General features: G+C 40.3%; 1 protein-coding gene across 1 annotated transcript; it reads right to left on the reverse strand.

The window, feature by feature from the left end:
- Positions 1-12,709: 12,709 nt before the first annotated feature.
- LOC126070545 (carbonyl reductase [NADPH] 1-like) lies at positions 12,710-17,349 on the reverse strand. The gene is made up of 3 exons (XM_049874821.1): positions 16,963-17,349; positions 16,294-16,401; positions 12,710-13,346 (listed from the first exon to the last, which is right to left on the reverse strand). Exons 1-3 carry the CDS (start codon positions 17,249-17,251, stop codon positions 12,958-12,960), a joined length of 786 nt encoding a protein of 261 aa, XP_049730778.1. The 5' UTR covers positions 17,252-17,349; the 3' UTR covers positions 12,710-12,957.
- Between the last annotated feature and the right edge of the window lie 54,740 nt (positions 17,350-72,089).

The following is a 72,089-nucleotide window of genomic DNA, read 5'->3' on the forward strand; positions in this document are numbered from 1 at the left end:
TGGGATCTTTCCCATCCTTGTAACACAGGGAGTACTTTGAAAACATCAGAATGATTCTAACGTCATGTGCTTGAATGGGAGAAACTCTACATGGTTTTCTCCTTCACAGAATGTATAGGGAACACTGCCATGCTTTAGCACAAAGTGTTTTTTGGTAACAGGTGAAACACTTTTCACTTCATTTGCTTGAATGAGAGAAAGTGTATATTCATTTCTCATCCACACAATGTATTGGGAACTTTCGTGTCCTCGAAACTCAAGAAGTACATTGAAAACATGAAATGCTTTTGACGTAGTGTACTTGAATGGAGAAAACTCTGCATTGTTTTCTCCTTAGCAGAATGTATTGGTAGCTTTCCATCCTTGTAACACCAGGTGTACTTTCAGAATATGTAAAACTATGGTGACATCATGTACTTGAATGAGAGGAACTCTACATTGTTTTCTCCATCACAGAATGTGTAGATAACTTTGCCATGCTTATAAGACAAAAGGCTTTTTGATAACAAGGTAAACTCTTTTGAGTTCATCTACTTGAATGAGAGAATCTGTATATTGGTTTCTCATTCACAGAGCATATTGGGTATTCTTGTGTACTTGTAATGCAAGCTGTACTTTGAAAATGTAGAACGTTTTTGATGCCACCTACTTGAATGGGAGAAACTCTACGTTGTTTTCTCCTTCACAGAATGTATTGGAAACTTTCCTGTCTTTGTAACGCAAAGAGTGCTTTCATAATATGAACTCTTGTGGCTTCACGTACTTTAATAGAAGAAACTGCATATTGTTTTCTCAATCACATATTATATAGGAAAATTTCCAGTGCTTATAAGATGAAGTGTTTTTTGATAATAGCTTTTTTTTTTTACTTCATCTACTTAAATGAGAGAAACTATGTATTGGTTCCTCATTCAAATAATGTATTGGGACCTTTTGCATCCTTGTAACACAAGGTATACTTCAAAATATATGTTTTGACATCATGTACATGAAAGGGAGAAGCTCCACATCGTTTTTTCCTTCACAGAATGTATTGGGAAGTTGCCCATTAGGTGGCCTAATGGTTTCACTGGGGAGGGTGGCTTAGCAGACAAAGATGGAGTAATCTCTTCAGATGATAGTGAGAAGGCTGGTCTGTTGGCAGGTGTGATTCAACAGAATTTAGGGCTTCAGTGTCTCCAGCTTCCTGATTATCTGTGCATACGCCCCTCCCCAAGTTTAAGGATCCTATTTCTTCCTAATCAATGCCGTCACTTTAACTTCAGACACCACTCGATGCTAGGGACTCAGTTGATGTTGTAATTCAGCCACTCTTATGATAAGTCTCTGGGTTTGACTTTTGGTAATATCAGCTCTATTACTACAAGAAATAAGGCTTTCTTTCAAGGCACAAGTGGAAACTTCAAGGTCACTTACGCAGTGCTTGAGCTGTGACTCTGAAGCCCTGAGCTCATCTCTTTTTTCACCACTTTGTCAAGCAAAAGTAGGACCAACCAACCAGTTTTCTTATACTTCCCATTCTGACAAAATTGTAGAAAGGTATCAAACATGCAATCACGCAGAGCCTTGTCTCTCACCAATACCTTATCTATCGATGGTGATATTTTGCATATTTCTATTGTCAACTAATGCCATGGATTAACCGTGCCCTCTTTACTATTGGAAACAGAGTCATCAACATCCTTAAGACTAACCAGACTTGAGAACCAATTTAGAAAACTCATCTTTACAATTTTGTTTTTCCAGACCCCACTCTCAGTACCAAATGTCTTAGGCTGGGATCTCTAAAGAAGCAAAACCAGTGGAGTGTATAAATATAAAAACAGTGAAATTTATATTCAGGAAATGGCTTCTATGGCTGTAGAGACTGGAAAGTCCCAAGTCCATGGGTCAGGCTGGAGGCTTCTCCTGCTTCATGTAGCTGTAGGAGCTGGTAAACCCAAGATCAGCATGCCTCTTGCTTACAGGATACAGAGGCTTACTAATCCCAAGATCAGCAGGTAAGCTTCTACCTCAAGTCCCAAGAACTGGAAGCCAGATGAATAGGAGCCAGATGCAGAATCCACAGGTATCAAAAGCCAATGAACTTTGCCAGAAAGTCTACCTATAATGGAGGCAGAGCACACTTCCAAGTAAATTCCCTTTCAACCAATTGCTGCTCATAACAGATCTCATTATGAGTCGATTACATCATTACCCCAGACCCCAGTGCCATTACAGAGCTACCAAATTATATCATAACTGCCAAACCACTGAGAACCATGGCCCAGCCAAGGGGACACACAACCTTAATCATCACACAAAGTTAATAAGGCACACATGAAAAAGGGGCTCACTTAATTACAGTATTTACCATGGACTGGTTAATGGACATATGCAGCAGATGAATATGCCCATCAACATAAAGCCAATCCAGCATGGCTTGCAGATGCAGCATATCAACTGCTTCATCTGGGGCATTCCACTTGGCATTTATAGAAGCAGAAGGACAGTCCCCCTTCTCCAGGTACACAAACTTCACAGCAGTTTTATCCAGTCCACCAGGTGAGCTGTCCCCTCAGGGATAACCTGCCGTGCACCTGGACTATGTATAGCCATTTGTGGTGGGCACTGGAATTGCAAAGAGGAATAGGCAAAGTCCCCACCCTCAAAAATTTCAGAACCCAGTGAGGAAAAAAACAAGGCCATCAGTGTCATGCTCTGACAGCAATGCTTCCACATGTAAAAGGGAATGAGGAAACGGAGAACAAGTGAGGTTTCAGTTCCACTTCTGGAAGGAGAAAGTAAGAATCTGTACCACGGTGTGGGGAGAGGGTAGACTCTAGGAAAAACAGGCCAGGGGATATAGCATGGGCCTGGAGAGAAGAGGAACAGGGCAAAAGGAAAAGGATCCCAGGAAAGAGTGGGTCAGGAAGAAAGATGGAAGGATACCTGACAACAGGTTGGTCTAACAGGTTTACTGAAAGCCAGCTATGCCAGGTTTTGCTCACCATTCACTTATGGTTCTACAAGTTTTGAGTCCTTCCTATCCAAATAGAACATTCCCCCTGTTGGATTTCTCACCTGGACATCTGGACTGTGATTCAGCAGATCCAAGCACAGGGCAAGCACGCACCTGTCCAGCTCTGTGAAGAAGCATCCACACGCTGCCTGTTCCTCAGATACACAGTTCTGATGTTACCATGCCCACAGCCCCCAAGCCAGCTTCAGTGACTGTTGATTTCCCTGGGCCTGAAATAGATCCTGCTGAGCTCCATTAGTCATTCTCCTGGCCATGGAGAAGGAATAAATTCACAATTGGGGGAGAAGATAATCTGTCAGCTCCACTAAACTGGGGAGCTCAGGATAGAAGCAGCTCCTGTCCAGGTATAAATGGTCCATGGACTTTGAATAACTTTCCCCCCTGCATGGACCTGTGTGGGCCTATTTCAGGAGAATAGGCCCTTGTTGGCAAATTGCAACTGTTTAAGCTGTGCGGTGGAGAGGTGGGTGTTTGATGTTTGACACCACTTTGCCTATTAAACAGGGTCCTCATCTACCCACATCAGTGGCATAAGGACTCGTGGCTCAACTCAGGTCACCCAGCCACCCCTGCCAGGGGTCCAAGAATAACTGGTACCTCACGGCCCTTATAACCAAAAGCATTGGGTGCCCATGGTCCGTCTGCAGAACCCACCAACCTGTGCACTGTAAGGAACAAGTACGTTCTTTCCTCGCAGACACTCAGGGTGGTTGTCAGTGCCCTCCTTTATTCCGAGCGGACCCCCTGCTGTAACCAAATACCAACACCTACACCAATCACCTCTATGCCTCTAAGACTTCAGGGCAGAGGCTGTACCATGCACTTGATGACCAACTACCTGGATACCTGAGCTGAATCCATACAAGAAAAGTGAATGGACTGCTAGGCTGATATACCTGATAACAGCTCTGGCCACCTGGTGACAGGATGTTAGAACTTCAAAGGTGAAAATAATCGACCTAATTCACTCAAGCAACCTGTTTTGGCATATCAAACGAAACAAAGCAAGAAGCTAGGATACAGTAAGCAAACATAAAGTAAACTAATACAGGATCTTATAGATGGCTCAGAGACAACATTCACTATCAAATCACATAAAGAAACAGAACATGATCACTTCAACAAGCTCTCAAAAGAAAGAATCAAGGGATCTTCTGGATGAAGGTGCCTTCCTGGAATTACTGGATGCAGAATACAAAAGATTAATATACAAAACTCTTCAAGGCAACAGGATGAGATCAGGAAGGAGATCAGACAATATGGAGAACAAGCCAAAGAACACACAGATAAAGCAGTTGAAGAAATTAAAAAGGCTATTCAAGAACATAATGAAAAATTTCATAAGCTGCAAGAATCCATAGAGAGACAGCAATCAGAAATTCATAAGATTAACAATAAAATTACAGAATTAGTCAACTCAATAGAAAGTCAGAGGAGCAGAATTTAGCAAGCAGAAGGCAGAATTTGTGAACTTGAAGATAAAGCACTTGGCACCAATATATTTGAAGAAAAATCAGATAAAAGAATTTTAAAAAATGAAGAAACCCTAAGAATCATGTGGGACTCTGTCAAGAGAAGTAGTCTGCGAGTGATTGGAGTACCAGAACAGTGAGGGATAACAGAAAATACAGAGAGAATTATTGAAGACTTGTTGGCAGAAAACTTCCCTGATATCGTGAAAGATGGGAAGATATCTATCCCAGGTGCTCATCCAACTCCACATCAGGTAGATCTTAAAAGAAAGTCACCAAGACATAATCAAACTTGCCAAAACCCAAAGATAAAGAGAGAATTTTAAGAGTAGCTAGAGATAAATGAAAAGCCACCTACAAAGGAAAGTCGGTAAGAATAAGCTGAGACTACTCGGCAGGAACCATGCAGGCAAGAAGGCAATGGGATGACTTATAGAAAGCATTGAAGGAAAATAATTGCCAGCCAAGAATCATATATCCAGCAAAACTATCTCTCAAATATGAAGGTGAAATTAGGACATTTCCAGATAAACAGAAGTTTAGGGAATTCTTAAAATCCATACCCAAACTACAAGAAATACTAAAAGGAGTTCTCTGGTTAGAAAATCAAAAATATCAGGTATCAGCCAAAGACTAGAACACTGGACAAAGCAATCAGGTATCAACCCAGGTAGGGAAATCAAAAAAATAAATCAAGATAAAAAGACGCTCAAAACAGGGAAACAGCGATGTCATTACTTAAAAGAAGACAACATTAAAACAATAAAGAGGGACTAAGAAGTATAGTTTTTGTTTGTTTTTTTAAGAAGTGTAGTCATAGATCTTTCACATGGAGAGGAAGACAAGGCAATATAAAGAAATAAAAGTTAGGCTTAAACATAGAAAAATAGGGGTAAATATTAAGGTAACCACAAAGGAGAGGAATACTCCTACTATTAAAATACAAGAAAAAAATAAAGTGTCAGCAGAAACAAAAACAACAACAATGAATAAGAGGAAAAGACAATATGTAAAGATAAACTACTCAGCACAAAAAATTAAGTGGGAAAACAAAACTGTCAACAACACACAAAAATAGACAGCAAAATGAAGGCACTAAACTCATACCTATCCATAATTACACTGAATGTAAATGGAATAAATGCATCAATAAAGAGACAGAGATTGACAGAATAGATTAAAAAACACAATCTGTTTATATGCTGCCTACAAGAGACGCACCTTAGACTTAGACACAAAAACAAACTAAAAGGATGGAAAAATATATATCAAGCAAACAGCAATCAAAAAAGAGCAGGAGTGGCAATATTAACTTCTGGCAAAATACACTTTAAAGTTAATTCCACCAAAAGTGATAAGAAAGGACACTATATAATGATTAAAGGGACAATATACCAGGAGGATATAGCCACATTAAGTATTTATGTACCTAATGACAGGGCTTCAAGATACAGAAAACAAACTCTAACAGCAGTGAAAAGGGAGATAGACAGCTCCACAATTATAGTAGGAGGCTTCAACACACCACTTCTGGTGAAGGACAGGACATCCAGAAGGGAGCTCAATAAAAACATGGAAGATCTAAATGCCGCAATCAACTAACTTGACCTCGTAGACATATCAGAACACTCCACCTAACAGCAGCCAAGTCTACTTTCTTTTCCAGTGCACATGGAACATTCTGTAGAATAGACCTCATATTAGGTCCTAAAGCAAGCCTTAGCAGAATCCAAAACATTGAGATATTACAAAGCATCTTCTCTGACCATAAGGCCCTAAAAGTAGAAATCAATAGCAGAAAAAGCAGGGAAAAGAAATCAAACACTTGGAACCTGAACAATACCCTGCTCAAAAAAGACTCGATTATATAAGACATTAAGGACGGAATAAAGAAATTCATAGAATCCAATGAGAATGAAAACAATTCCTATAAGAACCTTTGGACACAGCAAAAGCAGTGCTCAGAGGTCAATTTATATCATTACATGAAGAAGGGAATAAAATTAAAGAATTATCCCTCAACTTGAACAAATAGAAAGAGAGAAACAAAAGAAACCCTCAGGCATCAGAAAAAAAAAATAATAAAAATTACAGCAGAATTAAATGAAATAGAGAACAGAAAAACAACTGAAAGAGTTAACAAGACCAAAAGCTGGTTCTTTGAAAAAATTAACAAAATTGATAAACCTTTGGCCAAACTGACAAAAACAGGAGAGGAAGCAAATAACCCGAATAAGAAATGAGATGGGCGATATTACAACAGACCCAACAGAAATTAAAAGAATCATATCAGATTACTATGAGAAATTGTACTCCAACAAATTTGAAAACCTAGAAGAAATGGATGAATTCCTAGAAACACACTACCTGCCTAAACAAACACAAACAGAGGCTGAACAACAAAATAAACCCATAACAAAAGAAGAGATTGAAGAGGTAATTAAAAAACTCCCAACAACAACAACAAAAAAAGCCCTGGTCCTGATGGCTTCACTCAGAGTTCTACCAAACTTTCAGGGAAGAATTAACACCACTACTGCTATATGTATTTCAGAGCATAGAAAAGGACAGAATATTCCCAAACTCATTCTATGAAGCCAGCATATCGCTGATACCAAAACCAGGTAAAGACACCACAAAACAAGAAAATTATAGACCTATATCCCTCATGAACACAGATTCAAAAATCCTCAACAAAATTCTAGCCAATAGAATTCAAAACAACGTATCAAAAAAATAATTCACCATGGCCAAGTGGATTCATACCAGGTATGCAGGGATGGTTCAACATTAGAAAAACAATTAATGTAATCCATCATATAAATGAAACAAAAGACAGGAATCCCATGATCTTATCAATTGATACAGAAAAGGCATTTGACAAAGTTCAACACTCATTCATGATAAAAACTCTCAGCAAAATAGGAATAGAAGGAAAATTCCTTGACATAATAAAGGGTGATTATAAAAAGCCAACAGCCAACATCATCCTAAATGGAGAGATTCTTAAAGCATTCCCCGTGAGACTGGGAACCAGACAATGATGCCCTATATCACCATTCTTATTCAACATTGTACTGGAGGTCCTAGCCAGAGCAATTTGGCTAGATAAAGAAATAAAGGGCATCCAGATGGGTAAGGAGGACGTAAAAGTATCTCTATTTGCAGATGACATGATCTTATACACAGAAAACCCTAAGGAATCCTCAAGAAAACTACTGAAACTAATAGAAGAGTTCAGCAGAGTGTTAGGATACAAGATAAACATACAAAAATCACTTGGATTCCTCTACACCAACAAAAAGAACACAGAAGAAGAAATCACCAAATCAACACCATTTACCGTAGCTCCCAAGAAGATAAAATACTTAGGAATAAATCTTACCAGAGAGGTAAAAGACCTATACAAAGAAAACTACAAGACACTTTTGCAAGAAACCAAAAGAGACCTACATAAGTGGAGAGACATGACTTGCTCATGGATAGGAAGACTCAACATTGTAAAAATGTCTATTTTACCAAAAGTGATCTATAGATACAATGCAATTCCAATCCAAATTCCAACGACATTTTTTAATGAGATGGAGAAACAAGTCACCAACTTCATATAAAAAAAAGGGAAATAAGCCTTGAATAAGTAAAGCATTACTGAAAAAGAACAACAAAGTGGGAGGACTCACACTACCTGATTTTAGAACCTATTATATAGCCACAGCAGTCAAAACAGCCTGGTACTGGTACAACAACAGATACATAGACCAATGGAACAGCATTGAGAATCCAGACATAAATCCATCCACATATGAAAAAATTATGAGCACCTGATATTTGACAAAGGCCCGAAGTCACTTAAATGGGGAAAAGACAGTCTGTTTACTAATGGTGCTGGCATAACTGGATACCCATGTGCAAAAAAATGAAACAAGACCCATACCTCACACCATGCACAAAAACTAACTCAAAATGGATCAAAGACCTAAATATAAAATCCAAAATGATAAAGATCATGGAAGAAAAAACAGGGACAACATTAGGAGCCCTAATACATGGCATAAACAGTATACAAAACATTATTAACAGTGCAGAAGTGAAACTAGATAACTCAGGCTCCTAAAAATTAAACACCTACACCCATCCAAAGTCTTCACCAAAATAGTAAAAAGATTACCTACAGACTGGGATAAAGTTTTCAGCTATGACATTTCCGATCATAGTCTGATCTCTAAAACCTACATGATACTGCAAAAGCTCAACTACAAAAAGACAAATAACCCAATTAAAAAATGGGCAAAGAATATGAACAGGCATTTCACTAAAGAAGACATTCAGGTAGCTAACAGATACATGAGGAAATGCTCACGATCATTAACCATTAGAGAAATGCAAATCAAAACTACAATGAGATTCCATCTCACTCCAACAAGGCTGGCATTAATCTAAAAAACACAAAATGAGAAATGTTGGAGAAGCTGTGGAGAGATTGGAACACTTATGCACTGCTGGTGGGAATTTAAATTGGTACAACCACTTTGAAAATCATTTTGGCGCATTCTTCAAAAACTAGGAATAGACCTACCACATGATCCAGCAACCCCACTCCTTGGAATATATCCTAGAGAAATAAGAGCCTTTACATGAAAGATATATGCACACCCATGTTCATTGCAGCACTAATTACAATAGCAAAAAGATGGAAGCAACCAAGGTGCCCATCAATGGATGAATGGATAAATTAATTATGGTATATTAACACAATGGAATACTACCCATCGATAAAGAACAATGATGAATCTGTGAAGCATTTCGTAACATGGAGGGATCTGGAAGGCATTATGCTGAGTGAAATTAGCCAGTTGCAAAAGGACAGATATTGTATAAGACCACTCTTATAAGAACTGGAAAAATAGTTTAAACAGAGAAGAAAATATTCTTTGATGGTTCCTAGAGTGTGGAGGGAGAAAGGGAGAGGGTTTTTCACTAATTAGGTAGTAGATAAGAACTATTTCATGTGAAGAGAAAGACAACACACAACACAGGAGAGGTCAGCACAACTGGCCTAAACCAAAAGTAGTTTCCTGAATAAACTGAATGCTTTGATAGCCAGTGTAGCAGAGGCAGGGGCTTGGGGACCATGGTTTCAGGGGACATCTAAGTCAGTTGGCATAATAAAATCTATTAAGAAAACATTCTGCATCCCTCTTCGGAGAGTGTAGTCTGGGGTCTTAAACGCTAGCAAGTGGCCATCTAAGGTGCATCAGTTGGTCTCAACCCACCTGGAGCAAAGGAGAATGAAGAACACCAAAGACGCAAGTAATTATGAGCCCAAGAGACAGAAAGGGCCACATCAACCAGAGACTACATCAGCCTGAGACCAGAAGAACTAGATGGTGCCTGGCTACAGCCGGTGACTGCCCTGACAGGGAACACAACAGAGAACCCCTGAGGAAACAGGAGAGCAGTGGGATGCAGACCTCAAATTCTCGTCAAAAGACCAGACTTAATGGTCTGGCTGAGACTAGAAGGGCGGCAGAGATCACGGGCCCAGACCTTCTGTTAGTCCAAGACAAGAGCCATTCCCAAAGCCAACTCTTCAGACAGGGATTGGACTGGACTATGGGATAGAAAATGACGCTGGTGAAGAATGAGCTTCCTGGATCAAGTAGACACATTAGACTATGAGGGCAGCTCCTGTCTGGAGGGTAGATGAGAGGGCAGAGGGGGTCAGAAGCTGGCCAAATGGACACAAAAATAGAGAGTGGAGGCAAGGAGTGTGCTGTCTCCTTGGGGCAGCAACTGAGAGTATATGGCTAAGTGTATATAAATTTTTGTATGAGAGACTGACTTGATTTGTAAACTTTCACTTAAAGCACAATAAAAATTTTAAAAAAAGGTAAAGTGGGCTTGTGCCACATTTCTGCTCACCAGCCTCGCTTTGAAGACTTTCTACCATCCAATTCTAACCTGATTTTATTCCTCTTCCTTATCTACATAAGTCATCTCCATTGAGAGTAATCATCCACTCTTCCCACCACCTCTAAACTTTGCTTCACACCTGCTACTCTGAAGGGTATGTGGCACTCTTTCCCTTCAGCCACTCCCATGGGTCACTTTTATTTGGGTCTCCAAGTCAACTCTACCAGGAAACCTTCTGCTGATGCACTTGACGCAAAAGACCACGCTCCGTCCTCTGAACTCCAACAGGTTCTTGATTAGGTTGTTGCTGTGAAACATTACAACTATTAGCGTATGTCTGTTTTCCTCCAGCACACTGAACTCTGGAGAGGCGGAGCTGTAGCTTCCTGAGTTTCCAGCCCTTCACATCACCCAGCTCGGAGTCATGCCCACAGGGAAGACTGGTAAAATTCCAAGGGCAGGGGGAGAAAATTAATCTAGTCTGAGCGAGACCCATGTTTAGATGAAAAACATGGTAGTGAAAGTCTCAGGTCAGGAGTCCAATTTTGTTCATGTCCCAGCTGAGCCTGTGTCTCTTTGTGACACCTGGTTTCACTTATCCCTCCTTTTTTAATAAAATGCACTTAGGGTTGTGAGGTAAAAAAAGACATAAAAAGAAAAAAGAATAGTATCTGGATCAGAGTAGTATGTGCTCTTACTACTTTAAAGGCAGAAGCCAATCTGATCAGGAAAGACAAGTTCGGTTCATCAAGAGCAGGTCAGTGTCTGGTCCTGGGTGAAAGGGATCAACAACCCTAGATGAGGAATATTCCAGAAGCTGACCCTCAAAGGAGCAGCAGCAGCAGCAGCACCTAACATTTACTGAGCACCGTTCTAAGGATTTTACCTGCCTTAAGGTGGTGCAAACAGATAGCACGCTCAGCTGCTAACTAAACGGTTTACAGTTTGAGTCCACCCTGAGGTGCCTCAGAAGAAAGGACTGGCAATCTACTTATGAAAAATCAGCCACTGAGAGTGCTATGGAGCACAGTTCTATTCTGATGTACACGGGGTCACCATGAGTCAGAATCCACTTGACGGCAATTTTTTTTTTAAGTCGTTTAATCTTAAAAATAACCACCGTCTAAAAGAGCTTCTTTGGATTGTTTAGTGAACTACGGGAAATGAGAGAAAAGACAGACAGGAACTCTGTGTCGCATTTGAGTTGTCTTGAGAAAGTCACTGCCTGTCTTGACTCACAGATTGTACTAATAGTTGTGGGCCTAGCCCTCCCTTCACACCGTAGGCACAATGGCTTTGATGACAGAAGTGATTCCCTGGCAAAGTTACACCTGCCTGTATTGCCTTTGCCAGCATTCCTGTTGCACCAAAACCAAAAAATCCCATTGCTCTCAAGTCGATTCCTACTCCTAGCAACCCTATAGGACAGAGTAGAACTGCCCCATAGAGTTTCCAAGAGTGCCTGGTGGTTTCGAACTGCTGACTTTGTGGTTAGCAACCGTAGCTCGTAACTACTATGCCACCAGGTTTGCACCAGAGGTTGGTAAACAATAGCCTGTGGGTCAAACCCAGCTACACTCATTTGTTCACATGTTGTCCTGCTATAATGGCAGATCTGAGTAGCTGTGACAGAGACCATGTGGCCTGCAAAGCTGAAAATAATACTTGGCCCTCTACAGAAAGAGGTTGCCAAATTCTGGGTTATACTGTCCCTTCCTCTGACCTAATTTTTAGGTTATATTACATTTCTAAAACCCGTTGCCGTCGAGTCGATTCCAACTCGTAGTGACCCTACAGGACAGAGTAGAACTGCCCCGTAGAGTTTCCAAGGAGCGCCTGGTGGATTTGAACTGCCGACCTTTTGGTTAGCAGCCTTAGCACTTTACCAGTACACCATGTTGGCAGTTTGAATCCACCAGGCACTCCTTGGAAACTCTGTGGGGCAGTTTTACTTTGTCCTACAGGGCTACTATGAGTCGGAATCGACTCAATGGCACTGGGTTTGGTTTGGTTCTGTTATTACATTTCCAATAACGCACTCAGCTGCTAACAAAAAGGTTGGCAGTTGGAGTCCACCCAAACGCACCTCAGAAGAAAGGCCTGGTGATCTATGGAAAAATCAGCCACTGAAAACCCTATGGAGTGCAGTTCTACTCTAACACACAACGGTTTGCCGTGGGTGGAGTTGAATCTAATCGACAGCAACTGGTTGGATTTTTTTTTTTTTAAGTGGAGCTGGCTCAGCACGTGAACAATCCACAAAAACAGGCATTTATCAAGAATCATTTTTATTCATCTATTGATTCTCAGCCATTATTTTCACCGATTACAAACAGTTTTACCTGTAAGATATCATGGGGGAAATCACAAAAGAATGCATAGGATTAGTAAGTAGCTGAAAGTGCATGCTTGATAGGGATGTTGATGACAAGTGTCAGTGCCCTGTGGTTTAATCAGGACGGGAACAAAATGGCACCCAAGAATGGCGCTGGGAGTCAAGCTCACCACCGCTCAACTCTTTTCTCCATAACAAACTGTCCATGAGGCCCGTCAGCATCTGAGGGCAAAAGGGCCAAGTACACGGGGGTCTCCGCTCCTTCTTCTGGGCTTTTTGGTGGCCCTGGGCCCTGCCATGTCAGTTCTCACCCATCCTGGACAGCAGGCATTCAGGAGGATCTTGTCACCTCCCCTCTGTGCACTCAGGTTCCTGGCATAGATTCTGGATAGGACTGTGACCCCGATCTTTGACACACCATATGCGGTGTTAGGCCAGCCCTCCTTCTGGTGCACCCCATTCTTTGTATCTTCCACAAACTTGTTCATGAGCGCCACCAGCTCCTCCTCTGTGATGGTCTCACTACGGAACTTCTGCTGCAGCTCTGGGCTGCAGGATCTTAGGGCTCCGAGACTGACCATGCTTGACACATTGACCACTCTGCCTGAAACACAGTACACACCATTACACGGAAAGACATGCACAGGGAAGACCAAGACCAAGACTGCCAAGCTTGCTTTAGGCTCCTGATGGAACAAAAATGGCAAATTTTCACATGATTATTACATGGAAAACATCATAACCCTTCATTTTGGGGTGACAAAAAAGATCCGGAAGTAGAGAGTGCTGATGGTTGTACAACACTTCAGATGTATTTTATGACACTAAATTGTACACTAAACCACAACTGTTTGTGCAATGACTGACCCCTCACAGCCTGTGAACACCCATATGGCCCCAGTATCAGGGCCTCCATCTTTAAACTCTCAGTGTCCAAAACGAGCAGCCAAGTCACCTGGGATAACAACTGATACCGTAAAGGTGTCACCTCTTGAGTAACAAACCTCAAACACTTTACTGGATTCTAATAGTCCAGACAGGGAACTAAGTCTCTGCCTGGCTCCTCTAGACCTTTTAAGGGTTTGTACTCATCACATTCCCTCTGTCTTTTCTTATTCCCACAGTACCTGCTCTCATCGTCTCTGGAATGCCAAGCCTTTTTCACCATACACAGCAGTCTTTTACCACAGTCTCCTGTCTCCTGGAGACAGGGAGAAGCGGGAGGAGTGGAAAAGTGGAGAGAACCAGCCCTGCAAAAGCAGACTGGAGAGCAATTGTACACGCATGCACTCAGCTCAAAGCCACTCACTTTAACCTTTCTAAGGGTGGCAGCTTGCCTTAACTGATGTGTATTTTTTGGGATGGAGTGCCCCTCCCATCCCATGACCTTGGGGTAAGGATTATAGTAGTTTACAAGGAAAAAACAAGGTAATTGTTATGGCCAGAATACTAAGCATGCCCGAGGTACTTAACAGCAGTCTGGAGTTAGGCCAGCTCAGGTTACAGAGATCCCTCTACACTGGCTAAGCAGCTTGGACTTGTTCCTGAGGGGTTTTCAGAAGGGGACTGTCTGCAGAGACAGTATAGACAATGCAGGGAAAGGAAGACCCAGGAAAGGCCATCACTCAGGTGGGCTTGCCCTTGCCCAGAAATGACAGTGGAGGGCCTGAGCTGGAGCTAGGATGGAGGCGATGAACTGGGGAGAAACTGGCAGGCAAACTTAAGACCTGGTAAATGATTTCAGGGGGTGAGCCATGGTGACCTCCAGGGTCCTGGCCTGGTGGATGGGGGGGCGGGTCACTGAGCAAGATGGCTGAAGAGACAGGAGGAGTACCCCTTCGGAAATGTCTGCTTTTATGTGGAGGGAAGGGCGGGGTGGGAGCAGGAGGGCAGTCAGGAGGAGATGAGAGGCAGGAGGACAAATACTTGGGTTTGGAGCTTTGGGAGTGTTGTGGACAGATGACAGATTTAGGAGGGTCTATTATTGAATTGTTGGCGCAAATGGTTAACAGCTGGGCTACTAACTGAAAGGCTGGTGGATGGAAACTACCCGGAAGTACTTCAGAAGAAAGGCCTGGTGATCTGCTTCCCAAAGGTCACAGCCATGAAAATCACGTGGAGCAGTTCTGCTCTGCAACATATTGGGTCTTCATGAGTGGGAATCGACTCGACTGCAGCTGGTTTAATGAATTGGTGGAGTCCCTGGGAGGTGCAAACGGTTAAAGAGCTCAGCTGATAACTGAAATGTTGAAAGTTCAGGTCCACCCAGAGGAGCCTCAGAAAAAATGCCTGGTGATATACTTCTGAAAAATCAGCCATCAAAGCCCAGTGCAGCCAAGTTCTACTTGTACTCACATGAATCAGAACTGACTAGACAGCAACAGTTTTTTTTTTCTTATTCTAAAGTTTTTATCAGGGGCCTTAAAAACTTGTGAGCGGCCATTTAAGATACAAATATTGGTCTCTGTTCATCTGGAGAAAAAGAGAAAGAAGGAAAGCAGAGACTAAAAGAACAAAGTAGTCTACAGGGCTAATCTACATGAACCACGGCCTCATCTACCCTGAGACCAGAAGAACTGGGTGGTGTCCAGCTACTCCCAACCATTCTGATCAGGGTCACAATAGAAGGAGTTAAAATTTTGCTCTACACTGTTCTCCAGCTCTGACCAGGACCCTCTACTGTGATCCCTGTCAGAGCAGTCGGTGGTGGTAGCTGGGCACCATCTAGTTGAGAAAAATGTGAAATAGAACCTCAAATTCTCAAAAAAATCCAAACTTACTGGATAAGCTGTGATTGTAAGACTCCCACAACTATTGCCCTGAGATACTCTTTAAATCTTGAACCAAAACTAGCCCTAAGGTGACCTTTAAAATAACAGATTCGCTCACAAAATAAAGTGTATCACCCATGAGTACTGTGCTCCTTAAAGAAATCATCTATAGGAGACCAAATGGTCAGTAATTATTCTAAAGCAGATGAGAAGGTAAGGGAACAGGGAAATTAGATTAATGGAAACAACCAGAACAGAAATAATGAGACTTCATGTACTGTGAAGAATGTATCCAATGCCACTGAAAAATGTGTGTAGAAATCGTTGAATGGGAACCTAATCCACTATGTAAATCTTCACCAAAAACAATAAAATATGATTTAAAAAATTATTCAGTGAATTGGTAACAATGCTTCCATCACCAACTGGAGTCCAGCTCCCCTGGACTGAATATGATCACTCTGGGACCAGAGAGGAAGGCGAGAGAACAATAGGTGAATCCTAAGGGAACCCAACGTGTGAGGGGCATCTGAGCTAAGACCTGAAGGATCAGAAAGAGCCAGGTGTGCAAAGATCTGCAGGACGGAGCACCCACGATGGCCCTTGGAGGAATACAAAGTCCTGAAGGAGAATGACACCTGGCAGGGTAGAGACACAGGGAGGGGCCGGTGTAGCTGGGGCTCTGTGAGCAAGCAGGAGCTGGAGAGATGGGTCAGGGGCCGGCAGAGGGCAGCTCCAGCGGGCTGGGCGCTAGAACGGTGTTCCTCATCACAGACTTACCTTGGGGTTTTATCAGGGGCAGCAACGCTGTGCAGACATCTCGGGTGCCGAAAAAGTTTGTTTTTAGTGTCACCTCTGCTTGAATATGAAAGGGTGTAGGATCAGCTCCTTTTGGGGAGAAAAGAACAGAGTTAATAAACTGTAGCAATGTACCAAAGTCATAGAGCGATTAGTCCCCAACACCCCCCAAAAAGAGTTACTGTGAAATCTGGCGAATTCTGAAAAGCCTGGCACCGGTTAATAGCACTGCGCCAATGTCAACTTTCTGGTCTGATGACGTCCTGTAGTTTATAGGATGGTACCAATGGGGGAGGCTGGGTAACCTGGTGCACAAGACCTTCTGTACTTTTTTTTCAACTTCTTTATCATTCCAAAATACAAAGCTAAAAGCTCAGACAACTGCCCTAAAGTCGAATCAAAGAGAAATTGTTTGAAAAAAATCTGGAAAAGACACCCAAGAGTCCTGCCAGGGAAACATAAGGTCCCTCTGGCTGGGAAGTCCTCCAACTCCGAACAGCCTCGGCTCTCCCCTCTCCCTCCCCCGCCCACCGCCGGATCCCTCCCTCTCCTTCCCTAAGGAGGCCTCCCCCAACCCCATAGGCGCAAGGGGCCCCACCGCAGCGTCCTCCGAGGCGGGCGCCCCTGGGACGCCGGTCCCCAGCACCTTACTCTTGAAGGCGATGCCTGCGTTGTTGACCAGCACGTTTAGTTCCCCGTACTCGCGGCGCAGGAAGTCGCGCAGGGCGCGGATGCTCTGCAGGTCGTCGATGTCCAGCTGGTGGAAGCGCGGGCTAAGGCCCTCGGCCTGCAGCTGCTGCACCGCCGCCCGGCCCCGCGCCTCGTCCCGCGCCGTGAGCACCACGTCCCCCGAGAACTGCCGGCACAACTCGCGCGCGATGGCGAAGCCGATGCCCTTGTTGGCCCCGGTCACCAGGGCCACGCGGCTGCAGGACGACATGGTCGGGTGAGGAGGCGGCGGCGCGGACCAGAGACCCGAAGATGAGGTGTAGGGCGTCTGTGCGGAGAGCGGACTAGGCTGTGCGCTCCAGGGGCGCGTCAGGCTGACGGCTGGAGGCTGCCTGGCGCGCACAAGCCTGATGCCTGCCAGGGCCCGCCGGGGCGGAGCGTGCAGGCGGGGATGCGGGCAAGGCCCTCGCCCAGGGGCAGTGGCCTGCGGTATAGCTCCACCCTCCCAGGGCTCAGCTGTTCCAGGCGCCACTTGCGGAGAATATCCAAGAGAGCCGCCTGGGAGGACTTTGCAAAACCTCCCTGGGGCTTCAGTGGTGGTAACTGCCTGCCTTGCAGTAAAGAATCTGCCGCTGACACTTCAAGCACCATTGGATCAGCCAGATCATGTGGCCCAAGTGGCAGAGCGATTTGCATGGTAGCCTGAACCTGTTTCAGAGCCTTCTCTTATTCTTGGCCCCACTCAAAACTAGCAGCTTTTGGAGTCAGTTGAGAAATAGGCCAGAGTAGAACACCCAAATGAGGAATGTGTTCCCTCCAAAATCCAGCAGGACACACCAAGCATTCTGGCTCCTTTTTAGCTGTGGGAGGGGCCAGACATAATAGCTTATCCTTCACTTTAGAAGGAATATCTCAACATCCCCCACACCACTGGACCCCTAGAAATTTCACTGAGGTGAAAAGTGCCCAAATTTTTGTGGGATTAATTGCCCAGCCTCTGGCATGCAAATATTTTACCAATAAGTCCAGAGTCATTGACACTTCTTCCTTACTAGGTCCAGTCAGCATAACATCATCAATGTAATGGACCAATGTGACGTCTTGTGGAAGAGAAAGGCGATCAATGTCCTGAGGGCTAAATTATGACATGGGGATGGAGAATAGATCTAGCTCTGAGGTAGGCAACTGAAGGTCTATTGGTGGCCTTGCCAGCTGAAGGCAAACTGCTTCAGGTGGTCCTTCAAAACAGGCATGGAGAAAAAGGCATTAGCCAGATGAGTAGCTTCATGCCAATTACCAGGAGATGTATGAATTTTCTCAAGCAATGAAACCACATCTGGAAGAACAGCTGCAATTGGAGTCACCACCTGGTTAAGTTTCCGATAACCCATTGTCATTCTGCAAGATCCATCTGTTTTTTGCACAGGCCAGATAGGCGAGTTGAATGGGAATGTGGTGGGGATCACAACCCCTGCATCCTTCAAGTCTTTGATGGTGGCAGTAATCTCTACAATCCCTCCAGGAATGCAGTATTGCTTTTAGCTTACTGTTTTCCTAGGTAGGGGCATTTCTAACACCTTCCACTTGGCTATTCCTACCATAATAGCCCTTCCTCCATTTGTCAGTGATTCAATGTGAGGGTTCTGGCAGTTTCTGAATGTATCTATTCCAACTATGCATTCTCGAACTGGGAAAATCACCACAGGATGGGTTTGGGGACCCACTGGACCTACTGTGAGATGGACATGAGCTAAGATTCCATTAATAACCTGACCTCTATATGCCCCCAATCTATGGGTCACAGTGACATTTAGGGTCTCCTGGAATTAGTCAGTTCACAGCCAGTATCCACCAATCTATGAAAAGTCTGATTATTTCATTTTCCCCAATGAATTGTCAAGCTCATAAAAGGTCATAGATCTCTTTGGAGAAGGCTGAGACAAAGATTCACAGTATAAGTTCTAGGCAGTGTTTTGGACTCCTTCTTCAAGGAAACTGGGCCTCCTTTCCGTTCAAGGGGTTGTGAGTCTGTAAACTCACTCAAGTCCAGGAATTGATTGAGGGGCCGTGACTATTCCAGTGATTCAAGTTGGACTGCTGTTCACTTGACCTGAAATTCATCCACTTGTACAGACCAAGTAAATATTTAGTACATTTCATATCTATTTCACTCCTAGAGACACAATGTCTAAGTAGCCAATGCCCTAAGTCCGTAAAAGTCAGACTATTCTGATTACTGCTTTGACACCACTGTCCATTATGGTAACCATGCCCAACTTGTCTTTGTTGATTGAGTACAGCCACTTGGCCCCTACAACCCTGCAGTCAAATCCACCCCATTGTAGTTACATGTTTTAATTCAGTTAGGGCAGTTCCCACTGTCAAATCAGACTTAAATAAAATAGCAATCACAGCAGCCCTCAAGCATGCTGGGGCTCCCTTCACAAATTTGCTCCTAACTCATGTGGTGAAAGGTGTGTTCTCTGGGCACTCTACGTGTGGGTCTCACCTGATAAACTCACTCTAGTATGCCAATTTCCCTAAACCTTTGGATACCTTCTTCTACGGTATATCAAGGTAGGTCTGATACGTCAACTTGATTTAGTGTAGGCCACCATGGAATCCATGTTTCAGCAACCCAACCAAATAAACTATTAAATCCTTTCCTAACTTCTGGAGCTGAAACATTGAATGAAGAATCTGCACTAAGTGGGCCCACATCAACAAACTCAGACTGATCCATCTTTTTGTTCCTTGAACACTATCCCACACCCTTAATAGCCATTCCCAGACATATTCCTCAGGTTTCCATTTACACATATCAGAAAAGCCAAGCAGTCTTTTGGATTATAACGTACCTCCACTTGGGTCACACTTTGTAATTCACCTTTTGGGGCTCACTGGGACTTAAGTTATATGTCTAGAAGCCAAAATTAGAGGTGGGGATGTGTTTTGAGAACATTCAGTATTGTCTTCTAAGGCATCTGTGTCAGGCGAGTCCCTAGACAATGACTCAGACAAAAGTTCTTTAGACATAGCTGGGTTAATCTCATTAGATGGGTGTAGAGGAGATAATGGCTTTACTTGGGGAGGGTGTTTAGCAGTCAAAGATAGAGTATCCTCTTCAGATGATATAGAGAGGGCTGGCTCTCTGTTGGCAGAAGCAATTCAACAGAATTCAGTGGCTCAATGTTTCCAGTTTCCTGATTATCTGCCCATATGGCTCCATCCCAAGTTTCAAGATCCAATTTCTTCCCAATCAATGCTCTTACTTTAACTTCAGACACCTCTCAAGGTTGGTATTTGAGTTGACATTGTAATTCAGTTGCTCTTACAATAAGACTCTGGGTTTGGTTTTTGGTAATATCATCTGTGTTACTATGAGAAATAGGCTTTCTTTACAGGGACAAGTGGAATCTTTGAGGTACTTTATGTAACACTTTAGCTTTGGGTTTGAAGCCCTGAGTTCATCTCTTCCTTTTGCCAGTTTGTCTGGCAAAAGTAGAACCAACCATCCAGCTTCCTTATACTTCTGACAAAATTGTAGAAAGGCATCACACATGTCATCACCCAGAGCCTCAATTTTCACCAATAGCTAATCTACTGGTGATGATATTTTGTGTATTTGCGTTGCCACCTCCTGCCATGGATTAGCAGTGCCCTCTTTACTACTGGAAGCAAATTCATTCAACATCTTTAAGACTAACCAGATGTGAGAATTAATTTAGGAAACTCATTCCTACATTTTTTTTTTTCCCTTTAGAACCACTCTTGGTACCAAATGTCTTAGGCTGGGTTCTCCAGAGCAGCAAAACCAGAAAAGTGTATAAATACCTATACAAAGAGACTTACATCAAGGAAATAATTCATACAGTTGTGAGGGCAGGACCGTCCACATTCTGTGAGTCAGGATAGAGGCTTCTCCTGATTCACGTATGCGCAGGTGCTGGCAAACCCAAGATCAGCAGGTCAGATAGCTGGGCTGTTGCTCACAGGCTGTGAAGACTGATGAATGCCAAGAACAGCAAGCAAGACTACAGGTAAATTCCTAGCTTGAATCCCAAGAACTAGAGGTCAGACAAACAGGAGCCAGGAGCAGGATTTAGAGAGAGCAGAAGCCCAAGAGCCTTCCCAGGAATTCCATTTATTTTATTTATTTTTTTTTTTATTATTAACTTTTATTGAGCTTCAAGTGAACGTTTACAAATCAAGTCAGTCTGTCACATATAAGTTTACATACATCTTACTCCGTACTCCCACTTGCTCTCCCCCTAATGAGTCAGCCCTTCCAGTCTCTCCTTTCGTGACAATTTTGCCAGCTTCCCACTCTCTCTATCCTCCCATCCCCCCCTCCAGACAGGAGATGCCAACACAATCTCAAGTGTCCACCTGATATAATTACCTCACTCTTCATCAGCATCTCTCTCCTACCCACTGTCCAGTCCCTTTCATGTCTGATGAGTTGTCCTCGGGGATGGTTCCTGTCCTGTGCCAACAGAAGGTCTGGGGACCATGCCGCCGGGATTCCTCTGGTCTCAGTCAGACCATTAAGTATGGTCTTTTTATGAGAATTTGGGGTCTGCATCCCACTGATCTCCTGCTCCCTCAGGGGTTCTCTGTTGTGCTCCCTGTCAGGGCAGTCATCGATTGTGGCCGGGCACCAACTAGTTCTTCTGGTCTCGGGATGATGTAGGTCTCTGGTTCATGTGGCCCTTTCTGTCTCTTGGGCTCTTAGTTGTCGTGTGACCTTGGTGTTCTTCATTCTCCTTTGCTCCAGGTGGGTTGAGACCAATGGATGCATCTTAGATGGCCGCTTGTTAGCATTTAAGACCCCAGACGCCACATTTCAAAGTGGGATGCAGAATGTTTTCATAATAGAATTATTTTGCCAATTGACTTAGAAGTCCCCTTAAACCATGGTCCCCAAACCCCCACCCTTGCTCCGCTGACCTTTGAAGCATTCATTTTATCCCGGAAACTTCTTTACTTTTGGTCCAGTTCAATTGAGCTGACCTTCCATGTATTGAGTGTTGTCCTTCCCTTCACCTAAAGCAGTTCTTATCTACTAATTAATCAATAAGAAACCCTCTCCCTCCCTCCCTCCCTCCCGCCCTCGTAACCACAAAAGTATGTGTTCTTCTCAGTTTATACTATTTCTCAAGATCTTATAATAGTGGTCTTATACAATATTTGTCCTTTTGCCTCTGACTCATTTCGCTCAGCATAATGCCTTCCAGGTTCCTCCATGTTATGAAATGTTTCACAGATTCCTCACTGTTCTTTATCGATGTGTAGTATTCCATTGTGTGAATATACCACAATTTATTTAACCATTCATTCGTTGATGGACACCTTGGTTGCTTCCAGCTTTTTGCTATTGTAAACAGTGCTGAAATAAACATGGGTGTGCATATATCTGTTCGTGTGAAGGCTCTTGTATCTCTAGGGTATATTCCGAGGAGTGGGATTTCTGGGTTGTATGGTAGTTCTATTTCTAACTGTTTAAGATAACGCCAGATAGATTTCCAAAGTGGTTGTACCATTTTACATTCCCACCAGCAGTGTATAAGAGTTCCAATCTCTCCGCAGCCTCTCCAACATTTCTTATTTTGTGTTTTTTGGATTAAAGCCAGCCTTGTTGGAGTGAGATGGAATCTCATCGTAGTTTTAATTTGCATTTCTCTAATGGCTAATGATCGAGAGCATTTTCTCATGTATGTGTTAGCTGCCTGAATATCTTCTTTGGTGAAGTGTGTGTTCATATCCTTTCCCCACTTCTTGATTGGGTTGTTTGTCTTTTTGTGGTTGAGTTTTAACAGAATCATATAGATTTTAGAGATCAGGCGCTGGTCAGAGATGTCATAGCTGAAAATTCTTTCCCAATCTGTAGGTGGTCTTTTTACTCTTTTGGTGAAGTCTTTAGATGAGCATAGGTGTTTGATTTTTAGGAGCTCCCAGTTATCGGGTTTCTCTTCATCATTTTTGGTAATTTTTGTATTCTGCTTATGCCTTGTATTAGGGCTCCTAGGGTTGTCCCTACTTTTTCTTCGATGATCTTTATCGTTTTAATCTTTATGTTTAGGTCTTTGATCCACTTGGAGTTAGTTTTTGTGCATGGTGTGAGGTATGGGTCCTGTTTCATTTTTTTGCAAATGGATATCCAGTTATGCCAGCACCATTTGTTAAAAAGACTATCTTTTCCCCAATTAACTGACACTGGGCCTTTGTCAAATATCAGCTGCTCATATGTGGATGGATTTATATCTGGGTTCTCAATTCTGTTCCATTGGTCTATGTGCCTGTTGTTGTACCAGTACCAGGCTGTTTTGACTACTGTGGCTGTATAATAGCTTCTGAAATCAGGTAGAGTGAGGCCTCCCACTTTCTTCTTCTTTTTCAGTAATGATTTGCTTATCCGAGGCTTCTTTCCCTTCCATATGAAATTGGTGATTTGTTTCTCTATCACCTTAAAAAATGACATTAGAATTTGGATCGGAAGTGCATTGTATGTATAGATGGCTTTTGGTAGAATAGACATTTTTACTATGTTAAGTCTTCCTATCCATGAGCAAGGTATGTTTTTCCACTGAAGTATGTCCTTTTTAATTTCTTGTAGTAGAGCTATGTAGTTTTCTTTGTATAGGTCTTTTACATCCTTCGTAAGATTTATTCCTAAGTATTTTATCTTCTTGGGGGCTACTGTGAATGGTATTGATTTGGTTATTTCCTCTTTGATGTTCTTTTTGTTGATGTAGAGGAATCCAAGTGATTTTTGTATGTTTATTTTATAACCTGAGACTCCGCCAAACTCTTCTATTAATTTCAGTAGTTTTCTGGAGGATTCCTTAGGGTTTTCTGTGTATAAGATCATGTCATCTGCAAATAGAGATAATTTTACTTCCTCCTTGCCAATCCGGATGCCTTTTATTTCTTTGTCTAGCCTAATTGACCTGGCTAGGACTTCTAGCACGATGTTGAATAAGAGCGGTGATAAAGGGCATTCTTGTCTGGTTCCCGTTCTGAAGGGAAATGCTTTCAGGTTCTCTCCATTTAGAGTGATATTGGCTGTTGGCTTTGCATAGATGCCCTTTATTATGTTGAGGAATTTTCCTTCAATTCCTATTTTGGTAAGAGTTTTTATCATAAATGGGTGTTGGACTTTGTCAAATGCCTTTTCTGCATCAATTGATAAGATCATGTGGTTTTTGTCTTTTGTTTTATTTATGTGATGGATTACATTAATGGTTTTTCTGCTATTAAACCAGCCTTGCATACCTGGTATAAATCCCGCTTGATCGTGGTGAATTATTTTTTTGATATGTTGTTGAATTCTATTGGCTAGAATTTTGTTGAGGATTTTTGCATCTATGTTCATGAGGGATATAGGTCTGTAATTTTCTTTTTTTGTAATGTCTTTACCTGGTTTTGGTATCAGGGAGATGGTGGCTTCATAGAATGAGTTGGGTAGTATTCCGTGATTTTCTACGCTTTGAAATACCTTCAGTAGTAGTGGTGTTAACTGTTCTCTGAAAGTTTGGTAGAACTCTGCAGTGAAGCCGTCTGGGCCAGGGCTTTTTTTTGTTGGGAGTTTTTTGATTACCTTTTCAATCTCTTTTTTTGTTATGGGTCTATTTAGTTGTTCTACTTCTGAATGTGTTAGTTTAGGTAGGTAGTGTTTTTCCAGGAATTCATCCATTTCTTCTAGGTTTGCAAATTTGTTAGAGTACAAGTTTTCGTAATAATCTGATATGATTCTTTTAATTTCATTTGGTTCTGTTGTGATGTGGTCCTTCTCATTTCTTATTCGGGTTATTTGTTTCCTTTCCTGTATTTCTTTAGTCAGTCTAGCCAATGGTTTATCAATTTTGTTAATTTTTTCAAAGAACCAGCTTTTGGTTTTGTTAATTCTTTCAATTGTTTTTCTGTTCTCTAATTCATTTAGTTCAGCTCTAATTGTTATTATTTGTTTTCTTCTGGTGCCTGATGGATTCTTTTGTTGCTCATTTTCTATTTGTCCAAGTTGTAGGGACAGTTCTCTGATTTTGGCTCTTTATTCTTTTTGTATGTGTGCATTTATCGATATAAATTGGCCTCTGAGCACTGCTTTTGCTGTGTCCCAGAGGTTTTGATAGGAAGTATTTTCATTCTCGTTGCATTCTATGAATTTCCTTATTCCCTCCTTGATGTCTTCTATAACCCAGTCTTTTTTCAGGAGGGTATTGTTCAGTTTCCAAGTATTTGATTTCTTTTCCCTAGTTTTTCTGTTATTGATTTCTAGTTTCATTGCCTTGTGGTCTGAGAAGATGCTTTGTAATAATTCTATGTTTTCGATTCTCTAAAGGTTTGTTTTATGACCTAATATGTGGTCTATTCTAGAGAATGTTCCATGTGCGCTAGAAAAAAAAGTATACTTTGCAGCAGTTGGGTGGAGAGTTCTGTATAAGTCAATGAGGTCAAGTTGGTTGATTGTTGTAATTAGGTCTTCCGTGTCTCTATTGAGCTTCTTACTGGATGTCCTGTCCTTCTCCGAAAGTGGTGTGTTGAAGTCTCCTACTATAATTGTGGAGGTGTTTATCTCACTTTTCAATTCTGTTAAAATTTGATTTATGTATCTTGCAGCCCTGTCATTGGGTGCATAAATATTTAATATGGTTATGTCTTCCTGATCAATTGTCCCTTTTATCATTATGTAGTGTCTTTCTTTATACTTTGTGGTGGGTTTAAGTCTAAAGTCTATTTTGTCAGAAATTAATATTGCTACTCCTCTTCTTTTTTGCTCATTGTTTGCTTGATATATTTTTTCCCATCCTTTGAGTTTTAGTTTGCTTGTGTCTCTAAGTGTAAGGTGTGTCTCTTGTAGGCAGCATATTGATGGATTGTGTTTCTTTATCCAGTCCAAAACTCTCTGTCTCTTTATTGGTGCATTTAGTCCGTTTACATTCAGCGTAATTATAGATAAATAAGTGTTTAGTGTTGTCATTTTGATGCCTTTTTATGTGTGTTGTTGACAATTTCATTTTTCCACATACTTTCTTGTGCTAAGACGTTTTTCTTATTAAATTGTGAGATCCTCATTTTCGTAGTGTTTTACTTTATGTTTGTTGAGTCGTTACGTTTTTCTTGGCTTTTATCTTGAGTTATGGAGTTGTTATACCTCTTTGTGGTTACCTTATTATTTACCCCTATTTTTCTAAGTAAAAACCTAACTTATATTGTTCTATATCGCCTTGTATCACTCTCCATATGGCAGTTCAATGCCCCCTGTATTTAGTCCCTGTTTTTGATTATTGAGATCTTTTACATATTGACTTCCATGATTCCCTGTTATGAGTATATTTTTTTTTTAATTAATTTGTTTTTGTGATTTCCCTATTTCAGGTGATATCAGGATGTTCTGTTGTGTGACCTTGTGTTGTGCTGGTATCTGATATTATTGGTTTTCTGACCAAACAATATCCTTTAGTATTTCTTGTAGCTTTGGTTTGGTTTTTGCAAATTCTCTAAACTTGTGTTTATCTGTAAATATCTTAATTTCGCCTTCATATTTCAGAGAGAGTTTTGCTGGATGTATGATCCTTGGCTGGCAGTTTTTCTCCTTCAGTGCTCTGTATATGTCGTCCCATTCCCTTCTTGCCTGCATGGTTTCTGCTGAGTAGTCTGAACTTATTCTTATTGATTTGCCCTTGAAGGAAACCTTTCTTTTCTCCCTGGCTGCTTTTAAAATTTTCTCTTTATCTTTGGTTTTGGCGAGTTTGATGATAATATGTCTTGGTGTTTTTCTTTTGGATCAATCTTAAATGAGGTTCGATGAGCATCTTGGGTAGATATCCTTTCGTCTTTCATGATGTCAGGGAAGTTTTGTGTCAGGAGTTCTTCAACTATTTTCTCTGTGTTTTCTGTCCCCCCTCCCTGTTCTGGGACTCCAAACACCCGCAGGTTATCCTCAGTGGTCAATGCAAAGTAATAAATGCACACATCAAAAAAGAAGGGCAAAAACCAAAACATTAACCCTACAACTCAAACAAATAGAAAGGAAGCAGCAAAAGAAAGTCACAGTCATCAGAGAAACAACTATTAGAGTGGAAATAATGAAACAGAGAACAGAAAAACAGTAGAAAGAATCAACAAGACTAAAACCTGGTTCTTCTAAAAGATCAATAAAATTCACAAACCACTGGCCAAATTGACAAAAGACAAACAGGAGAAAACGGGAATAACCTGAATAAGTAAGGAGATGAGTGACGTTGCAACAGAACCAACTGAAATTAAAAAGATCATAACAGAATACTATGAAAAATTATACTCCAACAAATTTGAATATCTAGAGGAAATGGATGAATGTCTACAAAAACACTACCTACCAACAGTAACACAAACCGAGGTAGAAAATTTGAACAGACCCTTAACAAAAGAAGAAATTGAAGGAGTCACAAATAAAAAAAAAATGCCCAACAAAAAAAGCCCTGGCCGAACAGCTTCACTGGAGCATTTTACCAAACATTTAGAGAAGAGCACACACCAATTCCACTCAAACTATTCCAGATCATAGAAAAGGAAGGAATACTCCCAAATTCATCCTATGAAGTCAGCATAACCCTGATACCAAAGCCAGGAAAAGATATAACTAAAAAAGGAAACTACAGAACAATATCCCTCATGAATATAGACACCAAAATACTCAAAAACAATCCTAGCCAATAGAATTCAACAGCATATCAAAAAAAATAATACATCACGACCAAATGAGATTCATCCCAGGTATGCAAGGATGGTTCAAAATTAGAAAATCAATCCACATAATACAACACATAAAAAGAGTCATATTATTAGATCATCACAACAGATGCAGAAAAGACATTTGATAAAGTCCAACACCCATTGCTTAAAAAAACTCTCAGCAAAATAGAAATAGAAGTTAAATTTCTCAACATAATAATGGGCATTTATACAAAAACAGCAGCCAACATTATCCTCCACTGAGAGAGTCTGAAACCATTCCCCTTGGGAATGGGATCCAGACAAGGATGCCCTTCAGTAATAATTACATATCTATATATACATATACATCATATACATATACATCATCTACATCGACATCGACATCATCTACATCTACGTCTACAACTACATCTCCATAACATAACTTATCCATAACATCTCCATAACATCACATCACATCTCCATAACATCACATCATCTCCATAACATCACATCATCTCCATAACATCACATCATCTCCATAACATAACATCTCCACAGCATCACATCATCTCCATAAATTCTCCATAACATAACATAGCCATAGCATTACATAAAATCCATAACACAAGATCTCCATAACATCACATTATCTCCATAATATAACATCTCCAAACATTACATCATCCCATAACATAACATCTCCAAAACATCACATCATCTCCATAACATCACATCATCTCCATAACATAACATCTCCATAACATAACATCATATCCATAACATAACTTCTCCATAACATAACATCTCCATAACATAACATCATCTCCATAACAAAACATCTCCATAACATAGCATCATCTCCACAACATAATATCTCCATAAGGTAGAATCATCTCCATAACATAACTTTTCCACAAAGTGACATCTCCATAACATAACATAATCTCCATAACATAACATCTCCATAACATAACATCATCTCCATAAAATCACATCTCCATAACATGACATCTCCATAACATAACATCATCTCCATAACATAACATCTCCAAAACATAACATCTACATAACATAACATCATTTCCATAACATAACGTCTCCATAACATAACTTCATCTCCATAAAACAACGTCTCCATAACATAATATCTCCATAACATAACATCTCCATAACATAACATTTCCATAACATAACAAATCCAAAACATGACATCTCCTTAACATAACAACTCCATATCATAACAACATCTCCATAACATAACATCTACATAACATAACATCATCTCCAGAACATAACATCTCCATAACATAACGTCATCTCCATAACATTAAAACTTCTCCATGACATAACATTCCCATAACATCTCCATAACATAACATCATCTCCATAACATAACATCTCCATAACATAACATCATCTCCATAGCATAACATCTCCATAACATAACATCTCCATAACATAAGATCTCCATAACATCTCCATTACATAACATCTCCATAACATAACATCTCCATTACATAACATCATCTCGATAACATAACATCTCCATAACATAACATGTCCATAACATAACATCACCTACATAACATAACATCTCCATAAGATAACATCATCTCCATAACATAACATCCCCATAACACATCTCCAGAACATAATATCTAAATAACATAACATCGCCATAAAATAACATATCCATAACATAACATCTCCAAAACGTAACATCATCTCCAAAACATAACGTCTTCATAACATAACATTATCTCCATAACATAACATCTCCATAACATAACATTTTGTCAATAACATAACATCTCCATAACATAATATCATCTCCATAAAATAACATCTCCATAACATAACATCTCCATAACATAACATCTCGAAAACACAACATCATCTCCAAAACATAACATCTTCATAACATAACATCATCTCCATAACATAACATCTTCTCCATAATATAACATCTCCATTACATAACATCATCTCCATAACATAACGTCATCTCCATAACATAACATCTCAATAACATAACATCTGCATAACATAACATCTGCATGCCAAACATCATCTCCTTAACATAACATCTCAATAATATAACATCTCCATAACAAAACATAATCTCCATAACTTATCATCTCCATAACATACCATCTTCATGAGATAACATCATCTCCGTAACATAACATCTCCATAACATAACATCTGCATAACATAACATCATCTCCTTAACATAACATCTCCATAACAAAATATAATATCCATATCATATCATCTGCATAACATACCATCTTCATAAGATAACATCATCTCCATAACATAACATCTCCATAACATAACGTCATCTCCATAACATAACATCATCTCCATAACATAACATCTCCATAACATAATATCTCCATAACATAACATCTCCATACCATAACATCATCTGCATAACATAACATCTCCATAACATAACATCATCTCCATAACATAACATCATCTCCATAACATAACATCATCTCCAGAGCATAACATCTCCATGACATAACATCTCCATAACATAACATCTTCTCCATAACATAACATCTCCATAACATAATATCTCCATAACATAACATCTCCATAACATACCATCATTTCCATAACATAACATCTCCATAACATCACCATAACATAACATCTCCATAACACATCTCCATAACATAACATCATCTCCATAACATAACATCTCCATAACATGACATAATCTCCACAAGATAACATCTCCATAACGTAACATCTCCATAACATGGCATCATCTCCATAACATAACAATTCCATAACATAACATCTCCTTAACATAACATCATCTGCATAACATAACGTCTTCATAACACAACATCATCTCCATAACATAACATATCCATAACACATCATCCCCATGACATAATATCTGCATAACATAATATGTCCATAACATAACATCTTCACCATAACATAACATCTCCATAACATAACATCTCCATAACATAACATCTAAATAACATAACACGTCCATAACATAACATCTCCGTAACATGACATAATCTCCACAACATAACATCTCCATAACGTAACATCTCCATAACATGGCATCATCTCCATAACATAACAATTCCATAACATAACATCTCCTTAACATAACATCATCTGCATAACATAACTTCTCCATAACACAACATCATCTCCATAACATAACATATCCATAACATAACATCATCCCCATGACATAATATCTGCATAACATAATATCTCCATAACATAACATCTTCACCATAACATAACATCTCCATAACATAACATCTCTATAATATAAGATCTCCATAACATAAGATCTCCATAACATAAGATCTCCATAACATAACATCTCCATAATATAACATCTCCATAACATAACATCTCCATATCATAACATCATCTCCATAACATAACATCATCTCAATAACATAAAATCTCCATAAAATAACATCGCCAGAATATAACATCTCCATAACATAACCTCATCTCCGTAACATAACATCTCCGTAACATAACATCTCCATATCATAACATCATCTAAATAACATAACATCTCCATAACATAACGTCTCCATAACATAGCATCTCCATAACATAACATCATCTCCATAACATAACATATCCATAACATAACATCTCCATAATATACCATCATCTCCATAACATAACATCTCCATAAAATAACATCACCATAACATAACATATCCATAACACAACATCTCCCTCACATAACATCATCTCCATAACATAACGTCTCCATAACATAACGTCTCCATAACATAACATGTCCATAACATAACATCTCCATAACATGACATAGTCTCCATAACCTAAAATCTCCATAACATAACATCTCCATAACATGGCATCATCTCCATAACATAACATCTCCATAACATAACATCATCTCCATAACATAACATCTCCATAACATAACATCATCGCCATAACAGAACATCTCCATAAGATAACATGTCCATAACATACCATCATCTCCATAACATAACATCTCCATAACATAGCATCATCTCCAAAAAATGACATCTGCATAACATAACATCATCCCCATAACATAATATCTCCATAACATAACATCTCCATAACATAACATCTTCTCCATAATATAACATCTCCATAACATAACATCTCCATCACATAACATCATCTCCATAACATAACGTCATCTCCATAACATATCTCAATAACATAACATCTGCATAACATATTATCTGCATGCCAAACATCATCTCCTTAACATAACATCTCAATAACATAACATCTCCATAACAAAACATAATCTCCATAACATATCATCTCCATAACATACCATCTTCATGAGATAACATCATCTCCGTAACATAACATCCCCATAACATAACATCTGCATAACATAACATCATCTCCTTAACATAACATCTCCATAACATAACATCTCCATAACAAAATATAATCTCCATATCATATCATCTGCATAACATACCATCTTCATAAGATAACATCATCTCCATAACATAACATCTCCATAACATAACGTCATCTCCATAACATAACATCATCTCCATAACATAACATCTCCAGAACAAAACATCATCTCCATAACATAACGTCTCCATAACATAACATCATCTCCATGACATATCGTCTCTATAACATCACATCATCTCCATAAAATAACGTCTCCATAACATAACATCACCTCCATAATATAACGTCTCCATAACATAACATCTCCATAACATAATATCTCCATAACATAACATCATCTCCATAACATAACATCATCTCCAGAGCATAACATCTCCATGACATAACATCTCCATAACATAACATCTTCTCCATAACATAACATCTCCATAACATAATATCTCCATAACATAACATCTCCATAACATACCATCATCTCCATAACATAACATCTCCATAACATAACATCACCATAACATAACATCTCCATAACACATCTCCATAACATAACATCATCTCCATAACATAACATCTCCATAACATGACATAATCTCCACAACATAACATCTCCATAACGTAACATCTTCATAATATAACATCATCTCCATAAGATAACATATCCATAACATAACATCATCTCCATAACATAACATCTCCATAACATAGCATCATCTCCAAAAAATGACATCTGCATAACATAACATCATCCCCATAACATAATATCTCCATAACATCTCCATAACATAACATCTTCTCCATAACATAACATCTCCATAACATAACATCTCCATAACATAACATCATCTCCATAACATAATATCTCAATAACATAACATTTGCATAACATATTATCTGCATGCCAAACATCATCTCCTTAACATAACATCTCAATAACATAATATCTCCATAACATAACATAATCGCCATAACATAACATCTCCATACCATACCATCATCTCCATAACCTAACATGTGCATAACATAACATCATCTCTATAACGTAACATCACCATAATATAACATCATGTCCATAACATAACATCTCCATAACATATCATCTCCATAACATAACGTCTCCATAATATAACATCTTTATAACATAACATCTCCATGACATAACATCATCTCCATAAGATAACTTCTCCATAACAGAACATCAAGCAAACATCTCCAGAATAGAACATCAAGCAGACATCTCCAGAGCAGAACATCTAGCAAACATCTCCATAACATAACATCTCCCTACCATAACATCATCTCCATAACATAACATCTTCTCCAAAACATAACATCTCCATAACGTAACATCATCTCTGTAACATAACATCGCCAAAACATAACATCTTCTCTGTAACATAACATCTCGTAACATAGCATCATCTCCGTAACATAACATATCCATAACATAACATCATATCCAGAACATAACATCATCTCCATAACATAACGTCTCCCTAACATAACAACATCTCCATAACATAAAGTCTCCATAACATAACATCTCCATAACATAATATCTCCATAAAATAACATCATCTGCATAATATAACATCATCTCCATATCATAACATCTGCATAACATAACATCATCTCCATATCATAACATCTCCATAACATAACATCATCTCCATAACATAACGTCTCCATAACATAACATCATCTGCATAACATAACATCTCCATAACATAACATCATCTCCAAAACATAACGTCTCCATAACATAACTTCTCCATAACATAATATCTCCATAAAATAACATCATCTGCATAATATAACATCATCTCCATAACATTACATCTGCATAACAGAACATCATCTCCTTAACATAAGATCTCCATAACATAACATCTCCATAACCAAACATAATCTCCATAACATAACATCTTCATAAGATAACATCATCTCCATAACATAACATCTTCATAACATAACATCTCCATAACATAACATCATCTCCATAACATAACATCTCCATAACATAACGTCATCTCCATAACATAACGTCATCTCCATAACATAACACCTCCATAACATAACATCTCCGGAACATAATATCTTCTCCATGACATAACATCTCCATAATATAACATCTCCATAACTTAACATCATCTCCATATCATAACATCTCCATAGCATAACATCATCTCCATAACATAACATCTAAATAACATAACATCATCTCCATATCATTACGTCTCCATAACATAACATCATCTCCATAACATAACGTCTCCATAACATAACATCATCTCCATAATATAACGTCTCCATAACATAACATCATCTACATAACATAACGTCTCCATAACATAACATTTCCATAACATAACATCTCCATAACATAATATCTTCTCCGAAACATATCTTCTCCGAAACATAACATCTCCATAACATAACATCATCGCCGTAACATAACATCGCCATAACATAACATCATCTCCGTAACATAACATCTCGTAACGTAGCATCATCTCCGTAACATAACATATCCATAACATAACATCATCTCCATAACATAACATCTCCAGAACATAACATCATCTCCAGAACATAACATCTCCATAACATAACATCATCTCCATAACATAACGTCTCCATAACATAACATCATCTCCATAACATAACGTCTCCATAACATAACAACATCTCCATAACATAACGTCTCCATAACATAACAACATCTCCATAACATAACATCTCCATAACATATCATCATCTCCATAACATAACATCTCCATAACAGAACATCAAGCAAACATCTCCAGAAGAGAACATGAAGCCAACTTCTCCAGAACAGAACATCAAGCAAACATTTCCAGAACAGAACATGAAACATACATCTCCAGAACGGAACATCAAGCAAACATCTCCAGAACAGAACATCAAGCAAACATCTCCAAAAGAGTACGTCAAACAAACATCTACAGAGCAGAACATCAAACAAACATCTCCAGAGCAGAACATCAAACAAACATCTCCAGAGCAGAACTTCAAACAAACATCTCCAGAGCAGAACATGAAACAAACATCTCCAGAAGAGAACATCAAACAAACATCTACAGAACAGAACATCAACTCCACAACATAACATCATCTCTATAACATAACATCTCCATAACATAACATCATCTGCATAACATAACATCTCCATAACATAACATCATCTCCATAACATAACATCTCCATAACATAACGTCAACTCCATAACATAACATCATCTCCATAACGTAACATCTCCATAACATAACATCTCCATAACATAAAAAATTCTCCATGACATAACATCCCCATAACATAACATCTCCATAACATAACATCATCTCCATATCATAACATCTCCATAACATAACATCATCTCCAGAACATAACATCTCCAGAACAATACATCATCTCCATAACATAACGTCTCCATAACATAACATCATCTCCACGACATAACGTCTCTATAACATAACATCATCTCCATAACATAACGTCTCCATAACATAACATCACCTCCATAATATAATGTCTCCATAACATAACATCTCCATAATATAATATCTCCATAACATAACATCATCTGCATAACATAACATCATCTCCATAACATAACATCATCTCCATAACATAACGTCTCCATAACAGAATATCAAGCAAACATCTCCAGAACAGAACATCAACCAAACATCTCCAGAACAGAACATCAACCAAATATTTCCAGAACAGAACATGAAGCATAAATCTCCAGAATGGAACATCAAGCAAACATCTCCATAACAGAACATAGAGCAAACATCTCCAGAAGAGAACGTCAAACAAACATCTCCAGAGTAGAACATCAAACAAACATCTCCAGAGCAGAACGTCAAACAAACATCTCCAGAGCAGAACGTCAAAAAAACATCTCCAGAGCAGAACATCAAACATCTCCAGAGCAGAACATCAAACAAACATCTCCAGAGCAGAACATGTAACAAACATCTCCACAAGAGAACATCAAGCAAACATCTACAGAACAGAACATCATCTCTACAACATATCATCATCTCCATAACATAACATCTCCATAACATAACATCATCTGCATAACATAACATGTCTATAATATAACATCATCTCCAGAACATAACATCTCCATAACATAACGTCATCTCCATAACATAACATCATCTCCATAACATTAAAAATTCTCCATGACATAACATTCCCATAACATAACATCTCCATAGCATAACATCATCTCCATAACATAACATCTCCAGAACATAACATCATGTCCATAACATACCGTCTCTATAACATAACATCATCTCCATAACATAACGTCTCCATAACGAAACATCATCTCCATAACATAACGTCTCCATAACATAACATCATCTCCATAACATAACGTCTCCATAACATAACATCATCTCCAAAATATAACGTCTCCATAACATAACATCATCTCCATAACATAATGTCTCCATAACATAACGTCATCTACATAACATAACGTCTCCATAACATAACATTTCCATAACATAACATCTCCATAACATAACATCTTCTCCGAAACATAACATCTACATAACATAACATCATCGCCGTAACATAACATCACCATAACATAACATCATCTCCGTAACATAACATATCCATAACATAACATCATCTCCATAAGATAACATCTCCATAACATAACATTATCTCCATAACATAACGTCCCCATAACATAAGTTCATCTCCATAACATAACGTCTCCATAACATAACTTCATCTCCATAACATAACGTCTCCATGACATAACATCATCTCCATAACATAACGTCTCCATAACATAACTTCATCTCCATAACATAACAACATCTCCATAACATAACAACATCTCCATAACATAACATCTCCATAACATATCATCATCTCCATAACATAACATCTCCATAACAGAACATCAAGCAAACATCTCCAGAAGAGAACATGAAGCCAACTTCTCCAGAACAGAACATCAAGCAAACATTTCCAGAACAGAACATGAAACATACATCTCCAGAACGGAACATCAAGCAAACATCTCCAGAATAGAACATCAAGCAAACATCTGCGTAACAGAACATCAAGCAAACATCTCCAGAAGAGTACGTCAAACAAACATCTACAGAGCAGAACATCAAACAAACATCTCCGGAGCAGAACATCAAACATCTCCAGAGCAGAACTTCAAACAAACATCTCCAGAGCAGAACATGAAACAAACATCTCCAGAAGAGAACATCAAACAAACATCTACAGAACAGAACATCAAGTCCACAACATAACATCATCTCTATAACATAACATCTCCATAACATAACATCATCTGCATAACATAACATCTCCATAACATAACATCATCTCCATAACATAACATCTCCATAACATAACGTCAACTCCATAACATAACATCATCTCCATAACATAACATCATCTCCATAACATAACATCTCCATAACATAACATCTCCATAACATAAAAAATTCTCCATGACATAACATCCCCATAACATAACATCTCCATAACATAACATCATCTCCATAACATAACATCTCCAGAACAATACATCATCTCCATAACATAACGTCTCCATAACATAACATCTCCATAACATAATATCTGCATAACATAACATCATCTCCGTAACATAACATCTCCGTAACATAACATCTCCGTAACATAACATCATCTCCGTAACATAACATCATCCCCGTAACATAACATCATCCCCGTAACATAACATCATCCCCGTAACATAACATCATCCCCGTAACATAACATCATCCCCGTAACATAACATCATCCCCGTAACATAACATCATCTCCGTAACATAACATCTCCATTACATATCTCCATTACATATCTCCATTACATATCTCCATTACATATCCATATCCATATCCATATCCATATCCATATCCATATCCATATCCATATCCATATCCATATCCATATCCATATCCATATCCATATCCATATCCATATCCATATCCATATCCATATCCATATCCATATCCATATCCATATCCATATCCATGTATATATTCAACACCGTATATTCCACCTGAATTCAGAGGCCATCTCAAGAATAGGTTTGACATGTTGAACACTTATGACCCAAGACCAGACGAGTTGTGGAATGGGTTCAAGGACATCATACATGAAGAAAGCAAGAGGTCACTAAAAAGACAGGAGAGAAAGAAAAGACCTAAACAGATGTCAAAAGAGACTCTGAAACTTGTGCTTGAACGTGAAGTAGCTAAAGGAAAAGGAAAAAATGATGAAGTAAAAGAGCTGAACAGAAGATTTCAAAAGATGACTCCAGAAGACAAAGTATTATGATGACATGAACAAAGACCTGGAGATAGAAAACCAAAGGGGAAGAACACGCTCAGCATTTTGCAAGCTGAAAGAACTGAAGAAAAAATTCAAGCCTTGAGCTGCAATAGTGAAGGATTCTACTGGGAAAATAATAAACGACACAGGAAGCATCAAAAGAAAATGGAAGTAATACACAGAGTCACAATATCAAGAAGAATTGGTCTACGTTCAACAATTTCAGGAGGTAACATACGATCAGGAACCGATGGTACTGAAGGAATAAGTCCAAACTGCATAGAAGGCATTGGTGAAATACAAGGCTCTGGGAATTGATGGAATAACAGCTGAAATGTTTCAACAAATGGATGCAGTGCTGGAAGTGCTCACTCATCTATGCCAAGAAATTTGGAAGACAGCTACCTGGCCCACCTACTGGAAGAGATCCATATTTACGCCTATTCCCAAGAAAGGTGATCCAACTGAATGTGGAAATTATCAAACAATATCATTAATATCACACCCAAGCAAAATTTTACCGAAGATCATTCAAAAGCGACTGCAGTAGTACATCCACAGGGAACTGCCAGAAATTCAGGCGAGATTTACAACAGCACGTGGAACCAGGGTTATCACTGCTGATGTTAGATGGATTCTAGCTGAGAGTAGGAAATACCAGAAAGATGTTTACTTGTGTTTTATTGACTATGCTAAGGCGTTTGACTATGCGAATCATAACAAATTATGGATAACCTTGCAGAGAATGGGAATTCCAGAACACTTAATTTGCTCATGAGGAATCTGTACAGAGATTAAGAGGCAGTCCTTCAAAGAGAACAAGGGGATACTGTATGGTTTAAAGTCAGAAAACCTGTGCATCAGCGTGTTATCCTTTCACCATACCTATTCAATCTTTACGCTGAGCAAATAATTCGAGAAACAGGACTATATGAAGAAGAGGACATCAGGATTAGAGGAAGACTCATTAACAACCTGTGTGATGCAGATGATACAGCCTTGCTTGCTGAAAGTGAATAAGACTTGAAGCATTTACTGATGAAAATCAAAGACTACAGCCTTCAATATGGATTACACTTCAATACAAAGAAAACAAGAATCCTCACACCTGGACCAATAAGCAACATTGTGATAAAGGGAGAAAAGATTGAAGTTGTCAAGGATTTCATTTTCCTTGGACAACACCACCAATGGAAGCTGCAGTCAAGAAATCAAAAGACATATTGCATTCAGCAAATTGGCTGAAAAAGACCTCTTTAAAGTGTGGAACATCAAAGATATCATTTTGAAGAATAAGGTGCACCTGACCCAAGTCATGGTGTTTTCAATCGCCTCATATGTATGAGAAAGCTGGACAATTAATAAGGAAGATCAAAGAAGATTGATGCCTTTGAATTGCAGTGTTGGTGAAGAATATTGAATGTACCATGGACTGCAAAAAGAACGAAAATATCTGTTTTGGAAGAAGTACAACCAGAATGCTCCTTAGAAGCAAGGATGGTGAGACTACATCTCACATACTTTGAACATATTATCAGGAGGGATCAATCCCTGGAGAAAGACATCATGCTTGGTAAAGTGGAGGGTCAGCAAAAGAGAGGAGGACCCTCAATGAGATGGATTGACACAGTGGCTGCAAAGATGGGGTCAAGCATAGTAACAATAGTGAGGATGGCGCAGGACTGGTAGTGTTTCGTTCTGTTGTGCATAGGGTCGCTATGAGTCGGAACTGACTTGATGGTACCTGAAAATGACATTCAACACTGTATCGGAAGACCTAGTAGAGTAATAAGACAAGAAAAGGAAATAAAGGGCATCCTAATCAGTAAAGAAGATGTAATCGATCCCTATTCACAGCTCCTATACATAGAAAATCCCAAAGATTCCACAAGAAAGCTACTGGAACTAAGGAAGATTTCATCAAAGTGGTGAGATACAAGATCAACGTTAAAAAATCAGTTGGATTCCTCTACATCAACAAACAAAATGTAGAAAAGAAAACCAGGAAAGCAAGACTATTTACAATAGTCCCTCCAAAGAATAAAATACTTAGCAATACATTTAACCAGGGATATAAAAGCCATACACAAAGAAAACTACAAAATACCACTTCAAGAAACCAAAAGAGACCTACATAAATGGAAAAATATACCGTGCTCTTGGATAGGAAGACCCAACATGGTGAAAATGTCTTCACTACTCCAAGCAATAAACAGATATAATGCAATGGCAATCCAAATCCGAACAGCATTCTTCAACGACATGGAAAAACTAATCACTAACTTTATATGGAAGGGAAAGAAGCCCTGAATATTTAAATGATTATTAGAGAAAAAGAACAAGTAAGAGGCCTCACACTACCTGGCCTCAGAACCTACTATGAAGCCACGGTAATCAAAAGAGCCTGGTACTGGTAAAACGACAGACCCGTAGGCCGATGGAACAGAATTGAGAACCCAGACATAAATCACCCAGTTATGGACAGCTGATCTCCAACAAAGGACCAAACTCCAGTAGATAGGGAAGAGACAGTCTCTTCAACAAACGGCGCTGGCAAAACTGGTATCTATCTGTAGAAAAAATGAAGCAGGACTCATACCTCACACCATACAAAAACTAACTCAAAATGGATCAGAGACCTAAATATAAAATCTAAAACTAAAAAGATCATGGAGGAAAAACTAGAGACAACGCTAGGGGCCCTAATTTATGGCATAAATAGAATACCAGACAGAACTAAAAATCCACACACAACAGAAGGCTAACTACATAAATAGGACCTTCTCAAAATGCAGAACAAAAGACTTCTCTAAAAGAGTAAAAAGAGAATCTACAACTTGTGAAAACTTTTTGGCTACGACATACCCAACAAGGGTCTAATCTCTAAAATTTATAGAAAACTTCAACACCTCAACAATAGAAAGACAAACAATACAACTTTAAAATGGGCAAAGGATATGAACAGACATTTCACCACAGAAGATATCCAGGCAGTTAGCAAATATATGAAGAAATGCTCATGATCATCAGCAATTAAACCAAACCCAAGCAAACCTGTTGCTGATTCTGACTCATATGGACCCTGTAGGACAGAGTAGAATTGCCCCATAAGGTTTCCAAGCATCAAATGGTGTATTCAAACTACCAACCTTTTGGTTAGCAATTAAATATAGAGAGATGCAAATTAAAACTACAATGACACACCATCTTACCCCGAAATTACTGGCATGAATAAAAAAAAAATATTGACGAGGCGGTGAGGAGATTGGAACTCTTATACATGGCTGGTAGGAATGTAAGTGGCACAGCCACTATGGAAAACGGTATGACCCTTCCTCAAAAAGCTAGAAACAGAAATCCCATATGATCCAGCAATCCCAATCCTAGGTATACACCCTAAAGAAATAAGACCAGTGACACGAATAGATATGTTGTTGATGTCAGGTGCTGTCGAGTTGCTTCCGACTCGTAGCGACCCTGTGCAGAACAGAATGAAACACTGCCCGGTCCTGAGCCATCCTCACAATCGTCGTTATGCTTGAGCTCATTGTTGCAACCACTGTGTCAATCCACCTCGTTGAGGGTCTTGCTCTTTTCTGCCGACCTTGCACTCTGCCAAGCATGATGTCCTTCTCCAGGGACTGATTCCTCCTGACAACATGTCCAAAGTATATAAGATGCAGTCTCGCCATCCTTGCTTCTAAGGAGCATTCCGGCTGTACTTCTTCCAAGGCAGCCCTGTTCGTTCTCTTGGCAGTCCATGGTATCTTCAATATTCTTCGCCAACACCATAATTCAAGGTGTCAACTCTTCTTCGGTCTTCCTTATTCATTGTCCAGCTTTCACACGCATATGATGCAATTCAAAATACCATGGATTGGGTCAGGCACACCTTAGTCTTCAGGGTGAGATCTTTGCTCTTCAACGCTTCAAAGAGGTCCTTTGCAGCAGATTTACCCAATGCAATATGTCTTTCGATCTCTTGACTGCTGCTTCCATGGCTATTGATTGTAGATCCAAGTAAAATGAAATCTTTGACAACTTCAATCTTTTCTCCGTTTATCATGATGTTGCTCATTGGTCCAATTGTGAGGATTTTTGTTTTCTTTATGTTGAGGTGCAATCCATACTGAAGGCTTTGGTGTTTGATGCTCATTAGCAAGTGCTTCAAGTCCTCTTCACTTTCAGCAAGGAAGGTTGTGTCATCTGCATGACGCAGTTTGTTAATGAGTCTTCCTCCAATCCTGATGCCCCGTTCTTCATATAGTCCAGTTTCTCGTATTGTTTGCTCAGCATACAGATTGAATAGGTATGGTGAAAGAATTCTACCCTGAAGCACACCTTTCCTGACTTTAAAGCAATCAATACCTCCTTGTTCTGTCCAAACAACTGCCTCTTGATCTATGTAAAGGTTTTTCATGAGCACAATTAAGTGTTCTGGAATTCCCATTCTTCGCAATGTTATCCATAATTTGTTATGATCCACACAGTCGAATGCCTTTGCATAGTCAATAAAACACAGGTAAACATCCTTCTGGTATTCTCTGCTTTTAGCCAGGATCCATCTGACATCAGCAATGATATCCCTGGTTCCATGTCCTCTTCTGAAACCGGCCTGAATTTCTGGCAGTTCCCTCTTAATATACTGCTGCAGCTGTTTTTGAATGATCGTCAGCAAAATTTTGCTTGTATGTGACTTTAATGATACTGTTCTGTAATTCCCACATTCGGATGGATCACCTTTCTTGGGAATAGGCATAAATATGGATCTCTTTCAGTCACTTGGCCAGGGTGCTGCCTTCCATATTTCTTGGCATAGACGAGTGAGCACCTCCAGCACTGCAACTGTTTGTTGAAACATCTCAATTGATATTCCATCAATTCCTGGAGCTTTGTTTTTCACCAATGCCTTCAGAGCAGCTAGGACTTCTTCCTTCAGTATCATCGGTTCCTGATATTATGCTACCTCTTGAAATGATTGAACATCGACTAATTCTTTCTGATATAATGACTCTGTGTATTCCTTCCATCTTCTTTTGATGCTTCCTGCATCATTTAATATTTTCCCCATGGAATCCTTTACTATTGCAACTCGAGGCTTGAATTTTTTCTTCAGTTCTTTCAGCTTGAGAAATGCTGCGCATGCTCTTTCCTTTTGGTTTTCCATCTCCAGTTCTTCACACATGTCATTATAATACTTTACTTTGTCTTTTCAAGCCGCCCTTTGAAGTCTTCTATTCAGTTCTTTTACTCCGTTAATCCTTCCTTTTGCTTTAGCTGCTCAACGTTCGAAAGGAAGTTTCAGACTCTCCTCTGATGTATATCTTGGTCTTTTCCTTCTTTCCTGTCTTTTCAATGACCTCTTGCTTTCTTCATGTATGATGTCCTTGATGTCATTCCACAACTTGTCTGGTCTTCAGTCACTAGTGTTCAATGCATCAAATCTTTTCTTCAAATGGACACCCATATTCATTGCAGCATTATTCGCAATAGCAAAAGGTTAGAAACAACATAAGTGGCCATCAACAGATGAATAGATTAACAAACCGTGGTACATACACACAATGGAATATTATGCAATAATAAAAATAACGACGAATCTGTGAGACATCTCACAACATAGATGGATTTCGAGGACATTATGTGAGTGAAATAAGTCAATCACAAAAGGACAAATATTCTATGAGACCGCTATTATAAGGTAACAACAAAAGGTTTGCACAGAGGAAAAAAAAAAAGCACTCTTTGCTAGTTACCAGGGATGGGAGGAGGAAGGAGGGAAATTACCAAATACATAGAAGACGTGTGTTGATGTCAGTGAAGGAAAAGGCCATACACAATGTGGGGGAATTCCATATAACATGACCAAGGCAAGAGAGGGTACTGAGAGAAACGCAGGAATAAAGGGCAACTATGGTAACTTTTTTTTTTTTTTTTATGGTAACTACTGAAACCCTGGTGCCATAGTGGTTAAGAACTACAACTGGTAACGAATAGGTCGGCAGTTCAAATCCACCAGGCACTCCTTGGAAAACCTATGAGGCAGTTCTACTCCATCCTTTAAGGTCACTATGAGTCAGAATCAACTTGAGGATAATGGGTGTGATTTTTTTGTTGTTGTTATGGTAACTACTAGAGACCTGGTGGCACAGTGGTTAAAACCTCAGCTGCTAACCAAAATCTCAGCAGTTCAAATCCACCAGCGGCTCCTTGGAAACCCTAGGGGATTGTTCTACTCTGTCCTAGAAGGTCACTATGAGTTGGAATCAACTCAATGGCAAAGAGTTTGGTTTTTTTTTGGGGGGGGAGGTGAGGTGGTTTATGGTAACTACCATAGCATAGACAATCATGAAACAATATTATTAACAAACAATAATTTACAAGTGGATACATAGGTAGATAGATATTCCAAGAGGTGTGGGAGGTTTGGTGGGGGATAATTCTACAAACACGACTGTAGGTTCTCTTCATATGTTAACATAGATAATAGAGTATACAGGGTACAGTCGGGGAAACCTGTTAGATATAATCAAACACCTTGTGGAATGAAGTTCCTAGGCTCAAAGGGAAAGGACCATAGGGACATCTATGTCATTTGAAACAACATAGTTCATAAAGACGTTGTTTTGCATCCTACTTTGTGTAGAGAGTCTTAAAAGCTTTTGAGCGGCTGTCTAAGGTACATCTATGGTCTCTTGCTATTCACAGCAAAGAAAACCAAAGACTCAAGGGAGCAATTTGTCCAAAGGACTAGTGGACCACATGAACCACAGCCTACAAGACCCCAAGACCAGAAGAACTAGATGCTGCCCAGCTACGACTACCAACCACTTGCACTAGGATCACAACAGAGGGTATGGACAGAGCAGGAGAAAAATGAAGAACAAAAAAATCAAATTCACATAAAAGACCAGACTTACTGGTTTGACAGAGCCTGGAGAAATCCCCAAGGCTATGGCCCTCAGACACCCTTCTGACTTGGAACTGAAGCCATTCCTGAGCACCATCATCCAGCCAAATAGACATGCTCATAAAATAAACAATAATGGCTTCCTTAGAACAATCAATTATATGAGATCAAAAGGGTAATATATGCCCAAAAGCAAAAATGAGAAGGCAGGAAGGGGTAGGAAATCAGGATGAAAGGTAACAGAGAACTCAGGGTGGAAGTGGGGAGAGTGCTGACACATTGTAGGGAACAAAACCAAGGCCATGAAATACTTTATGTACAAACTATCAAATGCGAATCTAATTTGCTCTGTAAACTTTCACCTAACGTACCATTAAAAAGAAAGAAAGAAAGAAAAATTCTAACAACTGGCCAAATAAGCAACATCGTGATAAACAGAGAAAAGATTGAAGTTGGCAAGGATTTCATTTTACTTGGATCCACAATCAACAGCCATGGAAGCATCAGTCAAGAAATCAAAAGATGCATTGCATTGGGTAAATCTGCTGCAAAGGATCTCTTCAAGGTGTTGAAGAGCAAAGATCTCACCCTGAAGACTAAGGCGTGCCTGACCCAATCCATGGTATTTTCAATCACATCATATGCATGTGAAAGCTGAACAATGAATAAGGAAGACTGAAGAAGAGTTGACGCCTTTGAATTGTGGCATTGGCAAAGAATATTGAATATACCATGGACTGCCAAAAGAATGAACAAATCTGTCTTGGAAGAAGTACAACCAGAATGCTCCTTAGAAGCAAGGATGGCGAGACTGCATCTTACATACTTTGGACATGTTGTCAGGAGGAATCAGTCCCTGGAGAAGGACATCATGCTTGGCAGAGTGCAGGGTCAGCAGAAAAGAGGAAGACCCTCAACAAGGTGGATTGACACAGTGGCTGCAACAATGAGCTCAAGCATAACGATTGTAAGGATGGCGCAGGACCGGGTAGTGTTTCGTTTTGTTGTGCATAGGGTCACTGTGAATCGGAACCAACTTGACGGCACCTAACAACAACAACAACATACCTATACCATTATTACCTCTTTTATTGTTCTGATGTTGTTGTCATTTACAGACTAACCTCTCTGGTTCCCTGTTGCAATTGTTTTGGGTTTGGATAGTTCTTGAGAGTTCATTTCTTAGGTTGGTGTCTGGCCGTACAATCTTGCCTCCTAGATTCAGGCTGTGGTCTGATGTTTTTCGTTCTCAGACTGAAGGACTCCCTTTAATAATTCTTGTAAGTTGGGTTTGGTTTTTACATATTCCCTTAATTTCTGTTATTCTGGAAATTTCCTAATTTCACCATCATATTTGAATGAAAATTTTACAGAATACATTATTCTTGGTTGGCAATTTTTTCTTTCAAGGTTTTATATATATCATCCCATTGCCTTCTTGCCTGCATGGTTTCTGCTGAATAATCAGAGTTTTTTAGTCTTACTGTTTCTCCTTTGTATGTGACTTTTTGTTTTTCTGGAACTACCCTCAGGATTTTTTCTTTGTCTTTGGTTTTAGCGAGGTTGATTAGAATATGCGTTGGTGTTTTTCTTTTGGGGTCTATCTTTTACGGGATTCGTTGAGCTTCTTGGATGGTCAGCTTTTCACCTTTTGTGATATTAGAAAAGTTTCCTGTCAGCAATTCTTCAATGATCTTCTCTGTGTTTTCCATTTTCTGTCCCTGTTCTGGAACTCTGATCACTCAAAAATTTTTGCTTTTGATTGTATCCAACATAATTCTCAGGGCTTCTTCATTTTTCTTTGTTCTTTTTTTCTGATTTTTCCTCAGAGTTGTATCCAAGTGTTTGTCTTCAATTTCACCGATTCCGTGTTCCATTGCTTCAAACCTACTCCTCAGACTTTCTATGGCACTGTCCATTTCTGAAATTTTGTTATTTATCTTTTGTATTTCTAATTGTTTTTGTATAATTTCTAGTTGTTAGTTTATTTTGGCATTTTGTTTTTGTATTACTTTCCTAAATTATTCCATTTTTTTTGTCTGTATTTTCCATGAACTTGTCTGCCTTATCCATAAATTTGTCCATTTTTTCCTCATTTTTGTCTGCTTTTTGCTTCAACACTTGGACTGCTCTGAATACTAGAGATTTGAGTTCCCTATCAGGTAGTTCTAGTGCCTTTTCTTCTACTGGAAATTCATCTGGTGTTTTATTTTGGATGCCTACTGGAACCATCCTGTCCTTTTTCTTATGTTTTGATATTTTCTGCTGTCTTCAAGACATTCAGTAGTTACTGTCTTCATTTCTTGATTGTAGATTTGTTCGTATTGTCCTGGTTTTTTATTTGGTTATGTTTGAGCAAGCAGGCTGTGTGTTCTTTGTTGTCTACTTGCCTGTAGTCACAATATTTTTCACCTCCTTGTTCAAGGGGCAGGGCCAGTCAATCAGCTACGGCGCAGCAGGGCAGCTGAAGGGGAGAGCCTGGGATGGGTTGTTTTGGCAAGTACTAGGGCCGACAGGTCGGGCCAGGAATCAGGGCTGGGGAGGCTCCAGTAGGCCGTGCTTTGTGCTGCTTGGTGGTATGATGTTCAGTGCACAGTGCAGGTAGGTAGGAAAGAGGGGGAAGTTTGTGATGCGTGGTGATAACATGGGTATGGGAAAGAAGAGAGAGAGGACGGAAAAACAGGAGCTAAAAGCAAACAAGCAAAGAAAGAAAAGAGTGCTAAGGGAGCTTGCTGTTGGAGTGGAGAGAAAGGAAATTGAGAAGTGGAGAAAAGAAAAAATAACTAGATAAAAATTTGGAAAAGAAAACAAAAGCCCCCAGAAGTCCCAAAGTCCCACCGGTAGAGCTGCTAAGACTGGGGAAGTGGCTCCCAGGCTGCACAGTATAGCCTGGCTAGAGAAGGTATAGATGTCACACAGCATGAGGTATTCAGGGGACATGAAAAGAAGTGTAGAGAGATGAGAACTGAGAAATGAGGGAAAAAAGGACAAAAATAGAGAGAAAAGAAAGAAAAAAAGAAATGCCCCCAGGGATCCCACATATGCAGCTGGGCATATTGGAGGAGTGGTTCTAAGCTGTGCAGTGCAGCCTGGCTAGAAGGTGCTCCCAAGCTGTGAAAAGAAAAAGAAAATGAACAAACAGAACAAGGCAAAAAAAAAGCCCCAGAGATCCCACCAGCGTGGTGTCACAGGCCGGGGGAGCGGTTACCAAGTCGAGCATGGCTTCACAGCCTTTCAAGAAGAAGAAAAGATGGCACATGGAGCCAGGTGTTCCAGAAAAAGGAGGGGGAGGTAGTAGGAGGCACAGAAGAAATCAAAAGAGACAGAAAGAAGCAACAGCAGCTCAGGAGCCTGGCCAGTGTGGGCAGGGGGAATCCAAGCAGCCTGAGGCCAAAGCAGTTGCTTCCCAGCCGAGAGGCTGCCTGGTGGAAAGCAGAGGAGGCCAAAGGGGGAAGGAGGAAGGGGAGGGGGTTAGGAAAGCATATATCAGTCAGCAGGTGCTCTGTCTCCTGCTGGGAACTTCATGAAGCTGCTTTACTATACTACCTGTCTACTGATGTCCAACATGGGTGGGGCAAATCCAAGCAGCACTGATGCTGCACTTCCTGGCCAGCCCAGCCACTGCAGCCAGCCAGGAAACTCAGAGGTAGAGCAGCAGTGAGAGAATGGGGGGGGGGTGGAAAAGCGTGTATCACTGGTTACCAGGTGCTCTATCTCCTGCTTGGAGTTCCAAAAAGCTGCATTCCCGTGATCCCTGTCTGCTGATCCCAACAGGAGACCAAGATGGTGGATCCATGCTGCATTAGCTGATGGGGTCCTCTCCTTTCTGCTGCCTGTCCTGTGTCAGTTTCTTATTCCATTCGGTGCTTGGTTGAGTTCTGTATCTCTTCATTTAGCACTTCAAGTCCCAGGAATGACGTTTGCCTCTGTTTACTTAGTTTTTTGGGTCTTCACTGTAGAGGGATGGCCTGGTGCTTCTGTCTATGGCGCCATGTTGGCTGGAAGTCCACCTACACAGACTTTTTTTAATCAGTGAAACTAGAATTTTGGAATGCCTTCTAAAGCAGAAGAAAATGGCAAGAGATTAGGTTTCTGTGCTTTTTCCCAAGTACATGAAAGCAAATCTACTGACTTATCCTTGGCGGTTCGGGTAATAATGCTGAGAATTTACATTACAGTTACCTCTCTGGATACTTGCAAAGCCACTCTTTTCCACCTGTGTCCAGACCTTACCTTTGTCCATCTTACCTGTGTCAGGGCCCTGGAGTGTATGTGTGCGAGGTGGCTTCGAAGACTTTTCTCACACTCAGAATAAGAACTCAGGATGTGTTTTATTATCCCCATTACAAGATGAGGAAATAGCTCCTCAGAAAGTTCATAAATTAGTTGGGCAATAGAAAATGAGTTTTTTTCCCTTAGTCTTACTACTTACAACAGGGAGAACGGAGCTACAAGCCCAAGTTTCATTCTTTTGCTGTCCCATATGGTAGCTGCTAGCCACAAGGAGTCGTTTAAAGATAAATTTAAATTAATTGTAATTAAATACAATTTAAAATTTAGTTCTCACTTCCATTAGCCAAATTTCAAGTGCTCGGTAGTGGCAACTAACAACACAACCACAAAGGTAACTGCTAAGGGCTAAGTTGGAAGGTGCACCTTAGTTCTGAGAGCCGAAGGGCTGAGACCATCTTGGCTGGTAGATTGAGAAATCATTTATCATCTTAGTTAACTTTAAGGATAAATAAACATCTTTCCTACCCACTGGTCTGAAGCAATTATTCTATTTATCATAATATACACAGTTCTGTGGTGACTCTTCAAAAAAAAAAAGACATTGGGGCAGAATTTCATCAAGTTTTTACTAATTAAGCTCACAGAATTTTCCCTTGCTCATGTTTATTTACCCTCACAGAACTCTAGTTGATGCTGGATTTTCTTCCCACTTTTTATGCTTGTTTAGGATGTTCACTAAGCCTGCCTAAAGAGCGAGAGAATGGAATTTGGGTCCTGGGTTCAAATTTTGTCTGAGATGGTTAGTAAGTATATAACTTCAAGACATTTACTCACTTCATGTCTATAAAATGAGAGTATACATCATTTTCCTTTCTAATGAAAGAAAAACCTTCTCTTCATCTGCTCTTTTTTTTCTCTTTCTTCAATAAAGTTGCCTGAGAGTGTGATGCCTGGAACTGCAGCAACCATCTTGCTACCATGATGAAACAAACTTTAGAATGAATAGCCAACTCACTAAAGTTTCTTTAAAGCATGCAGAAGATAGGGTTATGATAATGTAATATTTTCCTACCTCTGGAAGGTGTTAACAATTAGATTATAACACTGCTTCAAAGAGCTTTATTCTGATTGGTTTAAGAGATAAACAAGCACCTAGATAAACTGAATAGTCGTAATAGTCCCAGGAATTAAAGTGAATTTGTTCTGACTAAAGTTTTTGTGTTTTTCAGTATGCCAATTTAAAAGCTGTTTACAAGATCTTTTTGGTAACGTAGGCTAGACTGAGTGAATACAGGACATGTTTTATTAAGGGAAAAACATAGCAATTTTGTACTAAGATAAAGACTGGTTGCTCCAGAGTGGGAAAAAGGAATCATAAGACAAAACCTAGATAGAGAAATATATGTTCACTTACAAAATTTCTAAAGAGCTCTGGTAATTACTGGGTTGTTCTTAGTAAAGGATGAAAAATGTTATGATAAAGAAAGAAGGCTACACTGATTACCAAGAGAATAGTAAAAACAGGAGTGAATCGACTCCTGCCAATAGGATGGAGATTTTTAAGGATATTTAAAAATAGGAGAAATAAGGAGGACTCTGATGGAGTTAAAACAAATACTGTTTTGATACACGTATCAGAAATTGTGTGGATTCCCAACATTAAAGAACCATCAACAAGCCCTCTCTATTACAGAATTTGAAAAAACCAAAAAGTACAAATAAAAGCAGAGCATATCCAAAATTTCCTGGAGAGATTTTTGGCACATATATGGATTAATAAGGGGCAAGCACTCTTCCACCCTAGTCAGACCTAAGGCCATATGCATACTGGTGAGTAAAATGAAAAGGTGTGAAAGGACTTGTTTCCAAAATCAGATGATGAAATCTTAAAAGGTTAGATTTTTAAAATATGGGCAATCATTGATGAGATAAAGATGAAAGTTTGGATAAAAACTTAAACTATTGAAAACAAATTTTATTTAAATAGTAATCATATTTTGTGGTATATACCTGTTGCCGTCGAGTTGATTCCAACTCATAGCGACCTATACGACAGAGTAGAACTGCCCCATAGAGTTTCCAAGGAGCACCTGGTAGATTCAAACTGCCGATACTTTGGTTAGCAGGTATAGACTTAACCACTAATAGGCTTGCCAATAATTTCCAAGACTAAATTGGGTTAAGATTATACATTTTTTTATACTACAGTGAAGATATACATATATATTTGGTTCTGCTATTAAATGTGTTCATTTTTTGCCACTTTAAAAGGTTGTACTATAAGAGATGTGATAAAGACAAAAAGCTTAAATGGTTTATAAAAAAGAACATTCTATTAGATGTGCTCAGAGTATATAACTGTCCTGGCTAAAGTCTGAGGGGGTAATCTATGAGAATTTTAAGAGCTTTATTATGAAGTAGTATATAAAGCCAAAAAAAAATTTTTTTTTTCAGTTTCTGTTAAAGTGACAAAATTTTCTTTGATTACTGCATTAAAGTGTTAATTTTATCTTCTGTGCCATCTGCCTAGAAGGCAAAGGTTCTGTGTCTCATTAGAATAAGCAGAATTCATGCTGACTTTTATGATCATATCTAAAAAAAATATAAACCTCATGGCTTGTGAAAAAGCTCAGATTTTTACTTTAAAATCTTTTGGTGTCACTTTGGTTAAATATATAGTGTTTCTCAGTGACTTATTACAAACGCTTCACAACATTAAAAAAAAAAAAATAGAACTTGATAAAAATCTACCAAAGATTTGCTCTTGCTTTGTTGGAGAAAAGGGCTAGAAATAATAAGGTTCATTTAGTGCTTTGTGAGTCGCAAGAAACGTGCTCACAAACCAAGAGAAGTGTCTGATTTTATTAAGGTTAAATTTTTCCCCCAGCCAATTTCTGGTGCACTTTCATTGTGACTTACAATTTTATGTATGTTTTGCATGATACTAGCCAAGATTTTTAAATGGTTAACTTGGTCACAGTTTAACCGGGAATTCACATAGTTTACCTATGGAGTTTATTACTATTCAGATGTTTAGAGACTTGATAATCTTATTAAATTCTTGGTATGTTATTATGTCCATTATTGTACGTTATATACTGAAGATCCTGAAAATCAGATTAATCATTATGTTTATTTTTCTAAGTTTAAAACAATCTTTTATTTCTTGATATCACCTTGACTTTCTCTCCATGTGGAAATTCTATGACTACACTATTTAGTACCTCTTTTTTGTTTTATGTTGTCATCGTTTACATATTGACATCTTTGTTTCCCTATTTTCAGTCTTTTAGCTTTGACGTATTTTTGCAACTTCTCTGTATGGGTTGATGTCTGGTTGTCCTGTCCTGTGTTCTAATCTTCGGTTATTGTCTGATATTGTCAGTTCTCTAACCGGAGGACTCCTTTTAATTTTTCTTATAATTTTGGTTTGGTTTTTACAAATTCCCTTAACTTCTGTTTATCTGGAAATTCTCTAATTTTGCCATTATATTTGAGAGACAGTTTTGCTGGAGATACAATTCTTGGCTGGTAATTTTTTTCCTTCAAGGCTTTATATATGGCATCCCATTGCCTTCTTGCCTGCACAGTTTCTGCTGAGTAGTCAGAGCTCAGTCTTATTGATTCTTCTTTTCAGGTGACTTTTCATTTCCATTTATTCATAGCCACTCTCAAGATTCTATCTTTATTTTTGGTTTTGGCAAATTTGATTATAATATGACTTGGTGGCATTCTTTTGGAATCTACCCTGTGTGGCGTTCTTTGAGCTTCTTGGCTAGACATCATCTCATCTTTCACAATATCAGGGAAGTTTTCTACCAGCAAGTACTCAGCAATTCTCTCTGTATTTCCTGTTATCACCCCCGTTCTGGTACTCAATCACTCATAGGTTATTCCTCTTGATAGAGTCCCACATAATTCTTACAGCTTCTTCATTTTTTTAATTCTTTTTTTCTGATTTTTCCTCAATTAAATTGGTGTCAAGGACTTTGTCTTCAATCTCACTAATTCTGACTTCCATTTCCTCACTTCTGCTCCTATGACCTTCTATTGAGTTGTCTAATTCTGAAATTTTATTGCTAATCTTTTGTATTTCTAGGTGCTGTCTCTCTATGGTTTTTAGCAGCCTGTTAAATTTGTTGTTCTGTTCTTGTATTGTTTTCCTGAATTCCTCTATTGCCTTGTCTGTGTGTTCCTTGGCTTTGTCTGAGTTTTGCCTGATCTCCTTCCTGACGTCTTGAAGAGCTCTGTATATTAATCTTTTGAATTCCTTCTCCAGTAATTCGAAGAATTTATCTTTCCCCAGAAGTTTTCCTAGTTCTTTATTTTGGTCATTTGCTTTAGCCATCTTGACCAGTGTCTTTATGTTATTTGATACTGACCATTGTCTCCAAGTCATCATTAAGTTATTATATTTATTTATTGTATTTTTTTTACTGTGTCCTAGCTTTTGTTTTGTTTTGTTTTGATATGCTCAAGTAGGCTGGGTGTGTGAGCTACTTTTGTTATTGGTGCTTTGAAGTTCTCACGTCCTGTCACCAGGTGTTTAAAGCAGCTACTAGGTGTGTCAGGCCAGGAGTCTGTTCATTTTTCTTGTGCAGATTCAGCTCAGGTGTCCAGGTCGTCGGTCACCAAGTGTGTGGTGCAGACTTACCTGTAGTCCTAGATGAGCAGGGCTATGTAGGGGTGTTTGGACCAGGCACAGGTATCTGGCTGCAGTAGGGGGCTATGTGCTGCACAAGACATGGGGTTGATGGCTGCCCCCAAGTGCCCAATTGGAGGGTGTGTCCCTGTCCCCTACAGTGCATATGGGGGTGGGTTTTGCAGCCAGTCATTGGGCATTCAATGCTGTTAGCTGTAGGGACCCCTGTGGTGGGTGGCTAGATAGAGAGGGTGATACCACCATCCCTCAGGCCCTGATGTGGGTGATGACCCTGTGTAACAGGCAGGGTGATGTCAAATGTCACAAATATGCAACTCCTCCTTGGCTGTTGCAATTGAAAATAGGCTTCAGGTGTATTCCTGGTTGCTCTGTGCTAATGAGGGCTTGTGGTGTTGAATCAGCCCACACAGGTGCAGGCAGGGAGAAGGGTGCTACAAATCTGTGGACATAACAGAACAAAATGTTACCTGGTTCTGAGCCATCTTTTAGGGATTGCAAAATGGTGATTTTTAAAATTCATTCATTCCTTTTGCGTCCATTAACTTATGAGTTCATCTGTAGAAGACCATTCCCTCACCAACCACTTGATTAATGTGAAATACAGTGAGTTCATTCAGGAAAGGTAGGGTAAATATATGATTATTTCCCTTTATTTAACAGTTTTCAGAATGATGAGTTAGACTCTGGTTTGGGCTCTGGCCTGTAAGGAGCTTAGAATTTTTTGATTCCATCTTTACAAGTAAAAAGTGAAAATCAACAACTTTTCTTGGACCCATCAGAAAACTGAATTTGCAGTGTAAACTCCCACCCCAAAATCTGGAAAGAGAGGCAAATTCAGAGAGTTACAGCTTAAATCTGCTTACCTGGAACACTAGCAGCTGGAACCATAAAGGGGTAGGAACACTTAATGGCAATTTTGATAAATTGCTGGAGACTGAGTGTAGACTGAGTGAGAAAGTCCCATAGTTTCTTGGGCTTTTACCTCCAGAAACTCTGCCAGGTTCTCAGAGTGAAGATTCGGTAAAGATCCTTTCGTGGCTTTGTCAGAGAGAAGGGAAAGAATGTGAATATGCCCAGAGTGTTCTCCATAACAAAGCAAAAAAGAGTTCACCAGAGTCTTATCCCACCAGAGGAAAAGGCATTCCTCCTATTTTATACTCATTTAGTTGTCCTGTCTCATCAAAGCTGTACCAATGGAAAAACACTTGTGAAGGTCACACCCTAGAGAAACAGCCCCACTAAAACAGAGCTCTAGTATTATAACAGTGGATTATAGCTGAGAGAACTGTAAGATGCAATTCTCTCTGACGAGGAGTGGTTAGGGAAGCTCAAAGTCCAGAGACTAGACAAAATCAAGGACACTAGAAGAATTTGAAACCTGTGGCAACTACAACAATTATACAATCCAACTACTAGCCTGGTTACCATTTATTCTCATAATAAAGGCCTATTTACCTCAGTTCATATGAACTAATAAAACATGTCTGACTTTCAGCAGAAAATTAGAAGAAACAAACAAAAAACAGTCTGAAGAGACAGGGCAATCATCAGAGTCAGAATTAAATATGACATAAACCTGTTGCCGTCGAGTCGATTCCAACTCAGTGATCTATAGGACAGAGTAGAACTGCCCCATAGAGTTTCCAAGGAGTGCCTGGTAGATTTGAACTGTTGACCCTTTGGTTAGCAGCCATACCACTTAACCACTACACCACCAGGGTTTCCAGATATGACATAAAAAAAAAAGGTCGGAAATACCAAACACCAATTTAGAATAACTATGATTATTTTTTTTTATGATTAATATAGTAAAGGCCCTACCAAGCCCCAAAAAAACATTGCCGATGAATAGATTCAGACTCATAGCAACCCTATATGACAGACTAGAACTGCCCCATAGGGTTTCCAAGGAGTGAGTAGTGGATTCGATCTGCCCACCTTTTGATTATAGCCAAATGCTTAATCACCACTCCATTAGGGGCTCTATGAAATGGGTAACATAATCAGAGAGGTGGAAACTTTAAGACATAAATAAGAGGAAATACTAAAAACAAAACAAAAATACACTGTAATAAAAACGGAGAATGTCCTTGATGATTTTCATCACTAAACTGGACATGCTTGAAGGATCAGCTAGTGAGCTTGAAGATAGGTCAATAGAAACTTTCAAATCCGAAATGGCAAGAGAAAAAAAAATGAAACAACAGCAACAAAAATCAGAACAGAACATCCAAGAAATGAGGGACAATTTCAAAACATTTAACATACGCATAACTGGAATACCAGAAAGAGAGAAAATGAAGAAAAAGAAATATTTGAAGTCATAATGGCTGAAAATTTGCCAAAACTAATGACTGACAACAAAACACAGATCCATGAAGCTAAGAAAACACCAAGGATGATAAAAACACTCATAACAAGTTCACTTAGCTATATCATATTCAACCTACAGAAAACAAAAGAGACAGAAAATCTTGAAAGTACACAGAAGGAAACACAAAGTTTATCTTGTAGGACCAGGGATATGTATTATAATGGACTTCTTTTCAGAAACCACTTAAGCAAGAAGAGAGGGGAGTATCATACATAAAGGATTGTTTAAAAAAAAAAATCCCCAACAACCTAGAATTCTATATCCAGGGAAATTATCCATCAAAAGTGAAGGAGTTAAAGTATTCATTGACAAGCAAAAACCCAAGAAATTCATCACCACCGGACGTTTGCAAGAAATGTTAAAAGAAGCTCTTCATTCGAAAGGAAAATGGTATAGGGCAGAAATTCAGATCTACAAAAAGAAAGGAAGAACATTGGCAAAGGAATAAATAAAGGTAAAATTAATTTCTTAGAATTAATATTCTTAATTGATCTAAAAGCTGTTTGATTAAGGTAATAATGATAATAATATTGCTAAAAATCAAACCCAGAGTCTTGTAAGAGAGGCTGAATTACAACGCCAGCTAAACTGCCAACCTCGAGAGGTGTCTAAAGTTAAAGTGAGGGCATTGTTTGGGAAGAAATGGGATCCTGAAACATGAGATGGTGACATATGGGCAGATAATAAGGAAGATGGAGACACTGAGCCCCTAAAATCTGTTGGATCACTCCTGTCAACACAACCATTAGCCCCTCCACTCTCATCTAAAGAGATTAACTCAGCTGTATCTAAAGTACCTTAGTATGAGTCATTGCCTGGGACATCTCCAGAGGCAGATTCTTTACAAGACAATGCTGAATGTTCACAAAACATTCCCCCATACCAATTTTGGCTTCTAGACCTAAACTAGACCTAAGTCCCAGGGAGCCCCAAAAGGTAAAGTACAAAATGTAACCTGGGTGAGGTACACTACACTCTGAAAGAACTACTTGACTTTTCCAATATATACAAACAGAAACCTGGGAAACATGTGTGGGAATGGCTGTTAAGGGTGTTGGATGTTGGTGCAAGGAGCATAAAGATGGATCAGTCTCCATTTATTGATATAGGCACACTAAGCACAGATTCTTCATTCAATGTTTCAATTCAAGAAGTTAGGAAAGGATCTAATAGTTTATTTGGATGGGTTTCGGTGGTCTACACTAAATCAAGTTGACGTACCAGGCCTACCTTGGACTACTATAGGAGAAGGTATCCAAAGGCTTAGGGAAATTAGCATGCTAGGGTGGATTTATCAGGCTAGACCCACAGACCCCCACATGGAGTGCCCAGGGAACACACCTTTTACCATAATTGTGAGGGACAAATTTGCAAAAGGAGCTCCAGCATCCTTGAAGACTGCTGTGACTGCTATTTTATTAAAGTCAGATTTGACAGTGGGAACTACCGTTACTGATTAAGACACCTAGCTACGATGGGGCTGATTGGAGCCCACGGTGGTAGGGGCCAAGTGGTGGCAATCAGCTGACAAAGACAAGGTGGGTGTGGTTACTATGATGGACAGCAGAGTCAAAGTAGTAATCAAAATAGCCTGACTTGTCTAGACTTAACCCATTCACTACTTAGTCGTGGTGTCCCTAGGAGTCAAATAGACAGGAAATCTAGTAAATATTTACTTGATCTGTACAAGCGAATGAATTCTAGGTCAAGTAAACAGCAGTCTAAATTGAATGGCCAGAATAGAGAGTCACAGCCCCTCAATCAATTCCCAGACTTGAGTGAGTTTACAGATTCACAACCCCTTGACTGAAGGGGAGGCCGAATATCCTTGAGGAAAGACTTCACTATGCTGCCAGAACTTATACTATTAATCTTCCTCTTCCTTCCCCCAAAGGGATCTACAGCCTGTTAGCAGAGTGAGTGTTCATTGGGGAAAAGTAAATAATCAGACTTTTCAGGGATTACTGGATACTGCCTCTGAACTGACACTAATTCCAGGACACCCAAAACATCACTGTGACCCACCAGTCAGAGTGGGAGCATATAGAGATCAGGTTATTAATGGAGTCTTGGCTTGTGTTCATCTCACAGCAGGTCCGGTGGATCCCCAAACCCATCCTGTAGGAATTTTCCCAGTTCTAGAATGCATAATTAGATTAAATACACTCAGAAACTGGCAGAACTCCACATGGATCCATGACGAATAGAGTAAGGGCTATGTCATGGATTGAATTATGTCCCCCCAAAATTGTGTGTATCAATTTGGCTGGGCCATGATTCCCGGTATTGTGTGATTTTCCTAAATGTTGTAAATCCTGCCTCTATGATATTAATGAGGGAGGATGGGCGGCAGTTGTATTAGTGAGGCAGGACTCAACTACAAGACTGGATTGTGTCTTGAGGCAATCTCTTGAGATATAAAAGAGTCAAGCAGAGAGACAGGGGGACCTCATACCACCAAGAAAGTAGTGCCAGGAGTGGAGTGCATCCTTTGGACCCAGGGTCTCTTTGCAGAGAAGCTCCTAGTCTGGGGAAGATTGATGAGAAGCCCAACAGAGAGAGAAAGCATTCTCCTGGAGCTGACACACTGAATTTGGACTTTTAGCTTACTTTACTGTGAGGAAATAAATTCTTTGTATAACCATCCACTTGAGATATGTCTTCTATAGCAGCACTACATAACTAAAACTAAGAGAGGCTATTATGGTAGGAAAAGCCAAGTGGAAGCCATCAGGATTGCCCCTACCTAGGAAAATAGTAAAGCAAAAGCAATACCACATTTCTGGAGGGATTGCACAGATGACTGCCACCACTGAGGACTTGAAGGATGCAGGGGCGGTGAATCCCCCCCCAAATTTGCATTCAACCTGCCTATTTGGCCTGTGCAGAAAAACAGGTGTATATTGGAGAATGACAGTGGATTATCAAAAACTTAACCAGGTGATGACTCCAAGTGCAGCTGCTGTTCCAGATGTAGTATCATTGCTTGAGCAAATTTATGCATCTCCTGGTACCTGGCATGTGGTTACTGATCTGGCTAACGCCTTTTTCTCCATACCTGTTTTTTGAAGGACCATGTGAAATAGTTTATCTTTAGCTGGCAAGTCCAGCAATACACTTTCAGTGCCCTACCTCAGAGCTACATCAACTCTCCAGTCCTATGCCATAATTTATTCAGAAAGGACCTTGATTGCCTTTCACTTCCATAAGACGTCGCACTGACTCATTACATTGATGACATTATGTTGATTGGACCTAGTATGGAGGAAGTGTCAATGACTCTGGACTTATTGGTAAAACATGTGTATGCTGAAAGAATGCTAGAGGGTGGGAAATCAATACCAGAGAAATTCAGACACCTTCCACCTCAGTGAAATTTCTAGGGATCCAGTGGTGTGGGGCATGTCAAGATATTCCTTCTAAAGTGAAGGAAATGTTATTGCACCTGGCTCCTCCCACAACTAAAAAAGAGGCACAGTGCCTAGTGGGCCTCTTTGGATTTTGGAGGCAACACTTTCCTCATTTCAGTGTGCTACTCTGGTCTATTTATCAAGTGACTCAAAAAACTGCTAGTTTTGAATGGAACCCAGAACAGGAGAAGGTTCTGCAACAGGTTCTGGCTGCTGTGTGAGCTGCTCTGCCACTTGGACAATATTATCTGGCTGATCCAATGTTGTTTGAAGTGTCTGTGGCATATAGAGATGCTGTCTGGAGTCTTTGGCAGGCCCTTATTGGTGAATCACAGTGCAGACCCTTAGGATTTTGGAGCAAAGCCCTGCCATCCTCTACAGATAACTACTCTCCTTTTGAGAAACAGCTTTTGGCTTGTTATTAAGACTTAGTAGAGACTGAACACTTAGCAAAGTGCCACAAAGTCACCATGTGGCCTGAGCTGCTCATCATGAACTGGGTGTAGTCTGACCTACAGAGTCATAAAGTTGGATGTACACGGCAGCACTCCATTATTAAATGGGAGCAGTATATACAAGATCAGGCCCAAGCAGGACCTGAAGGCACCAGTAAGTCATATGAGGAAGTGGCCCAAATGCCCATGGTCTCCACTTCTGTCACATTACCTTCCATCTCCCTGTCTGCACCTACGACCTCATGGGGAGTTGCTTATGATCAGTTGACTGAAGAAGAGAAAACTTGTGCCTGGTTTACAGATGGTTCTGTGCGATATGCAGGCACCACTCAAAAGTGGGCAGTGGCAGCACTGCAGCCCCTTTCTGGGACCTCCCTGAAGGACAGTGGTGAAGGGAAATCCTCACAATGGGCAGAATTTACAGCAGTGCACATGGTTGTTCACTTTGTTTGGAAGAATTTTTCAGGTGTGCGATTGTACACTGATTCATGGGCTATGGTTACTGGTTTGCCTGGATGGTCAGGTAGTTGGAATGAACAATGATTGGAAAATTGGAGACAAGGATTTATGGAAAAGAGTTATGTAGATAGATCTCTCTGAATGGGCCAAAGAAGTGAAGATATTTGTGTCTTATGTGAATGCTCACTAAAAGGTGACCTCAGCAGGGGAGGATTTTAAAAATCAAGTGGATAGGATGACACGTTCTGTGGAAACCAATCATCATCTTTCCACAGCTATTCTTGTCACTGCTCAATGGGCTTATGAACAAAGTAGCCATGGTGGCAGGGATGAAGGTTATGCAAGGGCCCCGCAACATGAACTTCCAGTCACCAAGACTAACCTGGCTACAGCCACTGCTGAGTGCCCAATCTGACAGCAGCAGAGACCAACACTGAGTCCCTGATATGGCACCATTCCTCAAGGTGATCAGCCGGCAAATTGGTGACAAGTTGATTACACTGGACCACTTTCATCATGGAAAGGGCAGCATTTTGTCCTTACTGAAATAGACATTTACTCTGGATATGGGTTTGCCTTTCCTGCATGCAGTGCTTCTGCCAAAACTAAAATCCATGGACTTACAGAATGCCTTATCCGCCATGGTGGTATCCCACACAGCATCACCTCCAATCAAGACACTCACTCCACAGCAAATGCAGTGCAGCAGTGGGCCCAGGTTCATGGAATTCACTAGTCTTTCCATGCTCACCATCACCTGAAGCAGCTGGCTTGATAGAACGAAGGAATGGCCTTCTAAAGACATAATTATGGCATCAACTAGGTGGCAGTACCTTGCAGGGTTGGGGCAATGTTCTCCAGGAGGATGTGTGTGCTATAAACCAGCATCCAATTTGGGTGCTGTTTCTCCCATAGCCAGCATTCAAGGGTCCAGGAATCAAGGGGTGGAAATGGGAGTGACACCACTCACTATTACCCCTAATGACCCACTTGTAAGTTTTCTGCTTCCTGTCCCTGAGATCTTATGCTCTGCAGGTCTAGAGGTCTTAGTTTTAAAAGGAGGGATGTCTCCACCTGGAGACACGTCACTAAGAATGCCACCTGGCCACTTTGGGCACCTTATGCCTCTGGATCAACAGGCAAAGAAGGAAGTTACCATGCTGGCTGGTGTGATTGATCCTAATTACCAAGAGAAAATCAGATCGGTATTACATAATGGAGGTAAAGAAGAGTATGTCTGGCATGCAGGAGATTCTTTAGGGAGTCTCTTAGTGCTACCATGCCATGTGATTAAAGTCAATGGAAAACTACAGCAACCCAATTCTGACATAATTACTAACAGCCCAGACCCTTCCGGAAATAAAGTTTGGGTCACCCCACCAGGCAAAGAACCACAACCAGCTGAGGTCCTTCCTGAGGGTAAAGGGAATACGAGATGGGTGGTGGAAGAAGATAGTTCTAAATACCAGTTACAGCCACATGATCAGTACAGAAAAGAGGACTGTAATTGTCATGAGTATTTCTGCTTTGTATGTGTGCATCAAATATTTTTCTTTTCTTCATTATAAAATATAGAATGTAAACAGGACTATTGCATTTTTGGTTTATGTGTGTTAGATGAATCATGTTAGGCCCAAGTATGACTTTACAGTTGTCCTTATTCAGACATTATGTATGGTTTAAGGGGAATTGCACAGGTGCCATGTTGACAAGGGACAGAATGTGATAGTACTGCGTGTCAACTTAGCTGGGCCATAAGTCTCAGTGTTTTGGCAGTTGTATGATGTTGTGATCCTTCCCTGTTGAGATTTGATATGTGATCGCCCCCATGATCGGATCTGTTGTGAGTAGCCAATCAGTTGAAGGGGAGTTTCTTTGGGAGAGTGGCCTGCATTGAGTGTGGGTGGATGTTCAGGCAGGGCTGGGGGGCTTTTTCTCATTCTGGATCCTGAAGCTGGCTCCTGTTGGTCTGACCTCTGATTCTTGGGACTTGAGCTAGTAGCTTACCTGCAGTCTTGCCTGTCAGTCTTGGGATTCATCAGTCTTCACAGCCTGTGAGCAAGAGCCCTGCTCTCTGACCTGCCAATCTTGGGTTTTCCAGCCCCTGTGGCTATGTGAGTCAGGAGAAGCCTCTTTCCTGACTCATGGACTTGGGACATTACAGCCTCTACAACCACCGGAGCCAGTTCCTTGATACAAATCTCTGTGTGTGTGTATATATATATACACACATTTTACTGGTTTTGCTTGTCTAGAGGTCCCAGCCTAAGACAATTTGGGAAGGAAGGATGGGAAGTACAAATTGGTAATAATCTGTTATAAAGTTATTTGCACTACATGTGAAATTGCATAGTCCTTTTTGAAGGTGGACTTAAGATTAGTTAAAAATTTATATTGAAAACTCTAAGGTAAACAATAAAAACATTTACAAGAAAAGCATAATTAATATGCTAAGAGAGGAGATAAAATGGAACCATATAAAATGCTCAACTAAAACCAGAGAAGTTAGAAAAAGACGGGGTGGCGGGGGTGGAGGATAAATGCAAGGAATCAAAAACAGTTACTAACATGGTAGACATTAATCCAGGTGTATCCATAATCACTTAAATGCAAATGATCTGAATATACCAATTAAAAGACAGAGATTGTCAGAGTGGATAAAAAACAGGACTCAGCCATATGTTGTCTGTAAGGAACCCACTTTAAATATAAAGACTCAGATTGGTTAAAGGTACCTTTTACAGGTACAGGAGTTAGGATTTCTAAAATCTCTGAAACCTGAGTCACAGTAATAAGTTTAATGTTTCCCCCAGAAGAAGGCTTGTTCACATTTGGAGAGTGATCATCCATGAGGAGGAAGTGATGTCTGAGGAAGAAACTTTGTCCAGGTTTTTAATGCAGTGCCTGAGGAGAATGACTGCTGCCATAGGAAGTGAGGAATGACAGATAATGCATTTGTTATAAACCTGAGTTTGAAGTGATAGTTGGTGATGATGGAAACAGAAAAAGGTTCAGTAGTCAGCAGGAAACGTGAACCTGTAAAAATCCTTTTGCTGATTAACATCAAGACATAGGGCTGAGAGACCCTGTTCTCTACAATCACAGACTGTCAGAAATACTGCTGTCTAAAATCATATGATAAGGGTGGAATATCTCACTGTTGCCTGGATGATCTTGACCACCTCAGGTGCTTTCATACACAGAGCTAACCTTGATTTTCAATAAGGTGCAAAACTCAAATAAGGTGTTTCGGACACATTTCACATTTGTTTTGTTTTCAAAGTTCCCAAGAAAACAGGCCCCTGAGTCCTTCTCACCCTAGGACTGATGTTAACCTCTCCATACTCAGTTCCTCTTTGCTGTGTCTATAGCAAAAAAAAAAAAATCCTTCATTTAATTTTTTATTTAAACTCTACCTTTCCCTCAAATCTTATAAGAACTCTGTTCTTCCTGTTTGATGAAGTACCCCATGGTTCTTCTGGTAGTGGTTTCCCTTACTGCAGAAAATCAATAAACCTCTGATGGACTACAAGTTTATCTCTAGAAATCTTTGGCTGCTGGGCTTTATCAGAATTATGGCACCTGATGGGAGACTCAGGGCCTCGATGGATGAACGCATTCACCGTTTCCTCGTTGGTTATTTCCTTGACCATATGTCTTCTCAGAGATGCTGAATAATCACATACATACATAACGCTTCTATCAGTCAGTCTCTTAAAATGTGTTCCACACCAGTCTGTTCCTGAGAGATGGCACAGTTGGGCAGTAGGTCAAACTCAAGTTTCTGAAGCTACAAGTTGATCAGTGGCCCTGGGTCCTGGTGACCCACTCCAAGCGGTGCTGTTTTGTCCAGAATACCTTTGTGCCCACTCTCAGTGGCTGTATTTAAGGATGCAGAACACACAACAGCAAGGGTATTTATGGACAAGGGAACGGTAGTCAAAAGCAGCACTCTCCTGGAACATAGAGGACACATTAGCTGTGCCTGGTGCTCTGTCACTGGATTCCCATTCCATCTCAGACCAACAGACCTTGTTCAGAACAGAACACTTGGCACAGTTTCTGCAGATGAAATGGTACAGTCACTAACAGTGAATCTAACAACTGCGGGTGTGAGTGATGTGTGGGTGCAAAACGCAAAACACTTTGGTGCACTGGTAGATTTGGTTCTGTGCTAAAGAAAAACTTGAACACTCAAGTTAAATCAGGGAAGTTTATCAAGGGTTTAAAACAATTGCAGTTGGGCGACTGCGTAGCCCATTGATAATAGAGCCGTGTAGTCTCAGGGCAGTTTAATTATACAAGTATTCTAATGGGGTATAAAGAGGAACCAAACCATGTCATTGTTAGATGCTGTCGAGTCAGTTACAACTCGTAACAAGTCTATGCACAACAGAATGGAAACCGGACAAATGGGTTGTGCCCAGCATGCAAGAAGCCAAACTTTAAGATGCCAGTTTTCACCAGAGGGAGAAATAGTTTATTTTGCAGCTTAGCAAGTGAGAACTCAGAGGTATTGACCTCAGATTCAGTTCCTCGATTTGAAGAAGCATTCACATATTATAATTATACATATTCATATAGGAGTGGAGGAAGGTGGTGGGTAGGATCAGAGATTTTTAACTATTCATAATTTCTATTGTTATTCATTATGAGGCAGGGCTAGGACTCGGCACGGAAGTGGCCGACAGGCTCTTCACTTTTGAAATGGGTTTGGTTACTGCAGATGATGCATGTCTGGCGATTTTGGTTCCTTGACATGAGTCTTTTTGTTCCTTGACATGAGTTCACTTGTGTTATTGAGCATGCGTGGTGGCCCAGGGTCATCTGCCAATCATCTTTGTTCTGTGCATGTCTGACCACTCTGAACTGGTTAGACCTGGATCCATCCAGGGCTTTCCAGAGGGTCTGCAAAACAACTTAGAGGAAGTAAGTGACCTGGTGGGGAGGTGACTGGGAGTGGCCTGATAACTGGTGGAGTACAAATTAATTAGGTTCTTCAGCCTCTAGGGCCCCCTAACAACTCTCCCCCTGTGATTTGTACAGCTGCAAATCACGGGAATGGGGGCAACCACCTCTTATGGCTGCTTCCTGCTGAAGGCGGGTGCTGTTGGATGAATGTGCTGGCATAGATTTGAATCTGAGGCCTCTGATCTATAGACTGGAGAGGCATATACCCTTCGCTCTGGGAAGGACAAAAATGCTGGTGGCCTTTAACCTATTTTCAATAAATTGAGCAAGAGCAGGGAGAAGACACAGGCTGAAAGCCAGGAGTATAATGATTACTAGCCGACCTAAGAAATGAAGGAACCAGGCTTTAGAGGGCAACATTTGTTTAACAGTGTTCAAAATGGCAATTGGATCTGGGCCCTGATTGAATTTATGTAGCCACTTAGCTTCATTATAAATCTTTTGCACATTAATTTCTACCTTACCTGAAGAGTTGATGTAAGTGCAACAGGAGGTATTAGCTACTACACAACCCCCCCCCCCCCGCCCCTTGTTCAGCCAATAGATAATCTAGTGCAATGTGGAATAAGAACTAATAGAAAGGTGCTGGAAGGTAAGAAAGCGTTATGTCGAAATCCCAAATTAGCCATAATATAACTAAGAGAATTATTGATTATTTATCTGAGCAATCTAGTAAGTACAGCATGCAGGTATAGGAAACAGAATACTAACACCAAGGTCATTAGCAGTGTTAAAAGTCTTTGAGGGATCTCACCCATGTAGGGGGGTGTTGGTAAAAATGTTCTGGACTGACTCACAAGTCCAGTTCTCACAGTTCTGGCGAGTTTGTCCCCAGGCATCCAGGAGAGTAGAGAAGTACTCTGGCTCCTACTTGGAGCAGAGAATATGGTTGAGTCCAGCAGGGAGGACACAGAAAATATACAAGCCCAGAAACTGACAACCAGTATAGTAAATAGAGTCACACTAAGACAACAACAACTCTTAGGGCACATTGGGTCCAGTACATGGAAAATATCAGTGAATAAAAGCTGGGGCTACTTAGCTGTTAGGAACCTCTTTTTAAATAGGAATTTTAGTCCATCAACAGGTTCAATATCTTTCTGTTTTTCTGGGTTGATGTAAGAAGCAAAGATTAGGGTGGTGGGCTCCTCTCGACTCAATGTCTCCAATCAATCCATTCTGGTGTCGCAGGGATAGGTGATCTGATTGATTTGAGGAGTACCGGTCTCGTATTGTGCCACAAGCTTGAGTCTGGAGTGATGTATTCAAGGTCAGACCCCCTTCAATTTGTCCGAGGAGTGGGTGACCAGGAAAACTCCATGAAGTCCTTCCCATCAAGCCTGTAGTTGTTGGCTGGGGATCCCGTCATTCCAGTTCTTGAGCATTTCCTAGCTTCCAGAGCTTAGTTTATGGAGCAGACTATCTGTGGGAAACATAAGTCTGCTGGTTCCATAATAGTTAATAGCCTTTAATAGAAAGAGTTTGTACATACTTGACTTTATCCAGTTTCCTGGTGTCATGGATTGAATTCTGTCCCCCCAAAAATGTGTGTATCAACTTGGTTAGGCCATGATTCCCAGTATTCTGTGGTTGTCCTCCATATTGTGATTGTAATTTTATGTTAAGAGGATTAGGGTGGGATTGTAACACCACCCTTATGCAGGTCACCTCCCTTATCCAATATAAAGGGAGTTTCCCTGGGATATGGCCTGCATCACCTTTTATCTCTTAAGAGATAAAAGGAAAAGGCAGCAAGCAGAGAGGGGGACCTCACACCACCAAGAAAGAGGCACTGGGAGCAGAGCATGTTCTTTGGACTCAGGGTTCCTGTGTGAAGAAGCTCCTACTCCAGGGAACATTGATGAGAAGGCCAACAGAGAGAGAATGTCTTCCCTGGAGCTTATGCCCTGAATTTGGACTTTTAGCCTACTTAATTTTTTTACTGTGAGGAAATAAATTTCTCTTTGTTAAAGCCATCCACTTTTGGTTTTTCTTTCACAGCAGCACTAGATGACTAGGACACCCAATCACAGGCAAGTCTGTGTGACTACAGTACCCAGGGTCCCCGGGTTTGAGGAAGGGTCTCCCATATAACATTTCACACAGACTCAATTGGAGTCTGCTTCTAGGGGCTACCCTAATCCTGAGAAAGGCAACGGGAAGAACCTGAAGCCACATAAAATTGGTTTCCTGACAGATTTTGGTCATTGTTTTCTCTAAGGTATGATTTATCTGTTCAGTGTTTCCCGAAGATTGGGGCCTCCAGGAGGCATGCAGCCTGCATTTAATTCCTAAAGGTCCTGAAACCTGTTGAAGCACTTGAGCCACAAAGGCTCTTCCATTGTCACTCTGAATGGAGACAGGTAAACCAAACCTTGGGATGATTTCTCTCAGTAAGGCTTACTTACTTTAGCGGCCTTCTCCGTTCTGCAAGGGAATGTCCTTTCCAGTTAGTGGAAGTATCTACAAAACAAGTAAGAATTTAATCCCTCCGGTCATTGGTGGCATGACAGTGAAGTCTATCTTCCAGTCTTCTCCGGGTCTCGTACCTCTTACCATAGGTGGGGGTGGTCCTGTCTTGGGATTATCTTTGTGCAGAGCATGCACTGTTGAGTGACCAGTTGGATGTTTTTATACAAGTTGGATCCTATGAACAGCTTTTGTAACCACATGGCCGGGGCATCCCTTCCATAATGGGTGGTGAGGTGGGCGGCTTGTACTATATCATACATTAGGTGTGCTGCTACTAATATTTGTCCATGATCATTATACATCCACCCATCTTTTATTTTATCTTCTGAGAAACCCCATTGTCCTCCCTTCTCTTTATCTTATTAAGACTATCCTGGGGTAAAGATCTGTAGGTCTATATCAGGCAGGAGAGCCAAAGCCTGTGCTGGGGTTTTGGCTTTTGTGGCTTCCTTAGCTGCCTGATCAACCAAGTGATTTCCTTTGGCTAAGTGGTTATCCCCAGCTTGATGGCCAGGATAACGTATAACAGTCTTCTAGGTGGGGAAGAGGACCGCCCACAGTAACTTTAAATTTTCAGTCCCATATTTAACTTCTTTATTGGCCAATGTTAGTAATTCCCTCTCCTTCCATATGGCCCCATGTGCATGTACAACAGAAAAAGCATACCTCGAATCCGTATAAACATTAATTGTTTTAGCTCTTCCCTTTTCTAAAGCTCTGGTCAGTGCAATCAATTCAGCCTTGTGGGCTGAAGTTCCAGGAGGAAGGGCTTCTGACTCTAAGGTCCCGTGAAGGGACACTACAGCATATCCAGCCCACTGCATTCCTTGATCCATAAAGCTGCTGCCATCTGAAAAAACTTCGAGGCCTGGGTCAGCAAGCAGAGCATCTTGAAGATCTGGTCTGCTGGAAAAAACTTTATTATTTGGATGCAATCATGCTCTGGCCCTTCTTCTTTCCCTGCCCCTGGGAAGAGGTACATGGGGTTAAGGTTGAGATTGCTTTTAAGTTTGAGGTTGGGATTATCGAGAAGGATAGCCTGGTATTTTCCTAACCTTCCCACAGTGAGCCAGTGTCCCCCTTTTTGTTCAAGGAGTGTGAAGGCCAAATGAGGGGTGTGAACATGTGAACAGTAGTGGGCTGACGGAGGGTAAACTTCTCAGCTTCCTGCACAATGTCACATAAGGCAGCCACTGTCCGCAAACATGGAGGCTAGCCTTTTGCTGTCTGATCTAATTCTTTAAACAAATAGGCAGTAGGTCTTTTCTATGGCCCCAACTATTGGACTAAGACTCCTAAATTTATCCCTTGTCTCTCATGTACCTATAAATCAAAGGGTTTCCTCAGATTAGGTAGTCTAAGAGCTGGAGTACTCATCAATTTGATCTTAATGATCAGGAAAGCTTGATGGCACTCTGGAGTCCATTCTAGTGGGTCAGAGTCTATCCCCTGAATAGCCTGGTACACGGGTTTGGCAATTAGTCCAAAATTGTGTATCCAAATTTTGCAGAACCTGGCCATTCCTAGAAACCCACGGAGTTGTCTCTTTGTTTTAGGAACTGCTATGAAAAAAAAAAAATTTTTTTTTTTTTTTTTAGCTAATGGCCAGTTGCCTTTCTGGTAAAAGGTCCCTTTGTCCTTTAGATAGGTTGTATCCCAAATATTTAAGTTGCTGTTGGGAGACTTTAGTCTTTCATTGGGATGCTTTATATTCCCATTTTGTGAGAAAATTTCTTTTAACTGTCTCTCCCGAGACTCCTGTAAGAGCGAGAGTCCTTGGGGACAATGGGCTAGTGAGCATGTTTAGTACCCAATGGAGTCCACCAGGACGTCTATAAGTTGATTGCCCACTTTTAGCTGTACCCAGGGCTCTTCGTGGGCAATGGAAATTGACCCAGTAAGTGGTAGAGCCGCTGGGCCCATCACTCTTGATCCTTGCCTGCCACTTCCCTGGAGCATCTGGTGTGCCCATCCCTGAAGTGGGCACTCCTTCTGACTCCAGGTCTGCTGGTTAGTACATTCTCATTTCCAATAGGCACACTCTTGGGGCCCCAACTTTGCTGGGTGCCCTGGGTTCTGAGGTGAGATCAGAGGCCCAGGGCCTGGGGTGCTTACCTTTCCACATGTCAGGGGGCCCTTTTGCCCACCTAGGGCAACAGCCAGCAGGCTAGCTTGCTGTTTCATTTCTCAGTGCTTCTTCTTCTGTTCCCAGTCTTGATTGTTGTAGACTTTAAAGGCTGCCTCAACTAATTGTGAGGTAGTCATATCTAGTCCATTTTCTAGTTTCTGTAACTTGCACCTTATGTTGGATGCGCCCTGAGAACTAAAAGTCAGGTTAACAACTTTCTGGAAAGTAGTGTCATCAGGATTTACATTAGCATGTTTTCTGTAAGCTTCCAGGACCCGCTCGAAGAAGGCAGAGGGATTCTTATCTGGCTTTTGGTGAACCTCTTGAATTTTTTAAGGTTTTTGAGTTTGGGCGCTTCCTGTCAGAGTCCCTCTATAGAATATATTCTCGAAAATGTAAGAAAACCATATCATTAATCTGGTTTGGATCCCACTTGGGGTCTTGAAGGAGCACAGCCATATCTGTTGGTTACCTACCAGGGTTATTTCCTTCTTCACGAAGTCTTTCTGCCTCCTGTTTTGCCTTTTCTAAAACCCTCCTCCTTTCCTCCTGAGCCAACAGGCCTTGGAGGAGGGCTTGTACATCTGCCCAAGTTGGTTGGTGAGTGTCAAATATACTCGGAAAGAACTCTACTCTCTGGCTGGGGGTCTTCTAGGAAACTGGGCATTGACCTCTTCCAGTTCAGTAAGTCAGTAAAAGTGAAAGCAGCATACACTCACACAAAGCCACTGGGCATCTCCTGATCATCTATTCCTGCTGGAACCTAGTGAAGAGGAAACTGCCCTTTATCAGAAGATGGAGGCCGCTGGCTGAATTGAACACCACTGCAGGTGTGAGAAGGAAAGGCCACTTTCTCTAATCAGGGGGGTAAGTTTTCTGCTGTTCTCCTAGCCTCCCTTTCCGGTGTCTGACCCTTACTGGGTCCCAGAGCTGTGGTCAAGGGGGTAGTAGCCACCACCCCCTGCACATAAAAGGGAGGTACCTCTGGGAAAGAGAAAGGTTTCCAAGGCTCACTTTCTTCTAAAATCTCTTCCTCTTTGTCTTTCTGATTTCGTGGCTTTTCTGCCCTTTGGACCATCAATTTACATTATTTCTGAAATTTTCTGTTGTGATATAGGCCGTGAAGGCCTGCACATAAGGGATTTTGTTCCATTTCTCCTCTCTTTTGTAAAACAACATCAACTGCAAGATGGTATCATAACGTAAAGAATCAGAAGTACACTCAACCCCAGGGGATATTGTACCCAGTCCTGATTACAGTATTTGATCATGACTTCCCTTTGAACTGTTTTCCAGTTCTTTAAAATACAACCCAATGGTGAACACTTGGGGATTGAGGGTTTGCCTCCCCTTCTCTACACAACATGCACACACATACGCACAGAGTGAGCTCACACCAGACCAGAGGATAGAGTCTCAGGACCCCACGGTTAATGGTAATTAATGGTGAAGGTTGTCCAGGAGGGTCACCTTGACCCCTTAGACCATGAGACCTGAAGAGGAACTCACACCAG

The sequence above is a fragment of the Elephas maximus genome, chromosome 2, assembly GCF_024166365.1.
Source record: "Elephas maximus indicus isolate mEleMax1 chromosome 2, mEleMax1 primary haplotype, whole genome shotgun sequence".
NCBI classification, from domain to species: domain Eukaryota; kingdom Metazoa; phylum Chordata; class Mammalia; order Proboscidea; family Elephantidae; genus Elephas; species Elephas maximus.

Excerpts from the sequence above, each read along its gene's own strand:
- LOC126070545 (XM_049874821.1), bottom strand. The coding sequence starts at position 17,251 with ATGTCGTCCTGCAGCCGCGTGGCCCTGGTGACCGGGGCCAACAAGGGC. Across the intron at positions 16,402-16,962 it reads CGCAGGCATCGCCTTCAAGA|GAGCTGATCCTACACCCTTT; the intron begins GTAAGGTGCTGG and ends TCTCCCCAAAAG. Across the intron at positions 13,347-16,293 it reads GCCCCTGATAAAACCCCAAG|GCAGAGTGGTCAATGTGTCA; the intron begins GTAAGTCTGTGA and ends ACTGTGTTTCAG.